Source organism: Strigops habroptila, chromosome 12 (genome assembly GCF_004027225.2).
Source record: "Strigops habroptila isolate Jane chromosome 12, bStrHab1.2.pri, whole genome shotgun sequence".
Taxonomy (NCBI): Eukaryota; Metazoa; Chordata; class Aves; order Psittaciformes; family Psittacidae; genus Strigops; species Strigops habroptila.
In genome coordinates this window covers 18,188,037-18,246,634 of record NC_044288.2, presented here as the reverse complement: position 1 = coordinate 18,246,634, position 58,598 = coordinate 18,188,037, and the positions used below count along the sequence as shown (strand labels likewise).

At 49.7% G+C, this 58,598-nt stretch overlaps 1 protein-coding gene across 1 annotated transcript; it reads right to left on the bottom strand.

Annotated features, from left to right (window-relative positions):
• Positions 1–14,979: 14,979 nt before the first annotated feature.
• ADRB2 (adrenoceptor beta 2) lies at positions 14,980–48,271 on the bottom strand. Its single transcript, XM_030504822.2, has 2 exons — positions 46,832–48,271; positions 14,980–18,269 (listed from the first exon to the last, which is right to left on the bottom strand). The coding sequence occupies exons 1-2, from the start codon at positions 48,003–48,005 to the stop codon at positions 18,235–18,237; spliced, it is 1,209 nt and encodes a 402-aa protein (XP_030360682.1). The 5' UTR covers positions 48,006–48,271; the 3' UTR covers positions 14,980–18,234.
• Positions 48,272–58,598: the final 10,327 nt, after the last annotated feature.

Sequence of the window (58,598 nt, the reverse complement as noted above, 5' to 3'; positions counted from 1 at the left end):
GGAGAACGCAATTGCCCAAGCTGCACCGTGTTAATGATGTCGAGTAAGATTTGTTTATTTATTTTATTCTTTTCATCAGGCAACATGTTTTTTGGCTTGTTTTGGTTTTTCCCCTCAAGTCTGAAGTGCTGAGGGGAAGGAGCTGTGCAGAGAAAAGGGAATAAAAACATCACAGAAGTTGGGAGAGAAACGGTTGGCGCCGGTCCCTGTGTACTGCGAGGCAGCAGGGTAATGCTGTAGCCATGGACCGTGTTAGAGAGAAGGGATCTGGCGGTTGTGGTGGAAAACTTTTGGAAGGCATCAGCAGCTCTGAGCTGCTCACATCAGAACACTGTGCCTGGCACAGCCGAGGCTGCTGCTGCTACCCGCACCAGTGGGTGCAGACGGAGCGCTGCCAGTTGGGCAGAGAACAGCCTCCTACATATTTTCAGTGCATTTTATCTCTCCTTTGGGTTTCTCCTAGATGAACCTTCCCCACCAGTGCAACCACCTCTCCACGGATGGCAGCGATACCTGCTGTGGTGTGCCAGGGGGGCCATGGTTTAGGTGATGGCTGCTACCAGAGAGGGCTGAGCCGTGCTGTCCTTCCAGCAGCACCAAGGTGAGCTCTGGATCTTGAGGTCATCCACATCTGCCCTCTGCTGAAGCATCTCTTTTCTTATATGTATTTCCAAAAAACACTCACAAAAGCTGCCTGTGGGAAGCAGGAGCTGGAATGCCACGGCATGGCAGTAATGACAGTCATTCCCCTGCAAAGCCTGAGTGGAAATTGGAGGGCTCTTCTGCTCCCCCCGTTAACACCCTTTGAGTTAGATGCTGTAGCCATAAGGCATGGTGAAGCTGAAGACAAGCTGAACAGAGGAGGAAGCTGAAGTGGCTGCTTTAACAAAATGGCTCATTTTTCTTTGAAATTAATTGGCTGAATCCTGACAAAACCTGTTATTAAAAGAGCACCCTTACCTTTTTTTAATCATCTGAGTTGTTTGTAAAGCTCTCCCAGAAACTGGAAATCATACCCTTTCCTCCAGCTCTTCTGTTCATTTCCATCTGGAGGAAATTCGTGAGAATTCATTAAAAATTATTGGCACCCCAGAGCCAAAGGCAACAGGGCTCTCAAAATGTCCAAATAAAAACTGTTCTAATGAATAGCCACTGTCAAATGGACAGGCAAAAAGGAAAAACAAAACTAAACAAAATCTTAAGCACTGCCTGTTCAGCGGGGGCTGCAATTACGAGTTGTGTGATTCACACACCAACACCCACCCACCACTGCTCTCTACCAAATGATTCACAGCAGATAACATCACTCTAATGCCCTGGGACTTCCCTTGTGTCAGTGAGAAGCTAGGGCTGAAGGCAGCCAGGATGCTCTAAACCTACAAATGCAGCTTAAATTGTGAGAGTACACTTGTCATCTTGCTCACTGCACAGTCCCACCAGGACAAGTCAGCAAGTCAAAGGCTGGCTTGAGTTATCTCCTTGCCACCATGGGGTGGGCAGCAGGTCCAGATGAGGTAACTGCCTGATCTTGGGAGCTGAGCCTGCAGAGGGATAGAGAGAACATCACTTAGTCCTGGGCGGTGGTGTGAATGTGATCTGTTAACAGCTAGAGTAGCAGCACAGAGAGGAATGTACAACAACTGTGTGCTGGGGTCTCCTGCACAACAGCACAGCCTGGGTCTGCACTTGGCAGAGAACAGCTCCCTACATATTTTCAGTGCACTTCTCCCTGCATTCAGCTGTGGGGACCCTTCCCCAATGGCCCATGTCCTCTGTCACCATCCCATGTACAAGCTTTGCAGCATTCAGGCTGCCCTTGCAATGGCTGCATCAGTATTCATCTCTTTGTAAACATAAACTGCCCCTGCTGCTCGGAGTCACTTCACATTATTCATATCGATTCAGCACTGTTAATGATTAAATACAATGTTCTTCAAAGCCTGCGTTTAACAGGAAAGCTTGATTGGATTTACTGTTTTGAGGTTGGGTGGGCTGTTTTCAGTTACGTTGCTGGTCTTTTCTCTTTTTTTCTTTTTCTTTTTGCCTTGTGGAACATTGTGTCATTTTGCAAATGAAGAATTACCCTTTTGCCTTTTAATAAAAGCTTCTATTTCTGAAGCATTCACATCCTCCTGCTTAATCAGACAACTGATGTATTGCGTGCCCCACCATCATCTCTGCAGCCCTCTCCCCCACAGCCATCATAAGTAGAGCAGCTCCTGCAGGTCCAGCCCACTGAGCTGACCATGCCCAGAACCCTCAGGCTGGAGGACAGGGGGCAGAACACGCCCCAACGAAGGCAGACAATTGCAAAGTACCTATCTGCGGATGGCATCCCTAGGGCTTCCTTGGATAGGGAGAATAACAATCACAAAACCTGGTGCTTGTCCTAGAGAGAACTTCATGCCTTTAAGAGGAAGTCAAAGACAAAATGCAGAACTGAGGTGATTTGGTTGATATTCCAAATATCCTCTTGGCTGTGCTGGGAAGAAATCCCCCAAACCCCAGTGCAATGCACTGTGCAGTTTTGCCTTCCAATAGTTCATTAAAGAGTCCATCCATCCGTCACAGATTCCCAGCCTCTGTAGGAAACATCCAGACATAAATCTGAAGGAGGAACATGTTTGCACATAGGACCAGCAGGATACAGTCAGTGCACATATTCTGAGGCAACAGCTATAGGTGAATTGGGGCATTAGCTATAGGTGAACTGGGGCATTTCTTTCTTGCCTTATCTTTAAGACAGCACATGAGGTCTTGACCACACAAGTTAGGAAAGAAAAACAAGGGGAGAACTTGCTGAAATTGCCGAGTTGCTACTAGTTAGTGACAGTTTAAAAAGAAGATGTGAAATCAGAGATTCAGGAAGAAAAGCCCTGCCCTGAAAAAGCACAGAAACCCTGTGAGCAGCAGCAGAGAGAAGGCAGATTGCAACTCAGTGAGACTGGTCCATTGCAGGCAGCAGCAGAGCCCTGCATTTCCCAGGGCTGGCTGATCAGGAGGGGCTGGCGCCATGCCTGTGCTGGGATGGGAACACATGCACGCTTGCCCCAGCCCAAAGCTACGTGCATTAGCAGCGAGATGTTTGCCATGTACACGTGTCATGGGCATGTTTTTGCTCTCAAGTCTCTGTGCTGATAGAAGATGGACAAATAAAAGTGACCCGGAGGTCCAGGGTTACATCTGGTTAGACTCAGTGAGATGAAATCCATTTTGGGATCTCTAATGGCCCTCGCTCGGTGGTGTCGCACTGGTGCCAGGATATTAAGGCACCTGTCAGGGATATTTTAGGATACAGAGGCCTCCTGCCTGGTGCCTCCCTCCCCACTGCATTGAGCTCATGTCATGTCAAATGAGGTCTGCTGGAGCAGAGCACACGGAAAGTTGTGGGTTCAGTGGAAAGCCTGGATGAGAAAGTGGCTTCCTGAGCCCCCCAGTCACACACAGCTCCAGCCTGGACATTGTAGATCTATTTTTGGCATCTTACATGGAACTTCCATATGCAGGTTTGGACCCAGCTGCACACCTCGAGCTTTGTCCATCCCCAGGGACAGGAAGAGGGTTAGGGCTTCTCCTGGAGAGCTGCCTTGCAAAGTCGAGCTGTTATCTTCTCCCACAGGGAGAGCCAGCCAGGGTGAGAAGGGAAATTAATTCAGTGACTACACATGGAGACTTCCCTTAATGCATGAAACAGCTTGTGTATTGGTCATATACAAATAGGCAAAGCAGCCTCGTTCTGACCTGCTAAACCACAGTGCTTTGAGTTTCACATGTGGGTCTGGATATCAAGCCCTCCAGGAGGCTGAAACCCCTAAACCTTCATACCATGGCAGAGGGTCTAGCCTGGCTCCAACCCCTTACACCAGGATAAAGCCATCAATGACTAGATTTACTATTCCACAAGATCTATTTCCAGAACTACCTCACTTTTTATCTCCTTAATTACTGCCATAGGCCACAATTCCTCAGTTTTGAGTGGCATGAGCTAAGCTGATCACAGGCATCTCTACACAGGCAGTCAGGCTCCAGCACAGCCTGCCCATCCAGAGCCAGCAGTGGTTGGGAGCACTGCAGATGTAGCATGCTTTGCTTGATCCAGGATAACACGAGGAAGAGAAAAAAACCGTAACAGATGGACAGAGTACGTTTTAAAACAGAGACCACAAGACAAACATGTTAAGTGCTCTGTATGCAAAAGTAGGAGGATTAGTGTGACCAGTAAGCTGAAGAAAGAGCCTGCTGTGATTTGCATGTGAAATGAACTCTCGGTGAAGGAAAACAGGTACACAGTTTCTCACCAAGTGGATCAGGTAGCTAAGAACACACTTTTCAAGATTATGTTGCAATTAATATGATTTAATGTTAGAGCCTGTTTTTTGTTCTAGTCCCATTATCTCCCCCAAGGCTTCATCAGACTCAAACTTTCTCTTTAGAAATCCTGCTTTCTGGCACAAGGGAAGTCAATACCCCACTTCCAGTTCCCCCAGCAACTCTCATCTGTTATGGAGGCAAAGGCTCCTCGGGGCCCTCATGACACCAGATGCATTTAACTTTTTAGCCTTAAAACCCAAAGGTGAGAAAGAAACAGGGGCAAAGTAAGAAATGGGCAAAGGAAGGAGTTAGTGCTTCTTTTCGAGATGCCTGGCCAGCTCAGTTAACACTGGGTGCTGTCACAGCCATGCTATGAGCTGAATTTGGATATATTATCCACCTTTTGCTTCCAGCCTTATCATTGTAGTTGCAAAATCAGGCTTTTTCTTCTTCTCTCAGACTAGATCGAGGGAAGATGCTCCAGGGAGCTTTACATGCCAAAGAGTGGGCTTTTTCAAAACCACTAGTGGTTTTGGATAGGGAGCTCAAGACCAAAGCCAGTCAAATGCTGATGATTCAGCAACAGAGCTACTCCCACAGATGGCTTGGTTGATGAGGACTCCAATAGAGTCATGTCTACCAGCAAGCACATCTTCGGCCTCCTAGCATGGTGTTGCTGGGTCTGGTTTTCAGTTCTTTAAAGGCATCTTGAGATGAGCAGGCAAGGAAAGCACCCTGAAACCACTTTTGGCACCTGACAAGAGGCCCCTTACTGCAAGGCTACAGCCCTTTGCCACACTGCTCACCACCACATTCCCAGGGGAAACAAAAATGAAAAACTCTTTTTTCTTCACCACTGCCAACACAAGAGTAGTTAGCTGCTTGGAATTCCTCCCAGGTTCTCCCACCCCACTTTCTTCTCTCCAAACTCACCTTCTCCAAAGGACTGAGAACTGCCAAAACAACCATCACAGCCAGCATGAGCTCCACAAGCACCAGGGGTGGGCACCTTCATATAACGTCCCTCCCTCCACACACACAAGAAGCAAAGACAACTCCTTCCTCCTCCCTATACCTGCAACATTTCCATCCCTTAAGCCTTTGCCTCTGCATTTAAAAGCTCCCCCGTTAGCGCATCTCTTTCACTCACCTGCAGAGCTACTTCAGAAGACAAAGCAGGAGCAACTATTTCCTCCACAGCACACCCACAAGAATCAGAGCTTTAGATTGTACCAGCTGTAGTACATTTACTCTCATCAGAGCAGGGACAGCTGCTAGCAGCAATGGAGGGAAGGCAGCACCAGCTATAAAGCCTTGGTTTGTTTCTAATACACCTTGGCTGGGGAGTTGCTGGGTGGCCTAAGCTGCAGGGTTATAGCTGAGGCTGTTGTTCTTTGCCTCTTTGCCAAAGCTCCTCATGTCTGTCTTTCTGCTAGGCACTCCTGATGACCTGCGCGTTCCTTCTGTGCTGCTGGTGACTCTGGGCTCCTGGGGAGCAGCTCCTCACCAGCCCTATTCTGCAAATGGCATTGCACTTTACATGCCAACCTAGTCTTTATTCCCCAATTTCCCAATCTTTGTGGCTCGTGTTGTTTTGGGAATGAGTGTGTCCTGAGATTTCTACTTGGAGATGTCTGTCCCCTTCACAGCTGCTGTGGAGGAGTCCTTGGGGAGCCCCTGTAATGGGGGGGGAATGACCACTTACATCGATTCAATTTAGTTTTGGGGAGGGTTGAAAGACCTGTGGTTCAGCTCTTAATATAGTAAATGATCCTTTTGCTTATAAATTCTGTTCCATCAGCAGAAGCATTTTATGTTGCTGAAGGCTGCACTAATCACTAGAAGACAGAAATATACCTTCCACTGAGATTTATCCCTGCACTTGAGCAGGGAGCACAGATACATCCCAAGCCCCTGCATTCAGGGTTAGAAGGAAATTTCCCACTCAGAATTCCTGTTGTATTTCCTTGCTTTCTGAAACCATTGAGGGTGGAAGGAAATGGTAGAAAATGGGGAGATCCATACGGGTGGAAGCTTGAGCTTTGTCCATCTGCTTCTGGCAGAAAGCAGCAGGGCTCTTTCCTGGGTCTCCCATCCCTTTGCATGCACCACCCAAGCTGTGGGTGAATGGAAGGACTGAGCACCTCTGCCCATGCTGCTGCCTTTCCCTCTGGGCTGTGCCCCCTCTACCTGCCCCTGGAGGGACCAGGCTGCAGCAGATAAAGGTTACGGGTAGGCGTGAAGGGCACTGCTGTCATCAGACAGATATCTGCCTGCAGCAGTCAGGGAGCCTCCTCCAGCAGGCGCTGCCCTGAAGAGATTAACCCCGAAAAGGGGATGGAAAAACAGCCCTGACATGAATCTGCATTCCCTGCTAGCAAGACATGAGGAAAATTCAGCCACGGGAGCAGGACCCAGTGAGTCAGGCTCCTTTTTCTCCCCTCTAATAATATCATCCCAAGAAGGGTCCCTTGGAGCTGGGGTTGGGTTATATGAGGTCATGAGGGACCAGGAACAGTGGAAGTGTCCCAAAAAAAGCAAAACTTGAATGATTCTGGAGGGCCTGGCTGTGCCTGAGCCCTGCAGGGGCTGGAGTGGGGTTGGATTTACACCTGCGTAAATGAGAGGTGAGATCCAGTTTGGATGTGGCTTATCAAGAAATACCACCCGAATAAACAGACACATACATACATATGGGTACAGCATCCCTGAAAGGGGCACCCTTCCAGCCCACAGAGCTCCTGCAGAAGTCCCCACATTAGAGTTTTTTCTGTTCCAGAAGAAGACAAACCAGGCAACAAGTACTGGGAAATGCCATGAAGGATAAATTGCTGCTGCAAAAAGAAATCCCTTCAGCCTGGCAGAAGCTCTGTTGATCTTGCAAAGACTTTAGCCTCAGTCTCTCCCAGGGGAGCATTAACGGAGCTTGTTAGGAGCTCTCATGACAAACAAACCTTTGTTACATGCCAAGAGGACATGTAAGTCTGCCAGCTCCCTGGTCCTCCCCTAGAGACATGAGGGGATGCTTCATGCGGTAAATACTGTGCCAGGGGACAATGAGACAGTGCCACTGAGAGACGTGTCTGTGTAGCGGCTGTACAGCAGAGCTGCTAGTGAGGATAAGAACCTTCTCCCTTGACGTGCCTTGGGCTTGCCACCCACCTCCCTGCCTGCAGAAGAGAGCTGGAGATGGCACCCATGCTCCAGGGGCTCCATCTGCGTGCTGCATCCACAGGAGGCTCCACGGGGGTGGGTGATGCTGGTGCCTTTGACTTCTCCTCACCTTGTTACTCACCTTGCTGCTATGGACAGACCCCAGCTTTGAGTTGAGCTCATCTCAACACCCACTTCATGGAGTCACCTTTGATGAAGACCTGGAACAACAGCTGCCACTTGTCCCATCAGGCCTGGTCCTGCTCCTTTGCCCATTGGCACTACTGTTCATAGGAGACCGTCTTGCTGTGATAGAGTCACGCTTTTGGCAGGTTAAGTTACTCAGCTATTGACTACACTCATTAGTCAGATATTGACACATCACGCTGAAGAAAATGAGGAGGACTGCTACAGTGACTGCTTTATTGCTCAGCCTGTTAAAAGAAAGCTGCTCCCTGTTTGCTTCTCCCCCCAAAAAGTTGAATATTCAAAAGGTCAGAAGGATGTCTCAGCATGAATCAGCCAGAAGACATATAACTAAGATCAAAGAGATTGTCAGTCCAATTAACAGCCTGGGTTCCTGCAGTGGCAGGCATTTTACATGTAAAATATACTCTATTTAGTGTTTCATCTCCAAGTCCAGGTCTCTCTGGAAGTCTCTCTTCTGAAGTCTTTTTTGCCATCTCCCCTCTGTCCCAGACACCTCTCAGCTGGTGGGAGCAGTTCTGTAACCAAGAGTATAAATTCTCTTTTCTCTCTTCTTCCCCAGAGATACAGCCTGACTCTTTTTTTTTGAGATTAATTAAAACTACCTCATTTTCACATTGCAGCTGCCTGCCTGGATCAGAGGGAGGAAGCTGACAGCATGCTGGGCTTTAGCAGACAGCCAGGCCCTGGATTTCAGACTATAAAAAGGACATGAGATGAGCAACCAGGGGATGAACCACCCTTCCTCTACCTGGGGATGGGGATCCACATTTTTGGCCATACCCAGCCCTGCTCTGCACCTGCCCGGGCAAGTGGGACAGCAGATCTTTGCCCTGCTGTACCATGTACCATAAAGGCACCATGGAGCAGATGGCGAAATGTTGTTGGATGTGTACAGGGGGCTGTACAGATCCTTTCTTTGGGGTACTCCGTCAGGACTGAGGAGTGCTGGCATAGAATCATAGGATGGTTTGGGTTGAAAGGGACCTTAAAGATCATCTAGTTCCAACCCCCTTGCCATGGGCATGCCCACAGTCCTGTCAGTGCCAGGCTCCCTGTGGGACTTCTCTGCCCCACTGCAGCCAGCCTCTGCCACCAGCAGAAAGAAACCACAGCCTGGAAGAAGAGCTGGCTCGGAGCAGGTTAAAGCCAAGGCACACCACATATAGCAACATCTCAGTGGAAATGAAGATGGGCTATTAGCACTCTGCATCAGTGCCAGTTCCTCAGGGACACCCAGGGCACCCACATGAATACCCTATCAGTGCATTAGGATTCATGTGAGCACAAGAAAGTCAGCACCAAAGGAATGAATAGTCATGAGGCCATTATTTTATCTGACTTTCTAAAAATGCTGGCATTCCCCATGCGGTACTAGCATAGCCAACAGCAGTGTTACAGGCAGGCAAGGAGGACTCAGTGGGCTGCTGGGACCTCTAAGCACCCAAACCTCTGTAGATACAGGCTCCTATACTCCGAATCCCTGCTCAAAGGGAGGTAGGAACCCAGTGCTGTGGTACTGCATGAAGGATCATCTCTGGACAAGGACAGCTTGTAGGAGAGGAAGGCTTGACACTACCTTTGCACTGAGGCCAATATCCTGTCCTTGATAGTGGCACCTGATGTCCCTGGGGAAGATGGGGAATACACAAAGCGAACAAGCCCTGGCCAAATGCACAAGGTTTTCCTGTTCCTCAGCCAAGTTAATAATAGCGCAGCGTTCAAACCCAGAGGGCCAGGCTGTATTTTGAGCTGATCCCAATTCATTCAGGGGAGTCTTTAGGCCGCACACACCAGGCTGGTTCTCCGGCCACGGGAAGGTGGGAACTGCAGAAAGGCTGTGCTGGTGGAGGGAAGCCCCCCTTGCATTGCTCTCTGATACCCTCGTCTGGCTGAATCTGGAAGCTCAACCTCCCAATGGACAGGACATCACTTCAAAAGGGTCCTCTTCAGCTTTTAGGATGCGTGTGGAGTTTAGGACCAGGAGTACCAAAGCTGTCATTGGATGGGCAGGAGGGGACATGAAATGTCCTGGAAGACATGCCAGGATAGACAGAGATTTTGTTTCTTCTTACCAGTCATGTAGAAGACTGCAGGGATCAGCACTGAGCTGGAAGGCTCCTTCTGTAGCCTGTGCCAAAGATATGAAGGTGTCGGTGGGCTTTGAGGAAATATATCTCCAACCAGAATGCGAAGAGCAAGAAGACACAACAGCCTTAGAAAGGGAGGTGGTGCTCAGAACTTGCTCCATCAGGCAGCTATAGAGTGCTGCGTTAAGGGGAATTCACAGCAAAGAATAATCCTGACTTTAAAATCATGTTTACTTCCTTCAAAGTTATCCAGGAAGTGGTTTCCTATTAAAGGTACCCTTGGAGATGCAGCTGCCAAGTTGACGCAGCATCGCCCCGGTCGGCTCCGCAGTTCCCAGCTGTGCCGTGGCGATGCTGCTCTGGTACATTCTGTAATTGTTAATCAGCGCTACAAGCGCACAACCACTACAGGAATCGATGCTTAAATAAGCACAGGGAAGTCTTAGCTAATGAAATGGTTGTTCATTTCTATTCTGGGGACAGGCTTGTGCTCCTGTTCCTGAGAAGTATCCTGGATTTCTCCATGTGCTGAAGCGTCACAGTTGCGACTCTCCAGCTCTGTCTCTGATGAAATCTTTCCCCTGACACATTTGCAGTGGCATCTTGCAGATAAACCTGGCTGCTTCTATCACCCCACCAGCCTTCGTCTGGCACCTCTCAGCCAACCCAGGATTGCTGCAAACTTGCCATTCTTCTCCCCCATGCTGTCAGTGGTGAGTTCTGAGCATCTTGCTCTGGACTGGCTCTCTCCATGCCCAAGGAGGTCCAGGGGAACCCTTCCTGCACCCAGACCTTGTTGCTGAGCAAATCTGAGCCCTCTCTGCTCATAACAAGCCCAGCTCTTCTGCATTTGGGGCATGCTAATCCTTCCTGCCCTCAAGCACGCTCCAGAAATAGCACCAACCTCAACAGCAACAGGTGCCATCCTGGAGCACCGTGGCTGACCGCACTGCTTGGTGCTGGGGAAGCAGCACAATTCCTTGTGCTGTTATTCCGTGGTTCACTGCCAGGTGCAGCTGGGGCTCATCAGGGGCTGGGATGCAGGGAGCAGCACAGGAGGACAAGCAATGGGTCCCCCTCTTCCACCTGTGCCTGACTTCCTGCGAGGTGTGGGATATCTGTGGCACAAGAGCTCAATTGCCAAGTGGGATTCTCTGGCTGTTTACCAAAACCGTCATGTACAAGGATCAGTGGGAAGCACTCAGCTCAGCTACAGATGGAGAGCTGCAAGTGCCATTTAGTTCTGGTTAGCCACAATTTGGGGATCAAAGAGGCAGATTCCATCAAAACCATCTTCTCAAAAAAACCCATCATTTCTGATTACACTTTCATAGGGGGATCTCTGAAACATGGTGAACTTCATTTTGCATTGATGCATTCATTTTGCTTTGGTTTTGATGATAAAAGAAAACTGAAAAAATTAATTTCCTCTTCGTTTGTTTTGTCCCCAAATGCCCTTATCTAGATGACACTGGGGGTGTTCTCAGTTTTCCCTTCCTCCTCCTTGGTTGCTTTAAAAAGAAAAAGCACAAAACTTCTCCAACTGAAGGAGTGTAGGAGAAAGTGCAACAGTCAGCAGGTCGGTGCACTCCACTTAGCATTAGAAAGGGGAAGAATGTGGCAATGGAGATGTGACTTCTTTGTTTTTTGAAAAGAAACATCTGAAATTATTTTAAATCGTTTAAATTACAAAAAAAACCCTCCACAACCTTCCCCAAAATCTGCCCTTGCAAGCTTGGTGCTCATGCAATTGCTTTCTGGTTCTGCAATTTCTGCACGTGTTTCTTGCAAGAAGCAGCAGCTGATGCTCCTGCCAGGCTTGCACAGCAGTCAGGCATCGGAAGGGATGCAAACAGGAATGTGCAGTTCCCAAAGCAGGGCACTGCTGTATTCCCTACCCTGGGAAGGCTGGCACCAGGGGCAAAATACACCCCTGTCACAGAGCCAGGTCCCCGTTCCCGTACCAGGGCCATTGGAAAGGCTGCGGAGAGCAGAGCGAGTGGTCAGGATCTGTCTGACTAAATGCAGATGTCTCCAGCTGAGCTACTCCAAAGTGCTTTTGTAATCTTGGTAGGAAAATAGCCTGTCTAAACGCAGTTTATCCTAGCATAGGAAGTTCGTAATTCTCTGGAATTTAGCTGACCTCTGCCTAATCAGGGTATACACTTAGATGCTGTTTGCTACCCCTGGGATGTCCCCTCTCCTGGGTTTTGATTCTCCTACTTATCCTTTCTTGCCTATTTAGAGCTTTGCAGGACCAGACCCTTTCCCACATGGCCTGTGTGATACCCAGAGCCATGGAACTCCCTGCTTCAGTTGCCTGGTTGCTATTTCAGGTGCAAACACAGTTCATAGTCATCTGCAGCCCTGGACGCCCGTACAGCCTTTCTATTGGCTTGGGTGGCCTTGAATGAGGACTAACTCTCAAAAACACGGTCTCTCCATGCAGGCTGCAGTCAAGACTAATGGCAAAATAGTTAATGGTTAACAACAGCATTAGATATTTTTCCACTCTTTCAGCTTCCAGCCACAACAGTCTTTAGAGAAGCAGCATTGATAAACCAGCCTGGTGTTTGTAATGCCAACATTTTGCTGTTATTTTTGTGTTTTAACTACCATAATTTCCATTTCTGTAACTCCTCTTCTTCCTGTTTTTTGTTTCCTGATGTCACATGACAGCCTGGTCTGTGCAGATTCTTGTTTTCATTAGGAATTTCACTGACAAAATAACCCAGCCCCCATCACTTCCCCAAATGATGGGGCAAAACCATTCCCCTCAGCATCAGGATTTTGCAATCAAAAGGTAAGCCCTTCTATCAATTTCCATGGAGACCAAAACAGAGCATCTGGGATTTAAATGTTCTCCCATAATAATCAAAATTATGGCAAATTACCAGCACAAAGTAATTTAATCTAACATTTACTGGGATTTGTGCCTATAGAATTGAAAGCAAATGCGTCTGGGAGACCCAGAAATCAGCTTCTGCCTTGGGAAGGCAGAATGGTACCAGCTGGGGCAGGTGGAGTATCAGAAAGGCTAAGGAATAATATCAGTGCTGTGGCAGCAGCACCCTTTGGGGTGGTGTCAGGCCAGGGAAGCACGTCCAGGGAAACGGACACATCCTCCAGAAGGCAAAAAAGGCAGGGAAAGAAAGTACCTGCTGCTTATGCCCAGTGTGTGATTTCTAGAGGGGTGCTAAGAGGTGGAGGACTGTCAAATGAGGAGATGCGGCTGCAGCTGTGAGGGACCATGGGTCTCAGGGAACTGAGCCAACCTTGAGGGCATGGTCCCCCAGTCCTCCTCCATCCTCCAGGATAATCCATGTCCAGAAGCAACCGGGTACTGCAGGGAGGCATCCAACAAGGATTTATGGGGACTGGGAGCTCTGCTTGCATAGCAACTAACAAGGCAACCCTAAAAGTTGCAGCTGGAGCAAGCTAACATTGATTTCCTCCTGTTTTGCTGCTGGCTGCATGTGAAAATACCCTGACTTCTCTGTAGCCTCTGCTATTTGCCAGGTAGCATGAAAGCCAGCCAGATGTGGAGCTTTTTGTTAACCTGTTTACATCTGCAAGTTATGAGGCATCTCATCTGCTGCAAGAGGTGACAGTGCCAGAGCCTTGGATGAACAACAGGTCAGAAAACAAAGAGCAAAGAGTGAACCTGCTGCTTGGTGTGGTCATTTGATCCCTGAAAGGATTAAACTGGCTCATAAAATTGCCTCATTCAGACAGCAGCATTTGCGAGCGCTGACATCTTAGCTTAACAAGGTCCTTTACCAGCCATTTGAGAAAGCGATTCTACACGCTGCTCTCAAGAGGTTTACGTTGCAGTAATTCATGTTCATACCTCTAACCATGAAAGGATGAAGAAAAGGTTTATTGCAGTTATGTGCTGCAATAATCTCCTCACAGCTCTTTTCTCTGGATTGCTTTAAAGCTTTAGGAACTTGAGAAAGCTATTTGGACACATCTCGGGATGTCTGGAGGCAGTGGGGTTTTGTGTGCTCTTGGTAACTAAGACTCAGGATTTATCCAGTCCCAAAACCCAAGGTTGACCTCAGAGCTCCATAAATCCAGACACCAAGTCTGGGAGATGGAGAAAATCCATCCTGTTAGCTTGCTGGAGGCCTGCAGAGGTTAGACAGCCCTCTTTAACGTGGATGGGCAAGTATTTGGGTCTGCACATGGCTAGGATGCGCCTGAGCCATAAGTGACTTTGGAAATGTCCTTAGAAAGCAGGGATGAGATGCTGAGGTTTTGTGGTCCACAGTCACACTAAAAACTGGAGGTATGGCACTGTGGAGACCTGCATACAGTCATGCAGCAGTTGAAGGCTGTCTCTGGTATAAGACATACCAGACTCCCCTGGCAGCTCTGCCTGCAGGTCCCACACAGTGGTCCTGCAGCGTGTGTGCTCCCCAAGGCCCCGTGCTCACAGAGAACAGGCTGCTGACAGACATACACAACCACTGCCTTGAATATCTTTATGCATTAGGGCATGCCAGGCCCTCCAATGTTTTAAATTGGGATGATTAATTGTCTAATCATGAATTCTGTTGGAAATGTGTCATTTTGATTCTTTCGCTGTTTGGGGACCAAATTCTTCCCCTGACAATTGCTTCTGAAAGCTGTGATGTTGTCACTGCCACTGTGCCCCACATCGCTGGGGAGAACAGAGAGAAGGAATTAAGGAACCTTCTGCTCCACCACTGATCTGAAGTTTGGGCAAAGAACCAGCCCTCAGGACACACTGCCATGTAGGAGAGTCCAGATTCCTCTGTTGTCATCCAGTGAAACCCTTAGGAGTCTCATCACTCTCATTCGTCTCTTTTTCTCCCCCCTGGTTTCTGTGATGTGTCCTCCTCCTGCTCTGCTCCACTCTACCTGCAGGTAGCTACACAGACTGCTTTGCTGTTGCTCAGCTCCCCTGCAGCCTTGTTGCTCAGCCCCATTCCCACAGTGCCTGAAGATATTGCAAACTGGTACCCATGAGCATCAGCAAGCTTTATGGAGAGGCCCTGCAACATGCTCTTCAGCACCTTGTGTTTTCACTTCCCTGGATATTCTGCCTGCATCCAGCCTCTGCCCCTGGTAGCCCCAGCATCCACCCCACAAGCTGCCCTGCCATCCGCAGCAGCACAGAGACATTCTGCTCCCACCATCCCGGTGCCATCCCTTCATCTGGTGCCGCATAGAATAGCATAAAAAAAGAAGAGAAGGACTTTTCATTCTTTATTTGTAGGAACGATTTGTTCGGTGAGAAGAACAGAGCTCTTACAATCACAATGGTGCTCCAGCCGAGCGCTGTACACAAAGACTCCCCAAGCATGCGCTGAGCCTGATGAGCCCCCGTGCTGCTCACAGGGCTCCCTCCGTGCAGAGCTGTGGTTCCAGCTCATGGATACCATATCCATGCAGGACAGACCACAGCTCCCTGCCACAGCACAGACGTCTGCCCCCGCCCATCCCTGGTACAGCCACACAGGCAATACTAGAGCATCACCCACCTCCGTTGCCCAGTTTGGGCTTTGCTGAGATGGGGACTTTGTTGTGTCCTGTCCCTGGCAGGTATTCACTCCCCGCAGGGTAGGAGTGCTCATTGCCAGTGCTTTCAGACACATCTCTGTGCCTGCCCCTTTCCTGCACCCCATGTGCAGTGAGGAAAGAGCAGCTCCACAGCCGCTGTGGAGACTGGGCATTGCCAGAGGTCCTGGCTGCTCCCTGGTTGGTCGAATCCCTGATAAAACTCTGCACGGCTGAATTATCAGGCTCATTCTGTGCCAAACTATGGGAAGGACCTGGAGCAGCAGCGATCAGGGATACAAAGAGTTTCTTGGAGGAGGAAAGAGGAGCGCAGGTCGAGTGGTGGAGCCTGGCTGGGACATAATGAGCAGCAGGTATTTGAAGAGCATCACTAGGAATAACGGAATGAAGTTTTCAAGAAGAAATGCAGGTGGAATACTAATAGCAGCTTCTGACTTGGACTACAGAGCAATCTCCCAAAGGACAGCACAATAACCCTCGTGTCAGGGTATTTAAAAATAGATCCAGCACACCACCAGTAAACGTAACACATGGAACAGGCCTGAAGGGTCATAGGCAGATGGATTTGTAATATGCCTCTTCTATCTCCAACTCTTACAACTCTGCAAGGAAGCAATCAGCAAAAAGCAGGTCACTGCTTTTGGGCTATGCTGGCAAATTATCAGATTAAGTGTATCCATTTCACTTACTGCAACCTGCTCTTGCACATGAGAGGATTTCTGAGAAAAAGAACTGCAACGATCCCACGCGTGTCTCTAACCTGAAAACGAATCCCAAGGGCAGTGTTTCCAGTTCATAATAAGTGACTAGAGCCAGCCAGGAATCTTCTGAGGAGCAGGTTTTGGTTGGGAAATATTTCCATTCAGCAGCCAGACAGGTTTGGACAAAGCCTTGGTGAGGCATCACAGAGGGAAGGGTATGGGAGAAGCCAGGCTCCCCTGGAGCAGCTGGGAGCCCTGCCAGGGATGTCCGGGCACCCTGGCTCCCTCCTAAGCATGGGAGCTGTGAGAGAGCAGCAGAGCACTGGAGAAACCCTTCTCCAGAGAAATGATTCCCTTCTGCACTGGGACACACAGGCTTTCCGTAAAATGGGATACCTGACCATACGTGGATGCTGCTGGTGTGCCTTTTAGCAAAATGGGTAGAACCAGCCATGGCTGAGCATGAACCATTACAGCACAGCTACAGCATTGTCTACGGAGGCTCCTGTCTCCTGGTCTCAAACTGGCTGTGTTAAACGGGTTTGTACACAGATATCTCTTTTGGACAGAGCAGAAAAGGCTGCCAGGTATTAAACCTCTGCAAGCATGCTGGCAGGAACCTCCCTGGCTGGGGATACAGCTCCCTGTGGGTGTCCAAAGCCAGGATGTCCACACAGTGGATATCCACATGCTTCACTACAGCTGGGAGCGCTGGGAGGACACGATCTAGCCAGGAAACATGAACAGAGACACATACCCTGCAGCATTTCTGGTTTAACTGCAGCTTTTTCCTCTTGCCTCGTGCACATCCCATGTGCCCACTCAGGGCATGTGCCTGCCGCTGCGCGCTCCCATCACACACACAGAGCACACACTCCCTCTCTCCATCCTCTCTCGGCTGCGGATGTCGGTGGGGAGGGTGCTCTGTTAGCAGCTTTGCATCAAACAGCAAGAAAATAAATAAATAAATAGGATTGCACGTGAGGGAAGGGGTGTGCAGCTGGAAGCCCGAGGGAGAACGTCTGAGATGGGGCTCCCAGCACAGTTCGGTACCAGCAAGTTCTGCCCAGGCCTCTGGGAGCAGCTCGGTGAACCTACAGCCACCCAGCTGGGCTTATAGCTGGGACACCACCTCTGTTAAGAGGTGCACATTTTCCTATGGTTTTGGATCAGTTTTTCCTATTTTCTGCCTGAGCCCACATCACTCTGTTTCTGTTTCTTTCTCTGCTGAAGGAGCTTTTTACAGCAGACGAATGTGCAGCCTGCTGGCACGCTCATGTCCACACCTATAGGAGAGGGACAGATGCTCTAGAAGGCTTTGGGGCTCGTGTGTTAAAACTTGACTCCCAAGCGTGGCTGGTCATGCTAACCTGTGACTGCTTGCAAGTAAAAAGATTGCCAGGTTCAAGCCTTTCTCCTGTCTGAAGTCCAGGCATTACAGTTGCAGATTTGTTGGCATAAGGAGCAAATGAAGACCACGTTACATCTACACTGTGCAAAGTCAGCCTACCTAGCAACAGCACTGCACTGGGCAGCACAGATTTGCGCTGTGCTAACACTTCTTGTTTGTGAGGGTCTGGGCCCCTCACGCAGTACACACAGGCCTAGAGAGAAAAAGAGGTAGACAGAGAAGACACCAGAAAGAAAAACAAGCACAGAATGCGTCAAAGCAATCTTCCACGCTCCTTCTCTCTCAGTCTTGGTCAGATTCCTGTTCCGGCTGGAGCCTCACCCAGCACATGTGAGCATGTCCTGCTGGTCTCCTGACCTTGCTGTGCCTCTTCCAAACCAGCCACTGGAGACAGCCATGTGGTCCTGACACCCCTTTCCCTTTTGAAAGTGCTTTCCAAGGATGCTGTGCCAGTGAATGCCCTCTGCACCTTTTGTGGTGATTTGGACATTCACCTCCATCAGTTCACAGGGCTCCTGGAACTTCTTTCCAGAGCTGGTTTCACATGCAGTGGTTCCTGCAAAGTGCCTCTCTCAGTGCCGGTCCCCCATCTGTGTCCTCTGAGGCTAGTAGAGCCTTTCCTGGTCCTCTGATTATCCTTCATTAGCTTCTCCTTCAGGTGATGCACGATGGGCTATGGGTTGGGATGAAGACATTTGCCAAGGCAATCACTTCCCACAGCATCCCCAGGCTCAGAGAAGCAAGGCCATGATCCCACTGAATCTCTTCAGAGCCCTCATGAGCTCAGGATGGTGAGGAAGAGAGGTCAGCCCATTCAGCTCTCAACCATGCCTGGACACCCAGGGATCTCTGTGGGACAGAGAAAGAAAAAAAGCATCAGTTTAGCATGGTAGAGGTTGGGTAGAGGAGGGATTCAGATGCTGAAGACAGCAGAGAGAAAACACTGGTCCTGCCTGGTGTACACCATGCCCACTGGCACTATCTTATCCATCAGGTCCCCTCCCCAGCTGCTGAACACCCCCCAGAACAGCCCCTGGACAGCTGAGTGCTTTAGTACCCGAGCAATGATCTTCCCATGGTAGCTACCAAAAAGCAAAGCTTCTTTGCATGAAGTAATTGGAATAAACAGATGCATCTTTACATATACACTCAGGACAGCTGCCCAGGAGATGAGAACACATTTCCTTCTAGTTTTAATAGCTGTGAATCTACAAAAGGGATGAAATGGGGCTTTTTCTTGATTGTGGAGATACCCAAATGACAGACATGTTAGATGGAAAAATGGGAAATTAATCATGAGGCAGAGAAAGGAACAAGTACTGGATATGCCTGTGCTTTTATTTACTTGAAAGTGGTATTTTAATAAGTACATGTGGAAGATTATGGTCTGTGTGTGGAGGAGGAGAAAGGCCCATTTAAAACCAGAATGCATCTGCAGAAAAGAAAAAAACAGCTGTTCTTCGAGAACACAATGCCTCCCTCAGAAGGATTCTGGGTATCCAAAATGAAGTTGCATTTCTTGTGCAAATCATTCCTTCCTTCCTTCTTTACTTCCTTCGTTCTTTACTTCCTTCCATTTCTGCTCTATCACTGCCCTCCTCAGCTGGGCAGGGGAGAGAAAATATAACTAAAAGCTCGTGGGTCATGGGCTGTTTCTCTCTCATATTCTCACTCCTCTCTCCTGCTGCAATCGCTCTTGTGCAGTAACTTTTTCCCCTTCATAAATACATTATCCCAGAGGCACTACCACTGTCACTGATGGGCTTGGCCTTGGCCAGTGATGGGTCCATCTTGGAACTGGCTGGCATTGGCTCCATTGGGCATGGGGGAAGCTTCTAGCTGCTTCTCACAGAAGCCACACCGCAGCCCCCCTGCTACCAAAACCTTGCCATGCAAACCCAATACAACGGGGCACTGTGGGCTATCTACAGGTGTCTCAACTGTAGCCCAGAAACCTTGCAGCTCAGGAGCTCTTTAGAAAATCCCTGAGATTGCACATGTGGAATAATAGCAGCTCCATGTCTCCAGGATTTTCCACAGGCAACAGCCCCACTGTCATGCAGCATGGGACCAGGGACTGACAGTTTAACCAGGGAGGAAAGCTATACCCAAATAGGAAGTAACAGCAATGAAATCAGTGACTTTCTGCAATGTGGAATGCTAAACTTGCCGGAGTTTTTCCAGAACAAAACTGGAATCTCTGAGTGAAGCTTGTCTTCCCTTTTTCATCAGCTTGAAGCCAAAGGGCTCTTCTTCGACTATCCTATAGATGGAGCTTGTAAGCTTATGAGGAAACTTGAACCATGCTGTAAACTCCCAGGGCAAAGCCAACTGTTGTAGAGAATTCAAATGGGAAGGAGGAAGAAATTCTCTAAACAAATTGCATGCCTGCATTCAGGAAAGGGAGCCATGAAGCAGAGCAACGTTATGTTCTGACTCTGCATCCCTCAGTCACTGTGATCTAACTGCCTCCTTTCCTAACTGGAAAGAGCTTTGGTCTTTGCAGTGGTGCTACTGACCACCCTCATCCTGCACAGGCCAGTCCCGAGGGTGCCGACTTGGTTCTTCCTAAGAACCCAAAAGAAGTCAATAGGTCCTGTCCTGCTCTGTGGCACCTCCAGGCTACCTGGTGGTTCACATGAACCCTGTTTTGACTTGCTGGCTTTAAAGCAATTACTTCACACATGGCTGCATTTCACTGTGTGCAAACAGGAGCCACTCAAAGCAAACATGTGCTATTGAAAGGAAAGTCACTCATGAACAATTAGGAGATTGGCCAGATGCCCACAGAAGAAGAGTGTAAATCAGCTTGTCTCCAACGACTTTAATGGAGCAAGGCTGATGGACTCTGGGTTCTCTAACTTCCCAAAGCACAGCCACTGGAAATCCAGGCCCTCCTTGCCAAAGTCTCTTTAAACAGCAAAGTTGTTTGGGAAGCCCTACAGATTCAAGAGGAAACATCCACTTCTCATCTCCTTCTGCTTAGACCCACAGTGTCCAGGCTGAAGCCACAGCAGAGCAGAGAGAGGGGCCAGCACCCCTTTCACAGCCAGGCTTTCACTTCTTGCCCTTTAGAGACAAAGTGGAAAAATGTAGAGAAACAAGTGAGTAAGGATTAACACTCTGAATGCTGCCAGCACAGAATGCCTAAATCACTGCTTGTGTCCTCTCGGAGCAAAAAAGTGCAGGCAGCATTTGCACCCCTCCATGTAGCTCTTAGCACCAGTTGCAAGGGCAGCTCCTCCACGTGCCCCTCTGTCTTCAGCTAGGACCACCAGTTCCTCCATGGACACCTGCCTGGTGTCCATCAAGATATGAGGGTACTGCTGCCTTGCTCTCCATCATCATCATCATCATCACATCACAAGCCAAATGGTCAGATTCATCCCTTTATGACTCTCCTGTAATAGTGGTAGGCAGTGGGACTAATCACTTTACACAGCAGCATTAGTTTATCCTTTCTTTTCATTAATGACCTACTACATGAAGCTCTTTTGAGACACAATCTGTGGTGAAGCTGCAACTCATTTCCCAACTTAATAGAAGCAAAATCCATGGAGTTTCTCTCCATCATCACCACTGTACCCCAGAGCAAACCCTGGCTCTCTGTTCAGTAACACAGTGCTAGGACATGCTGAGCCCAATGACTTTTGCTCTTGTTCTGGTCTAGATCAGCAGCGACATTCTGAAGTCAAGGGAGCCTAACTTTCCTCTGCACTGCCACTACAGCACTGACGTCAGCGGAGCTGTTTCAGATTTACACTAGTGTCATTGAGAAAGGAATTAGACCCAATTGATTTACACCACTGTAAAACTGATGTGCAAGTGGAACTGGATTTGCAGCACACAGCCCTGTCCAGGCACTGATGGAAAACAGGGCTAACTACCCAAATAACGGCATAATCTGAACAATCCTTATTTATGGTCTCCGAATGTGTGCACGCACGTAGGAAGGAGGTTTGGAAGATGGCAATTCAAATAAACAGCAGATCACTTATCCTAAACATCTGCCTCGTAAAAGCAGAAAATCAGATGTTGCCCTGGAACGCCTGCTATTTGCTGCTCCGAGTAACACAGAGGGAGCACAGCTCGCCTGACCTCTTCCAACATTTCCTCTGCCCTGAGATCTGAATTCCTCAGGGTTCACAAGCCAAAGCATGATATTCAAAACAGAAGTCATGTGAAGAAACTTTGCGGCCTCTGTTCTTCAGCAGTGCCTGTTCACCTGAGGGAAGCTTGGATTTGCTCATCAGACAAACACGGTAAGAGGGATGGACCACCCGCATCCCACAAAGCAAGGGATGTGTGGAGACAGGCCACATGCATTCATCTTGCTAACCACAAATCCAGCTGGATATAACTGATTTCATTCCTTTATTTTGTTTCAGTACAGCCCTCGAAGAGGTGGAAGACTAATGATGAAATCACTTTTGGTCATTAGTCATAATACATCCCAGGCTTAAGGGCAGCCATTCTGCAGGGTGAAGATCTGATGAGCAAGCAAAAAATGACCTTTTCAATCAATGGGAATCAACTATTCCCCACAAGGAAAGGATGAAGAAGGAAAATATTCCCTCCCTGGCCCTAGGCTGTAGATTGGCAGTAGATTGTCTTAGTGGTTTGCTGAATGGTTTTGCATATCTTAGATTTGCTTCACTAAGTTTGAGGCATGTACACTGTGGAAATCTCCATCTGAGCTAGTTGTCCAGAGAAACAGGCACCTTTAGGAGCCCAGTCCTCAGGCTAATGCAGCTATCTGCCAGGCAGGTGAGCAGCTCTTCCCCTGAGCCTCAGTGGGATTTGGGAATGAGTGAGGGCAGAGCAAAATGGGGTTTCACTCTAGAGCCTCCCTCCACTCCAGGCAAACGAGACAGTCTGTCAGCCTTGCATTGCACAGTCTCTGCATCCACATGGGGGTCTTCCAACCTAGTAAAGATTGGCACAGATTGTCTACAGAGTCTCCTTTCTTTCCTTTCCTGCTTCTTCAATCTCTCATTGGAAACTCTTACTATTTTATCATGTTTCAGCAACCTGTCATCTAGCATTTGCCAACAATTCTTCCTATACCCTTTAAATAGCATATGTTAAAGTACAGAGTGTAAAAAGAATCTTAGGGTACAACAACATGAAATGAACCATCAGTTGCTTTTTCACAGATTAAGGTAAAAGCAGAACCAGTTAATGTGTGATAAGAAGCTGAGGTATAACATAAGGGCACAAGGAACCCCAGAGAGTACCAATCCCAGATTTAAGCTGCTTTATGACAATACTTAAGAAAGGAAAAAGTTACATCTCAGCCCTTTTAGTTTATTGTAACCCAAATCTGTGCTTTAGGGCATCTCTGTACTTGGCTGTATGAGGTGATGTTCTGGGTGGCACATGATGATTCTACTTGTTTTGTTTCAGGGCTCTGACACAACATCTTTCCTCCACAGCGTTCAGCCATGCCTTCTCGGTACAACTCACAGCCTCGGGAATGCCTGGCAGTGGTTCTTAACACTTTATAATGCATCCATCAGCTCAGGGGTAGTATTTCTTCTTGGTCATTCTCCCCTGCACCAGTTTGTGCTTATCTTATACTCCCTCCCCATGAGCTTTCTTATGGGACAGGTATCCAGTAGCCAATGCAACAAAGCCAAACTTTGATACAACTTCCCAGTCACTGTCAGCTCTTAGCACGTGTCCAGCTTGCTCCCCACTAGCCAGGCACCACTTTAAGTTCAGATCTTCACTTGTTGGTTTGGGTAAACTCCTCTGAAGACCTAAGTCCCCTTTGTCCTGTATCACCAGCTGAAGAACACAGATCTCCCACCACTAGGATAACACTTCAACTTGCCAGGGTCTTGGTAATGATCACTGGCTCTTAAATTGATGCAGATTGCAGTCCCATCATTAAATCCCAAACCTGGATCTGCATTTGCTTTTCTGAGAAATAATGTCCTCATCAAATTCTAGGTTTGAAGGACTTCTTCTTTTCCTGGCAGAGGATCATCAAAGTAACTCTGGCAAGTAGCCAGAATGTGAACAGCTGCAAAGCAACAAGCTTTTAAAAGCTCTGTTATCTTATTTCTCTCTCATTTGCTTGCTCCAGCATTTCTGAGGGGGGTCATTTGTTTCTCTTTTTGAATTTTGGGGAAGTGAGAAGGACTTTATTGCTTTGCTTTTTTATAATCATTGAACAGATTGAAGGTGGTTCCCAACAGAGCAACAATTCTCTTTGAAACTATTAAATCAACCTGTAAAATCCCGCAATCTCCCCGCAGGAGCTCTTGGCGGAGAGTTAGGAGCCTTGTATAATGCATCTGGGGTTTTATGGGTTTTGGCAAATAATGATTTTCCTCCCTGTGTTTTTTTGACAACAACAGTGTAATGCGCCAGGGCATGTGCTGCTATTGTGCACTCAACTCTTTGCAGCTGATAGACTTCACTCAAATCTTGCCACTGTCACCAACTGTAAGGGCAAGTGGGAGGACTGTAGAAAGGGAAGATAGTTTCTGAAGCCCTTATGGAAGAGGTTTATTCTGAAACAGGAGCTGCTGCATGTACGCATGATGTAAATGTCAAATACCTGGTATGTGGGATCTCACTGTGCTCTCAAGGTACAGAAACATGACCACATGAAAAACCACATACTTTCAAGGCTCTGTAAATCTGAGGTGAGACAGAGGTAAGTGTGCTGTTATAACCAGAGCCCTGCATGCCAGGTAATCATAGAATCATAGAATAGTTAGGGTTGGAAAGGAACTTAAGATCATCTAGTTCCAACCCCCTGCCATGGACAGGCAATGCTTCTGTCTTGGTTTGTGGCACACTGTAATTTTCTTTTCCTGATGTGATGCCAACATTGTGTAGATTTGTCCTTAAGCTGGGCTTACACCCAGTTTCCTATGCAGTTGTTTCAGCTAATACAGGCTTAAAACCAAACCAAACAACTTAACAGTGAGCAGAACATCCTCCCTCTAGGAACAACAGAATACCAAAACAGCACCCTCATCCTCCATCTGATCTGTACTCCTCACCCTATCGAAGAATGAGTATGGGATTTCAGCTCCTCTCCTGTCACAAAGGGCACAGCTCTCAGCAACCTTCTCTCACCAACCCTGATTGGCACATCAGCAGGTTATTCAGCGCTTGCCTGGATCAGCTTCGCACTGAAAAAAAAAGTCTTATATTTTAAGAAAGAAACATTTGGAGACATTTGGCTTCAAGCAACGAAAATCCGTCTCCAGACTTAGCGTCATGGCTTGTGGAATTCAGGTCTGAAGTCTGATTTCCTCCAACTGCTTCAAATGCTCCGAGGATTTCTGGGAAACCTTGTAAATGGATTTTGGGTGGTCTGTTGAATTGTTTTATGCAAGACAACCTGGGGCCAGGGGGAAACGCAAAAGAACTTTTATTTTAGAAAGTCGCAGGGCAGCTCTCTGGTAACACACCGAGCATTCAGCCAGTGCTTTGTTTTGTACCACAAAAAGCAGAATATCCTCTCCATACTGCCTTGTGAAAGGGGGAGATGCTTACACAACTAGATTTTTCTTGGCTCTGTTGAGGGACTCCATGACATGGCAGCAGCCACCACGACCCTCCAGCGCTAAATGGTTCTTAAAGGTCTCATTTGAAAGAGCAAACCCAGGGAACTAGGAGTAAAACTGTCGAGGCCAGGTGGCTTAACAGAAGCCATTATGAAGCCATCACAAAGCCATCAAACATCCTGCATCCCTCAAAGATGCAGGAAGCCATCACAGGGTCCCTCCTCAAGGCTACCTCCACGCTCTATTGGTACAAGAGTCCAACAGGTAACAAGCAGAAGCAAATCTGCTCCTTTTCCCTGTAAAAGGCTTCCTTTTTACTGAATTAAGTGGAAAGAGTGAGCTTTTCCATGCCTAGCATATCATTGCCAGTAAAAAGGGACTGAGACAGATTCAGAGACCAGTGAGCTAGCTGCAGATAAGGGAATGGGGGAAAGGGTCCAGATCTCTGCTTCCGATTCACGGGCAAACACCCAAACCAGCTGTTCCTGTTCTCTGGTTCATCAGAGCACAGAATCTTTCTTTAGAAGAATCTGGTACATTTCCTACAGCCATAACTCACAGTCACACCTACCCACGTTGTTCTCACCTAAATTCAGCTTCCTTGAACCAAGCATTTCCAGGATGGCTGGCTGTCAGTCTTGAACAAGGGATGGGGACACAAGTGGGATTCAAGCCAGGTGAAATTGGGTATTAGCATCTCCCCCTGCAGAAATAGACTGAACATCCCTGTTGTTTGTGCTTTCCTGTGAGCTTTTGTGATGCTGCTGTGGTTCCCTTGAGATTCTTCCTGGAGGAAAGACGCAGCAACAGAGTGCGAGACACAGAGGACGTCCGCCCTCCATCTCCCACGTGCAGCTCTGTGGCTGCCTCTCTCGCAGGCACTGTTCCCATGCAAGGCTCCAGTGCGGATGATCTGTGATCCCAAGGGCATGAGTGGAACGGCCTCAGATGTGGGAAATGGTTTACAACCATGTCCCTTATCCTCAGGCAGCCTACAAACTCTACATTAGCCCCAGGGGCTAGGCAGAGTGCAGGGAGACACTGTCACCACACTTACTGATTGCTGTGCCTTGCTGAGCCACTGCAGCCTGCCCTGTACACCCGGAGCTGGCGGCGCTGGGGTTTCCTTTCCTGCCGGGAAGGAGCGGAGCCTCACAGGGGAAGGACACAGTGGTTTGTGTCCACCCACCTCCAATGCTCCTGCTGCCCAGCCCGCCTGTGTGCTGCTCTTCTCCTTCCTCAACTAAAGCCAGAGTGTGACGTGTGCCGAGCGCTGACCCATGTGAGGACAGAAAGGATCTGAAGTGAGGCCAGACAGAGGAAACGGCTCTCATGACCCTCCCTGAGAAGGAAAGGGGTGCTCCTGCCTGCAGCCCCTGGTGTATGGTGTGCGGCCAGCAGCTGATGTTGGAGCGTGGTCCCACTGGTGACAGCAGGAAGGAGGACAGGAAGGCATTTGCCTGTTTGCGTCAGCGCAGTATTTCCCTCATTTTCAAATCAGTGTGTTTCATCTGCTGATCTTGAAGCAGTTGGGAAAGAAGTGTTATCTCTCCCACTCAGCAGATAAGCAGCTAGGATCTGACCAAGGCTGCCTAGCAAGACAGAGCCACAAGTGACACAAGTCTGGTTTCCAAATCTCCCATCTTCAGTTAACTCTGCGCAGCTCTGACATCCCCTGATGAGTGTGTGAGCTAATACTAGTGCTAGTTTATGGCTAACATGACTAATGAGGTAATGTGGATACTAGTTTAAACTCAGAGACATAGTAGATGCCATTTCACCCACAAATATAAAATTCTTTATTCAAATAAAGCCCTTTTATTCCTTTAGAATAACTTATTCTCCAAAACTGTGTATTATCCACCTGCTTCACTTCTTGGGATTGGGATGTGGCAAAGAGGACGAGGGACATGGCAGCAGCTGAGAGGTGATTATGGGAGAAATTCAGTTCTTGCCATTTCAGATCACTCCATTGTGTTCCACAAACTTGTATTTGGCAAGAGGATGGAGGCCATGGGGCAGCTCAAAAGCAGCTGCTCCTAAACATGGCTTTGGTGATGTATTTTTAAGCATCACTGCTTGGGAAGGAAGGAGGAAGAAGTCACCTGTTTCTGTTCTGCTCCCATCCTGCTGGAACTGCACCCAGAGATACAGAAATATATCAGGGGCTGCCCAGGTCAGCTCAGGTTTGTTTTCAGCTCAGGCTGCCTTTTAGCCAGGCTCTGGTAGGTGCACAGGGAGAAAAGAAAGCTCCTCTGATGAATGGGAATCAAAGTAGAAAGAGAAACTGGTGAGATGTTAATGCTGCAGAGGTGCAGGAAGCGCTCTCTCTTCTCAGGGGTGGTTACAGGGCTCATAAAGGTCAGGGTTTCTTTCTTAGAGCCTTGAATTTTGACAACATTTCACCTGGCAAGGTATTGCTGCTGCCACTGGGAAGTAAGAGATATGTTGGTGCCCCTTGGGATAGCGTATGGCAGCTGGAAAACTTGACACTGTCATGCATGGTAATGGCTCAGAAGGGAGCAGGCAAAGAGAGCAGGGGAAAGCAAATGAAAGAGGAAGAAGGAAGAAAAGCCACAGGTTTTGGAAGTTTACTTGAGGCAGACTGGTTTGCTATCGCTAGGGAAAAGGCAGTTACGTAAATGTAAGTGATTCAGCACAAAGAAACCATCTGGAGACAGCGAGTCCTTCCCCTCCGGTGGCAGCGGTGACTCTGACTAACAGTATGTAAATAACATTAAAGGAGCATTAACAGCATGGCCATCCCTGTTCCAGCTTGCTCCATAGCCATGCTGCGCAGTGACTGTCCCACAGGACACATGCAGGACACACATGTCTCTGGGGAAGGTGTTTGGAAAACACTGCTCTTGAGAAGTCCCACAGCTCTATCATCCCATTAAATCAGCGACAACGCTATTAGAAATACATAACTCTGTGGGCAGGGAGAAGTGGAGCCTCAGCTATCCTTTATTTCTCTCTTGTGCAAAAAATCTCCAGTAACTTTTTCAAAAGCAGCTCTGGAGTTTAAGCGTCATTTTCAAGATTGCCTCAGATAATCATTCACTCAGGAGTAGATGTAACTTGATGAGAGTAAGTCCAATTTTTTTCCTTTATCCTGCTCATCCACATCAAACAGTGGAGCACAGAGGTTTGTGCCAGGGCTTATAAATATTCCCAGGGTTTATAGGGCTAAACCTGTGTGGAAAATGCCGAGTTCACACTACAGTTTGGTTTCCTTCATCAAAGCAAAGTGAGAGCTGCCAGAGAACACTGAGATGGGATCACAGGCAGACACAACACAGCCCTGCAGCGGGCATCACCCAGCTCTGCAGCACAAACAGCGTGAAGGCAGCGGCCAGGAATCCATGGGTGGAACAGGCATGGCACCTGGGTAAACACCCGCAGCAAGAAGCCCTGTTTTCCCAGAGCCCAGCTTGGAGCTGGTGATTGCACCACAGCAGCCCTCAGGGGCTTTTCTGCTTTTCTCTCTGGCAAGCACCTTCTCCAGTGAGTGAGCAAATGGTTGGCATGTGCCACTGAGATATAAAAAGACTTCCCTGCGAGGTGGAGCTTGGCTTGTTGATGATCTCATGGTTTCAGCCGTGGTAACCTGCTGCACTTGATGGATGATCCCCCTCCTCCAGTGCCCCTGCACTTGCCCTCCGTCAGCAGCAGCTACTTCTGTCTTCAGCTGAGTTTGCAGCCAGGCAGGCTGGGATTGCCTAACCCATCCTACCCAGTGCAAATCTCAGCCTCACAAAACACAAGAGCAAGACCTGCCCTCCTGGCCCCCAGAGAGGGGGCTGGAAGTGAGACAACCCTTGCAGAAGTTAAACAAAGGAGAGCCCAGCAAAACCTTTCCAGGAACATGCAGAAATGGCAAGGGCAGAATGTTAAAGGGACACCAGGTTCTCATTTCAGTGATTGATCTACTGCAGTTTTCCTGCTCTTTAGGAAGGGTCAGATCTTACCTCACAGCATCATGACCCTGCAGCAACCACAGGCTGTGCTGTGAAGCTGAAAACTGAAGCCCCATTTAAAAATGGATGGTCCTGAGGCTTCTGCAGGAATCGCATCCCTGGTATTTACAAAAAGCTCAAGCAGCTCATCTACAGCCCTCTGATGGTTTGATATGGAAGGGCTTTCAGGTTTATTGTATTTTAAACCAGTTGCATAGCAATGACAGTATTGAAATCTGAAGGTCTCCATCTTCTTATAGAGTGACCATCAGCTCTGTAACACTGTCTGATTCCTCCACACTGGACCTCAGGACACAAGGGCTCATTGCAACAGTGAATGGATAGAGCAGGGCTCAGGATCATAGGAGTTTCCAACTGCATGCTAAAATGACCAGTAAAGAACCCGTGATGTGCAATGAAAGAGTGGTTTCTGTGGCATGGAAATCCATCCGTGTGGAAATCATAACTGAGCTTTTCATAAATTACTGGAAGTCAAATGTTAACAACTTCCATGTAAGGAAGATAAAAAGGTGGAGCAGGGCTAGATGCATGCATATACTCAGCTCTATTATTCTGGCCTCAAAAACCAGTCCAGCCAGCCCTTTAATCACTCAGCCGCTTGACTCTAAATTGTCTCTATAATTAACAATAAAGTGCTTGCTATTTGCATCACTATCCTTTGTAGGGGCTGTGGATGGGGATGAGGATGGTGAGAAGCATGGCACAGGCATGGGATGAGCAGCAAGCCTCTGCTGTCCTCCTTGAACAGGGAGCTCAGGAAGAAGGATCAAAACAGAATAGCTGGGTGCAAAGGGGTAAAACAGAGGAGACACGGGCATAGGAAATGCTGCGCCTCTGGGGTGTCCCAGACTCTTCTGTCCAGGGAAAAGGCACTCCATTGTCCTGCACAGGGCAAACACAGCATGAAAAACGTTTTGAGTGACTTCTGAGCACAGTATACCCATCCTCGTGTTTATATTGCAGCAGAGGAATCCTTCAGAAATGCACAGGATGACCTAACAGGTCTAGTTTCTATTAGTCATTTACTTGTAACAAACAGTAATTGGAACTCGTAGCTAAAATCACAGGGGATTTCCTCAGGCAAAGCCATAGCTTGGACCTGGCTTTGCTGATGCTATAATTAGCATGTGTACAGAAAAGTATCCATTAGCATGGCAGACTTCTCTGGCCCAATTTGCATTGATGTTAGTGATGGAATTGCCTCCTTAGCCTGGCTTCTTGTATCCCCTGACACAGAAATGTGGTGTCTCTGGGTGAATCATGCAAGAAGAGAAAAGAAGAACGTTCTCTGCAAAAACAACCTTTTTTGTCATCAGCTGAAGGAAGGAAATTTAACTCATACTTAGGGTTAACGAGAATGGGAAATGTCCCATTAGCAGGGGAGGCAGTCACTTTCAGATTAGGCAGGATCACTCAAGACTAACTAATATAACACGGACTTGATGATCTTCAAGGCCTTTTCCAACCTAGTTGATTCTATGATTCTATGATTCTGTGATATAACACAGAATGGTTTTCTAATGCTACTAGCAAACGTTGCCCTCTTGGTGCAAAGGGTTGTCTCTTATCCTTCAATGATCTAGCCCCATTCTCACTCTCTCAGTGCTAAGGCTCAGTGGTTATCTTACAGACATCCTCACAGCACTCTAGGTAAACTCTGGCAAAGAAAGAAAAGGCTTTCATCATAAGTGAACCTGGGTCGGGCTGAGGTTCAGACTCCTGCTGTGGAAGCCAAGAAATGACAATATCTGGCAGATATGAAGCATATTCTCTCCAAACTCTTGGACACCACTTGCAGGCGCTGCCCTCCCAGGCACCATGTGCCTGGCAGACTACATTTACAGGCAAGCGCACCAAGGCACTGATGTGAGATGAGCCACTAAAGCAGAGCACAGACCTCAGCACTCTTGGTTTCTAATCTGGGTCCTGCATCATAGATGTTTGTCACTTCGGAACAGGGTGATATTTTCATGCCGTATTTCTTCCTGCAACCCAGCAAGCACCCCACATAAAAGCCTTTGTGCATCAGAGAGGATTGAGGTCTTGAGGAGTTACGTACAAAGCCTGAACAAACATTTTGGCACTACTGAGTCACATGTATTTCAGTAACAGCACAATCTCTACTCAGTGGCAATAGAATCCAGGCTGCTTTTCAGGGACAGCTATGGACAGTGGAGACTGGGGGCATCTCTGTGTTACTCCAAGGATGCCTTGCACAGCAGGACCACTCCAGATCTGGACCATGGATAGGTTTACACCCCTAATACAGTCAGGGTCCTGCCTGGTCCCATTCCTGCCAGGCTCCCACCTCCCTGCAAGGAGGTTGGACTTCCCTTGGGGAACAGCGCAGCTACAGGCCCCTCCACACGTCCTCTGGGGCTGCTCATGGCAAAATCATCTTAGCAAAGCAGCGTTGACACTAGCACATGGCACGCACTTGTGTTACCGCAGGCATTGCAAATAGCATGGCTGCAGCAGGGCAGCCCCTTCACTGCGCTGACAAGTGCTCACGATGGACATACCAGGAGAGGCGAGCTACTCTGACCTGTCCCTTCCAGACCACAGCTGCTGTGGAGATACCCCAAGACAGCCAAACAAAGAATAAAGCCGAACTAAGAGCAGCAAAACCTCTGGGAGTGATGCTGATGCCAAAGCCGAAGCAGCATCCCTGGTGGCACACAGGTACCCAACCCTTTCCCGTGGCTCTCCTCCGAGAAAACCCTGTCTCCCCACTCGCACCTTGCGGCTGCATCTCCCGCTTGTCACCGAGGCCATGGCTGCGCCGGGGCAGGCAGACGGCTGTCCTGGTTTGTCTCCGTACCTGTCAGCCACACTCACTGAAAAGGCACGCGTGCCTGCCGAATGACAGGAACGCCTGCTCCACACCCTCCCAATCCTGCCTTGGCACACTGCAGAGCAGCCTCCCAGAAGGAAGTGAGCTTGCTGTTCATTTTGAGGCAGTCATCACCCTACACAAAGCTTCAACCACTCGGGAAGGAACCAGGGGGCTGAGAGGAAATTGGGATTTACTGCGTTACCCAATCCTGTCCTGCGCCAAGGACTGGGGAGAGACTTTCCAAGTGCACGACCTTGTCTTTGCATCTTCTACAAGGAAGAGGAGGAAGAAGATACTTTAGGAAAGAACCAGGAAAGGGGAGGGATGGAAAATAAGGGAAATAGAGGGTATATTAAGGTAAATTCTATGTTTTTGGAAACGGATACCAGGCTTTCTTCGTCTCTTGTCCATCACTGGTTTTCTCTGTGTACCTCCATCTACAGGTGGAGGTCCCTAATAGAAAACACATTTTAAAATGCCTTTATTAAGACACTTCCTAATTCTTTCAGCACTCCTGCATATCAGAAGTTGAAAACCACAGCTAACGTCAGCTAAAGAACAAGCAGGCACTACCCAAGCATGTCTGCCCCGGTTTCCAAATCAAGATGCTGCTCACCCCAGCTGTCTTCTATTCAGAACGAAATGCTTTGGTAGGGACTCTATTTTTAGGCCATTTGATTTGTGGTGCTCTGGGGATGCTTACAAGCATTTCATCCCATCCATAGTAGCTCTTGGTTAGGTAACCTGAGGTCAGATGTAGGCCACCTCATGTCTATCAGTCACCACACTTGTACTGGCTGGAAGAGGAGACAGGAGAGAGAAATATTGGGATCAAGACTGTAATATGCAGCACAGAGAAGGGACACTTCCATCCAAAACCAGGGCACAGGACAGTCTAATCCTGCAGGCAATGATGGAATCAGGAGCACAACACCAGGGACATCCCTGCTCCTGCTCCCACTGTGCAGGGACACCACCATGGTGTGAGACTTCTCTGCAGTGCCCTGTCAGCCGAGAAGTGGCACTTTTCCTACGCTGAAGGAAAATAAACACTGAAGACAGAAACAATCCATCTGCTTATGGAGCATCTCAGGTTTGCAGTGAGAGTTTCCTCCCATGACAAAATCCCTGGCTTTTCTTCCCACTCCAGCAGTGAGAAGGAGCCATAAAGTTGCTGTAATGAGCCTGCTGAAAGTTTTGGCTGGCAGTGGAGAATACCTGAGCAGCACAGCATGGGTGTGACATGCTCTGTGCCTTCTCCAGTGTCAGGCTAGGATGGGACGTGACTGGAGACTGGATTCATACTGCTATCTTGTGACCCCTGGCCGTGAGACTGGCAGAGTGAGAAGGTGACACCCAGGTTGGATGCCCAGGTCCTGGATTTGTTGGATTTTTATTGGACAGGAAGCTCAGTTGTCACTTTTTCACTCACCTCTAGTGGAAATCATCTCCACATCCCTTCGTTAGGCCTGAATGCCCTGTTCAGATTTACTTGGTCATTGGCAGGGACAGGGCTCTGCTCACTGACAGAACACATAACTTGGGCCACTTAAATCCTTACTTGCAGCTTGCAGATGCAGAGAGCTTTTCCTTGCATACCAGTTGCTTGCAGTGAGCCAGCTCTTCCTCAGCATCTCCCATCCCCAGGAGAAACCAATCCCTTCACAAGGCATCGGGGACAAGGGAACGAGAGCCCGCCAAGCAGCCTGCTTTCCCTCTGAGTGCTCAAACAACACCTCCCTTTATCTTTCACTAACCCTCTCGGTGAATTGAGTGCTTGTTCTGCTTTGGGTGGAAATATTCCAGCTCCAGTTTGTCACCGGTTCCCTAGCACAGTCCCACTGCATGGCTCAGCCCGGTGAGGTCTGAAGCTACCTGGCACGATGTGCTCTCACTGTGCTCACCCCTCGGGTCATTCATGTTTAAACATCATCCCACTGCCCTGTGCCAGGACCTGCCCCACCGCCTGCCTGTTCCCTGCCCCAGTCTTCCTCACGAGGTGCCAGCTTGCAAGGCCAGGGCTCCCAGCACCGGCTCTGTCAGGCAGGAGGGAAGAGTAATGATTTGAGACAAAAAGATTTGATGCCGTTTACTGGTAAAAGCAGAATGTTTAATTTGGTTGGAGTTGTTTGTCCCCTGTTCTTCCTGAAACTGGAAACCCAGTGCAGGAGGTAATGGCATAAGGCAGAAGAGGCTGTCTTTAAAAATAACACAACACTCACCTTCCTGGCCCTACGAGCATAAATTAGGCTGGCCACTTGCCTCGGACAACTCCCCTGGTGCTGGGAACACACTGTGCATGCATTGCCTCACTAATGATCATCCTTGCTCTCTGGCAAGTCTGTATCACTGAGAAACTGTCCGCTCTCCCTTCATCCTGCTGCTTCAATCTACTAAATCAAGCTCATACTGGCTGAAAACAGACAAGGAAACTACTAATATAGGAGGGAAGAGGCACCAGTCAGCTGCCTACACTGAAGTGCAAATCCTGCTGTCATGGCATTCTCCAGCCCTGTTTCTTCTCCTTCTGCAGTCGCTTTCTACCTTCTCCTTCCTTTCCCATGGGATCCAGCCTCTTGCTTTCCAACTTGAGTTTCCTGCTGGTACTTGAGTCATTGTCACTCTTACGACTGATTTCTCATCTCATTTGTTTCTTTGCCATTTTTCACACTCTTCTTGGGGTGTATTTCATTTTGCCTCTGTTCTTTAGTTGCCTCCATCTGTCCTTTCAACCATTCTCCTTAAAGTCCTCCTCTTTTCATCACCAGTCTGTACTGTATTTATGACTGCAATGGCAGGGTTAATGAAAGCCTCCTTACAGACACAGGCCCTCAGCAAGCTGCAGTTATCCAAACCTGTGCTTTAAGAGTCGGACCTGTCTGGTTTAGCACTATCTTTCCCCTCCTGAGTTTTGCGTGTTAAAGAGAATTCTTAAGCAGAGAAAGAAAACACCCCTGAAATCACTCTGACCTTCTTAAAACCCTTTAGCTTGTCAAATTATATCAGAAAGTAAAATCCCCAAAGCTCTGCCATCTCACTGGAACAAACTGAAATCCTACCCTGCAGCCAAACAGGTAAGTCCAAGTGGCTTGTCCTCAGCAAGAAGGGTTGGAATGAGCCCATCTGAGACCAAACTCGAGCCGATGCAATGCCAGCACCCTCTCTTAGGATCCCTTTAAGATCCACGGGGGCCTTGCACACTGGTAGGGAGAGCCCATCGTGCCCCTAGCGAGCACTTGGGCAGAGCCCCATGCTTCACTTCAGCAATCCTTTCCCCCCTTTCTGTCTCTCCTGGCCGCCATCAACAAGTCATGCCTAGAAACCACAGCCCCCCGGCCCCATTCCTGCTGCCACAGCGCTGTGCCCTGACCTTTCCTTTCTGGGAATAGCACGCACCCCTCTCTTCACACCACTTGACTGTCCCGCAGTGCCAATGGAGGGGCAGCCTGGCCAGAGCAGCCCGGAACCCTGCCCCTCTCCCTGCCTCCTCCTGCCGCCGCCAGCCCAGCGTGGTGGCAGCCGGGGTGTCATCACCTCCCGCGCCAGGGAGAGGTGTCCACAACTGTCCCATACAGTCTGCTAGCAAATGTCAGCTGTGCCCCTGCGAAGGAGGGGCTGGGGCCGCAGGAGGAACAGCCTGTACATCACTCTGCGGCTAGGGAAGGGGAGATGTTCATTCAAGGCTGGGTGACTCTCCTGGAGCAGTTTCCACGCTATAAATAGGTACCCTGAGGATCCCCTTTTAAGAAGGGTCTTTTTGTCTGCAGCAGGGAGCCCCAGAGGGATGGGGAAACACACAGCCAGCTTTTAAATAAGATGAACAAACTGTGCTATGCAGTTGGTGAGGAATGGCCTTCTTGTTCTGAGTCACAAATGTCTTTCCACGGTTCTGCTCGCCCTTTTCCTCCCATGGGGATCCTCCCGTACAGCTCCCCTTTGCCTCAGCTGCTGTGCTGGAGTGGTACAAATCAACTCCAATAGCTATGGATTGTACCTCCAGATTAGTGCCTTCCTCACTACCATAATTCTATATACTTGTACTCTCTATCTCTACATTTGTATCTCAGCTGGAGACAGCAGGACCTCCAGGTTTGGGTAGGACTTGCCTTCATTTCCTCTCCATGGCCACCGCCACCACCATTGACGTTGCTCAGGGCTCCATCTCCTATGGCAGGGACCATGGTAACAAACATCTCCATTGTGCAAAACCCTGGCAAGTTCACAAATGACTCCGCTTTCATGAGGCTGAAAAGAAGAGGACAACCTGTGCTTGCCAGGAGAAGGCACAGGAGGGGTGTCTCTGAGCCACAGCACTTCAAAGGGCTGATCCTGCTGAAAGGCTGAGCAACTCCTACCCCTCAAGCCCAACCATGGAAGCATCTCTCTTCCCTTCCCACCTTCCACACCAAAGATCTCTGTGATAGCTACAAGCAGGCTTTCAAGATCATGCAGACTGTTGACTGGCTCCCCATCACAACCAATTTCACAAGTTACCTTCCAGTTTACACCACTGTCCCTGGCACTGCAGTTCAGCTCAGTAAAAGCACAGGAATGGAGAGACACACATCCCAATGGAAAATCTGTGACCGATGGTTTAATCACAGGCATCTTTCACATACAGCACACTGAGTGGAAAGAGGTCCTGCTTGAACCAGGCTAACTTGAACAGAGCCTAGCAAGGCACCTAGGAGGGTGCAGGGGCAGGAAAGGCACTGCAGGGCCCAGCAAATCCCCCTGGCAGACCATCCTAAAACCCAGCCTAGAAAGTCAACATCTCTCCATATCAAATTGCTGGGCTGCTACAAGGGTGTTTCTCATCCGAGCATGAGAGAACCGTTTTCTTTCCTCTTCTTTAGCTACAAAGCCATTTGTACATCCCTTCCCACTCAGCACCTCTGCACTCCAGTGTTTGACCTTAACTTGTCTCTATAAAGAAGGTCCCATGCTCAGCCAGGCTCACGTCAAGGCAGAGTATCACAGTATTATCTAGGTTACAGTGAGGTATCACTAAAGACCTACAGTCAAGGCCGATACAGATTTATCTCAGCATCATTCTCTTGTGTGGGGCTGGCCACCATGCTGACACACTTCCTTTCTGAAACCAACAGCAACATCTTATTTCCATGAGACACAGACCTTAGCTGGAAGAGAGGGGTAGCAGCCTACACCTGATCCAACCAATTCCCAAGCAGGACATGCCAGGTGAGGTGAATGGACAGTGATAAAACGTCTGAATATGAGAACAGATTCCCCAGTGAACAGGTACCCATGCAGCTCCTCTACCCTGCTCCCCTGCATGTACGTGCATATATTGGGGTTTCCACTGCCTCTGCTACATGCAGACACTTCCTTTCTCTATCAGCCTATCTCCCACTGAGCCCTTTGCTCCCAAGGACAGGCGTCAAAGGCTTCTTCTCCAGTTTTTGTCAGAAAAAACTGCCCCACATTTCCAGACCCAAGCCCAATACAACAGGATGGGACTTTTCGGCTTTGGAGCAGGGACCCTGCAACCCTATCAATATTTTACACTGTTTTTGAAGGCTTCTTCAACGCTGCTTAACCAATTTGCTGTCCACAAACTGCAGCCCACAGGACCTCCATCCAACAGCCACTAAGGAGTGTAATGTCCTGACAGGCACCCGTTGCACCATTTGACCTGATGCCAGTGAACTTGGGAGGCAGGAAGAGCAGCATGGCTTTGGGGGTGATAAGAAATGCTTTCGGCAGTGTGGTTCTTGCTTGGGCTGGTGGCTGAAGAATCAAGATGAGGGCAGTCCCCACCCAGGGATGAACAAGCATTTCCTTAAGCCAGGGAGAAAAAAAAGATTAAAGAACCATTTTTCACACTCGCATACACTTAAGAGGAAAAAATATCTACATGAGGGAGCAAGGGCTTGGCAGGGGCTCCCCAGAGGCCATTTGACTGTTTATGCCTTTCTCAGGAATGGGCTGAGGCTGTGGAGCTCAGCGGTGGAGCCTGAACCTGCCCCGAGCTGCCGAGGAGGTGGTGAGAGCATGGAGCTGCATTCAGACCGTCTTTAGAGATGGTGAAAGATCTTCTTGCCACTGCTTCTGTGCCTACGCCTGCAGGGAAGTCATGTCTGGGAGACTGCAGGTAGCTCTAGCAGCGGCCACTGTGGTTTCCTAATGCCTTTCCTTTGGCATGGCTGGAGGACCAGTGCCAGGAGAGGCTGCTGGGAGCCTCAGGGCAACCACCACAAATGTGCTGGGAAGCAGGGTCTGGGCTCTAAGCATCTCTTAGGACCAAGCACCTTTCCAAGATGGGATGTGAAACGTTCTCCAGTCCTATTTTAACAGGGGTGGGGGAGCTGGATGGCAGCTGAGGCTCCCTGCAGAGATGCTGAATGTCTGACCGGTTCTGTTGTCAGAACTCTGCAGTCACAAATGGCTTGTGTTTCTAGCTGGGGCTCTCTATCCCTGGAAAGCACAAAGTTATCAACCCATAAATTGCTATAATTTGGGCATCTGCTGTGTTTTGGAAGTGCCTGGTGTAATCCCTCCCTGTCCAATGACTCCCTGCTGCTGCTTCTGGAAAGGAGAAGCCTCAAAACATGCAGGGCACATGCTGGCCTCTGCTGCCAAGACTTTCATCATGGTCTTAAGCGGCATAAAGAATGCAAAATACTTGTCATTGCAACATGCTGGGCTGGGATCCTGCTTTACATTAATCATGCTCTTTCTTCACCCGCACCTGAAGCAGCAAGAGGTGCACCAGGACAACTGGGCTGGGCAACAGGTAACAGAGAATAGGTGAGGAGGCTAGGATACTTTTCCAAAGACACCCCCCAGAAGCTTTTCTAATCCTAATCAGGCGATAAAGCAATCTGGGACAGACAGTAGTGACCTACCACACTGTGCTCCTGTCACCCCTGTTCCTGCAGGGCAATTCACCCCATTACTCCTGCTTCCAGCTGGCACAGCTGGAGAAGCTACTGCACAGGATGCAGGAGCCCTGCAGATATGTGTAGGGTTCATCCTGGGCAAGGTTAAGACCTTGCTTAGAAAGACGAGAGGGAGCAGAGTCATCATTCACTCCTGCTGCAATGCCAGTGCTGTGGCTTGCTTCTGGGCCAGAACAAGAGCACAGACAGCATCGGGCTTTGCAGACAAGCCCTGCATCCATTGTGCAGTGTTTCATGTTTCCCATGCCAACAGTCTCCGCACTGGACATCTGTGTTTCCTCCCAGTCCCAGGGAATGCTGGCACTGGAGACCAGCAACAGAGGATTAAAGCCCACAGCTATACTGGCCCGTGCTTCCGCAGCAGCCCTGCTCTGCCACTGGAGCACAGGAACCACCCAACCACTGTTTGAAGTCCAAACAAGCAGAAAAGCACGTGGATTTTTGTCAAACCACTTCGTCTGCAAACCCTGGCATAATAGGTGAAAACCAGGGAAGCCTTTTTACAGTGAGGTGCTGAGCATCCACATCCTCCTCACCTTTTCCAGGGCTCAAACCACTGGATAAATGAATGGAATCCTCATCCACTTGAGGAGGCTGTGTGTGCCTCCCCACCAGCACCGTTCAGATGTTGGGTTTTTTAATGAGCCCTGAAGGATTCACTGGAAGAATCTTTGAGAGTATGGGGGAAATAAGCCAGCAAAACAGCTTTCAGCAAGGACACTTGACTACAAGCATATCATAAATACTCTTTATTTAACCACAGTGTCAGTCAATAGGACCTGCAATAAACACTCAAACTTTTGAACATAGAGATCTTCATCTATGCATCTATCTATCTAGCACGACAAAACATCTTCCAATTTCCCTGTTCATACACAGATCTGTGTGTTGCTGTGTACAGATAATGGAGATATATATACATACAATACCTAAATTTATGTGCACTTGTGCAAAAATGACCTTACCAAGGACAGTAAACTAGTAAATATTTCCCAATCCACTCTCACTGGAACTGGCAATATTGCACGGAAATTCAGTTGTACGCTCCTGCCATTGGGAAGGTGAGAAAACAGAAGAAAAACTGAAATTGAACGGATGGAAAAGCAGCAAATCCACATTTCTCACGACCAAGTTTGTAAAGGCTCAATACTCCCTGAAATACTCCGTTTGATTCAGCACCCTTACACACAGCAATTCCAGCAGATACCCACTGCCAAATCCAGGGGAATCAGCGTTGTGTCCTGCTCTTACAACACTTATCAGGAGAGATAACCTCCTTCCAAGATCTGTGTGAACTCCCGTTTGCAGCGTGCGCTGCTCTGTCTGGACCCAGGCTGTGTCACTAAAACCCTGGGGAAGTGTCTGTGCTCCCGGCCAAGCTGGATGTACTTTGTTCTGCGTCAGGCAAAGATGAGCCTCAGTCCTTTGGTGCAAGATGGAGCAGTTGTTCCATGGGGTCTGCCCATGCCACCATCTGCAGCTTGAGGAACAGCCATAGTGCATCTCCCAGCAGGCAGTGGTGGGCAAAATACTGCTGCTCTACTCTGCAGTGTGACAAAAAGCACCTACAGGTTCCCATGGGTGCCCCGTGCAGCTGATCGCTCCACAGGAATGTGTCTGATATGAGGGTGTAGCTACCCCAGCTGCCAAATGACGGTGTCCTCACAGCCTGGGATGTCTCTTCGTTGCAAAATGTTCTCTGTGCCACTGGGTAGAAAGGTTAGGGCTAATGCTTGCTTTCAAAACAGCTCCAATAAAAGAATAACAAGGGGAAGAAGTGCTCGGGTTGCTGGGTTCAAGTCTCAGAAAGAGACAAGCTTTCACATCAAGAGACTTGGTGGCACACGGAGGAGATGTGAAAGAGTGGCTGCAGTTCTACTTGTGGACCTAAGAAACCAAGCACAAGTGTAAAAACAGCAATGAAAGGAACCTTAATACTTGCAAAACACTCATCTCAGGGAGCCTGGGGTCACAGCACCTCTCTGCTGAGAACAACATCCAAGGCCACACTGGCTTTTCAAACAGCCCTTGCTCATCTGAACCTCCAGAACCACCTTGGGTACCACGCACATTGCAAACCCCAAATGCAGGTGCCGATGCTGCTTTTAAAAGCTAGCAAAAGCTGTGGGTCAGCCAAGGTATGAGGTGCTTCACCAAGGCTAGATGCTTTCAGAGAGGCAGCTGGGGAGAGGGAAGACTAGGGTGATGCTGGTGAGCAGAGCAGCAGGCACCTTCCCTGCTCCCCCTTCCATCCCAGAGGCACAGCCAGGCACCGCCATGGTCAGCCAGGAAACCTTTGCTTCCTTGCTGCTTTTGGAAGGGTGGCACTTGCTATCTGCTGAACAGAGAGCAGAGCAGGGAACGTGCGAGACCGGCCATCCTCCTCCCTCCTGCCAGAGGAATGAACGTGCTCATAAACCCATCTCCTTGGGAAACGGATTCATCATACCAGTGAAAACAAAACCTCAGAGGCAGAGGACAGGCAAAGGGAGGGGACAAAAGCCTTTCCCTTGGCCAGTGCTGGTGTTTGAGACTCCTAGCAGCAGGAGCACTGTAATTAAAGGCACAGTAGCAGCCATCCCCATATGCCAAAAGACAAGCAGCAGGGAAGAAGCCTGGATGAACAGAGTGATTGGCTGGAACTCAGGGGAAAAAGGAGAGTGTATGATCTTTGGAAGAAGAGGCAGGCAACTCAGGAGGACTGCAAAGATGTAATGAAGTTATGAAGGGAGAAAATCAGAGGGGCCAAAGCCCAGCTAGAACTTAATCTGGCTGAGATGCTTAATGCCTTCTTTGCCTCAGTCTTTAATAACAAGACCAGTTGTTCTTGGGGTACCCAGCCCCCTGAGCTGTAAGATGGAGACAGGGAGCAGAATGAAGCCCCCATAACCCAAGGGGAAATAGTCAGTGACCTGCTGTTACATCAGACACACACACATCTCTGGGGCTGGATGGGATCCACCCAAGGGGGCTGAGGGAGCTGGCAGGAGTGCTCATTGAGCCACTTTTCACCATTGATCAGCAGTCCTGGCTAACTGGGGAGGTCCCAGCTGACTGGAAGTTAACACATGTGGTGCCCATCTACAAGAATGGCTGGAAGGAGGATCTGGGGAACTGCAGGCCTGTCAGTCTCAGAGGGCCAAGGCCATTAGTGTGAGGTTCAACAAGGCTCAGTGCCAGGTCCTGCTCTTGGGCCACAACAACCCCATGCAATGCTACAGGCTTGGGGCAGAGTGGCTGGAAAGCTGCCTGTCAGAAAAGGACCTGAGGATGCTGGTTGACAGCTGGGTGAATGAGCAGCTTGTGCCCAGGTGGCTAAGAAGGCCAACAGCATCCTGGCCTGTATCACAGTGTGGCCAGCAGGACTAAGGAACTGGTTGTCCCCCTGTGCTTGGCACTGGTGAGGCTGCACCTTGAATTCTGTGTTCAGTTTTGGGCCCCTGACTACAGGAAAGACATTGAGGTGCTGGAGTAGGTCCAGAGAAGGGCAATGAAGCTGGTGAAGGGTCTGGAGTACAAGTCTGATGAAGAACAGTTGACGGAACTGGGAACACAGCTAGCCTTGGAGAAAAGGAGGCTCAGGAGAGACCTCATCACTCTCTACAACTACCTGAAAGATAGCAAGGTGGGAGTCCGTCTCTTGTCCCAAGTAACAAGCAACAGAAAAAGAGGAAACGGCCTCAAGTTGCACCAGAGAAGGTTTAGGTTGGATATTAGGAAAAATTTCTTCACTAAAAGAGTTATCAAGCATTGGAACAGGCTGCCCAGGGAAGTGGTGCAGTCACCAACTCTGGAGGTATTTAAAAGATGTGCAGGTGTGGCACTTGGGCACATGATTTAGTAATGGACTTGGCAGTGCTGGATTAATGGTTGGACTTTATGATCTTGAAGGCCTCTTGCAACCTAAATGATTCTATGATTCTACTCCAAAAGGGTAAGAGATGCTGGGAGACAGATTGCAGCCTGATGTTTACTCCTGGACAGCCCTGTCAATACCCTCCCCTCTATGGCAAAAACATGTCCCTTATAGTAAATAAATACATAAATAAGCCCTTTGAAAAGCCCAGTGGCTGTAACGTGGGAGAGCTGAAGAGCACGTTGTGTGCCTGCTCACACACCTGCTCCCTTTCCAGAGAAGCCAAGCTCTTTTCCTACCCTACTAAACCCTGGCCTATTTTCAAACGTTTGGGTACATTTGGTAACTTAAGTCTCTTCCGTCCCTCTCTGCTGTACCCACCGTACCCACTGCCTCAGCAGTGTCCTTTGGCAGGGTTCTCCCCTTCACCTGAACCACAGGGGAGGACTTGGCTTCACCAGTGAGGCTGGGGCAGGCACACCCTGACACCCCCTGGCAGTGGGATATGCAGTGATGTGCAATGCTGCACATGATGCATTGCTGAACAATTCGGGATATGAGGCACTTTGGGAATGGCCAGTCCTGATGACATGCTGAAGCCGTGCTCCCAGGTGGGGATCTGCATCCAGACCCCGCTCCCTCTGCCAGCTGCCCTTGCGCTTCCACACCTCCCCAGTGCCGGAGCAAGCAGCAGGTTATATTTCAAGGCCTGGCTTCCCAGAAAGCAAAAGCTCTCCAGGAATGCTCCCAAGAAGCAAAGGACCAACATAACTCTGCAGCTCTCGATACTCTAGCTGTTTTGGAGGACAAAGCAAAGACAGCCCCTGATGTGGAAACTACAGCTGCCTGAATCACAAGCAGGACTTAACGGTGAGGTCAGTATTTTGTAACAACAAAAATGCTGCATTTGTGACGCTCCTCTTGCCTTTAAAAACAATAACAATCTGTTTGGCCAAAGTGGCTAAAAGCAGGGAACGTACCGCAGAGCTCCAGCTAGCTGTACACACCAACACCCATGCTCCATCCACCTTTGTGGCAGTGGTGTAAGGTACAAAGCAGCAGCACAGAAGGTAGCCTGCTCTGTTTGCTGTAAGAATTCGGTATTTTGTCACAGTGGTTCTCCTCAAATTAAGTCACCGCTGTGTGTTTTACCAGATGTATTTGGCCTGAGCCACCTATCTACTCAGGTAAAATCCTAAGTACTCTAAAATCAATTTAAGCAGCTATTGTCCCGACTTCAATGCTCCATTTTTTAATGCCTAGCATGTATCTATAAAACTATCTTTTTATTATCAAATGTTTAAACAGGCCAAAGGATTCCTTACACAGCTTTTCTTTTTCAACCATGGAACAGGAAAGGTTTGTCAAGTTCAGCTTTTTTCCTCAATATTTCTCCCTTTCCATTCCTGCTGCCCTCAGAACTGCGCAGCTCGTGTTTCATCAGTTTTACTAATACTGCCTTGAAAAGAAATCAGTTCTTCAACACTCAGAATTCATTGCAAGCATGAGGTTTCCTGACAATGTAGCTGAGCATTGCAGTACCAAGGTGAACTGCACAGTGTAAACAGCCCAATGTCCCCTGTCCCTTCCATACCCATGCACTCTGGATGCTGCAGTGGTTCTGCAATTAGACACTTGCTCATCTCTCAGCTTTGGCTACATACAGCCGCAACATCTGAAGCATGAACACAGCCAGCCAAACAAATGGAGCAATTATTTGGACAACAAATCCTGGTCCACAACATATGCTGCTGAAATGCAAATAATTAGTAACAGTAAAAATACAGACAGCAGCGTGAAATGTGGACACTGGATTTCTTTGTGCCCCAAAGCTGGGGGGAGAATTTGGCTGCTGAACCTGCTGGAGGCTGGTGTGACCCCCAGTCATGAGCTGTCACTGTGGGACACCTTCCCGCTGTGCCCTTGCTACCTGCTAACCTATACTGCCTCTGGGCACTGCAAAACACAGCAAGTGACTGGCAAGATTAAAAACGTAAGAGATATTGATCACTACGATCACGAGGTTAATTTTCACTTCCCCCTGAAGGCTACATAATAATCATGGTGTGTTCTAAGCTGAAGTGCATCTCTGGGTACCTCCACCACAGCACACCAGCCTCTCACAATTCCAGTCCTTCTGCAGTATGAAGCAAACAGCACTTGACTGCAGGTCTGGTCCCACGCCGGGTCTCCCCTGCTCCTACAGCCTGTTAATGTTTATCTGAGGAGCACATGTTTGTGCTGACCTGGGGCCTCGCACACCACACCATGCCATCACACCCTCCTCTGCCCCCATGGCTCACACTCAGAGGGATTCGGGCACTGCCAACAACCCCACCAAGGCAGGAGGTGAGGGCGTGGGCAGGAGCGGGCATCAAAGGAGGCAGCAAGAGGCAGGAGGAAAGGGCTCTGGGGCACATTCCTTGCTGTAGTGCTGAGCTGGAAAGGCAAGCAGAGCTGAGCCAGCACTGCCACAGGGCTAGAGGAGGAGAGGGCTCTTACAGCTGTTCCTCCTTCCCAGCACCCTTTCTAGGCAGGATCAGGACCTCTTTGGGAAATAAAGAGGGGAGCACAAGGAGTCTCCAGAGCCCAGCCCTACAAAAGCCGGGTGGGCTTTTACCATGAGCGGTGTGAGAGCTCAAGGAGTTTGTCACTGCCCTGCACCTTGCAGCAGCCGCAGCAGAGACCAGCAGCAACACCCCTCACACTGCCGTTCTGGAGGGGGGGGTTCCCCTCCAGTCCTCCCTGGAGCTGCCCCTGTCAGTATCACCACTTGGGGCAAGCCCTTCTCAGAGAGCCAAGAGAGCCAGGGCCACTCGGGGAATGCAAAGAGGTGTCGGCAGACAGAATCCCTTCTCCATCCTCCCCTCTCAGCCTCTGATCTCCCCAGGATGGTGCATGCTGCTTCCTTGCAGCGCTGTCCCAAAGCCCGTCTGCCGCCTGCAGCGGAGGGTACCAGCCCTGGGGACTCGGCTCACCCCACCGCATTTACAAAGCCAGTTCGGCCCCGGGGACCCAGCGACCATCAGACACCGCACACCGACCACAGCACGGTCCCAGAAGCAGCACAAGAAAACCCCCAAACCCCCCATACTGCGGGGCAAGTGCATGGAAATGCGGTGGGAGAAAGATGCTCACGCACGCGGTGCCTGAGCATCCATCCTCCCGCGGGACACCGTGGCTCTACGGAGCGCCCATGTGTCCCATGAGCACCGTTTCCCCCCACCTCTCCCGGGTGTTTCTGAGAAGACCCCGCACTTGCACATCCTCCCGGCCCTCGGGTCCAGCCTTTCACATAGCAGTTTTGGGTGCAGGGAAGGGGGAGGCTGCATTCCTCCCACCCTGCCACCTGGCTGCTTCCCTCCAGCCAGGGACTTCGAGAGATCAACCCCTCGGCAGCAGTGCCACTGCCGCTCAGGGGCACCGTCCCCGTCCTCTCCGGTGCCGTCCGGCACCTGCCCGCCCGTGTCTCCCCGCTGACAGCCCTGCGCGCCCGTCGCCAGCCCGGGAACAAATGGCAAAGCCTGCGCAGGGGAAACCCTCCGCAAACCGCCCGACCCACACCCAGCCGTCCCGCGGCCGGAGCTCCTCCGAACACAAACCCTCCTCCCGTCCCACCTCCTCCCTTCCCACCTCCTCGGGCTCGCTGTCACTGGAGACTTGTGCTTTAAACAAACCGGGCAGTTCAAAAGCTTTGGTTGGAGCCTCGACGAAAGAATGGTTTGTAGCAGCATTTCACCCGACCTCCCTCCCAGTATCACATTCCTGAGTCCCACAGTCACGCTATCACATTCTGGGCAAACAGTCCATTTATTTCTATTGTTATTATTTCAGCAGAATGTCCTATAGCACTTGGCAAGGAAAACATTCCTTGTTTCTGGGCGTTGTTTAAACTGTCCCACCGACGGCAACTGCCGCGGATCCGACACAGCCCTACCGAGCTGCGCTCAGCCCCGCTCCTAGCATCCCTTCCCGGGGGGTGGATGTCGCCGGGTGCCACCTCCGCGCTGTCCCCTGGGCTGGACAACACCGGCACCGCCGCCCGGGGAGGGGTCCCACGGCCACCGGCTCGGTTATGGCAAGGAACCGGGAAGGTTCCAGGGGGGAACGCGGCTCCGCTGCCACCGGGCGGGGGGTGCAGCCGGGCCGAGCTCCCGCCACCGGCCCCTTCTGTAAGGTCAAGTTCAACACCGGCCACGGCCAGGAAGTTCCTCTGGGGAGGAGCTCTCTGCACAGCCCCCAAATACCACCAGCACCCCCCCCGCCGCCACCCACTCCGCACGGTACCTTTGCAGTGCAAAAACTCCTCGGGGTGCGGGAAGGAGCCCTCCTCGCACAGCAGCTCGCAGGTTTTATCCGATGTCAAGGGGTAGCCGTTGTCCTCCTCGTTGTAGTCGCTCTTGCCGTTGCTGTTTGAGTAGCCGTTGGCATACATCTTCAGGGCGGACCTGCGAAGGCACAGGAGCTCCTGGAAGGCATACCTGAAGTCCGGGCTCCGGCAGTAGATCAGAGGGTTGAAGGCAGAGTTGACATAGCCCAGCCAGTTCAAGAGGATGTACACGTACTTGGGTATGATGTCGTCCTGGATTACGTGCACGATGTTGACGATGAAGAAGGGCAGCCAACACAGAGTGAAGGTGCCCATGATGATGCCCAGGGTCTTGAGGGCCTTGTGCTCCTTCAAGAAGAACTTGGAGGAACGGCGGTGCCCAGCTCCCCCTTTCTGCTCCTGCTCCTTGTTCTGGGTGTGAAACCTTCCCTCGCTCCTGTCTATCTTCTGCAACTGCTTCTTGGCCACCTGGAAGACCCTGGCGTACACGAATACCATGACCACGAGTGGTAGGTAGAAGGAGATGATGGAGGAGGCAATGGCATAGGCTTGGTTGGTGAAGAAGTCACAACACGTATCCTTCTCGTAGCACAGGATGGCCTCGTCACGGTCTGCCCGGTACCAGTGCATTTGGATGGGCAAGAAGGAGGTGAGGGCAGAGACCACCCACACCACAAGGATGACCACACGTGCCTTGCTCTTGGTCAGCAGGCTCTGGTACTTGAAAGGGGAGGTGATGGCAAAGTACCGGTCCACGGCAATGACACAAAGAGTCTCAATGCTGGCTGTGACACAGAGCACGTCCAAGGAGGTCCAGAACTCACACCAGAAGTTCCCAAACTTCCACATCTCCATGATGATGTGACAAGCGCCGAAGGGCACCACGGCCAGCCCCATCACCAGGTCAGCGCAGGCCAGCGAGGTGATGAAATAGTTGGTGACAGTCTGAAGACGCTGGAACCGGGCGATGGCGGTGATCACCAGCACGTTCCCGAAGACGATGGCCAGCACGATCACCGACATGAGGATCCCCATGCCCACCGTCCACACGTCCCGCGACAGCGTGGGGTCGGCGGCGCTCTGGTTGGCACTCACGTTGCCGCTGGGCAGCTCGGTGCCTGCCACCCCCATGGCCCCGCAGCAAACCCCTCGGGCAGGCGGCGGGGGCTCGCCTTTGCCTAGGGCTGCTCCGCGGCAGCGCCGCGCTGGGCGCCGCGCATACGGGACGGCAGGTGCGGAGCGGGCTGGGCGCGGGGGTGCTGCCGCCGAGCGTGCCTGGGACCGCAACGCTCCACTCCGCACCGTTCGGTCGCGTCGCGTCGCGTCGCGTCGCGTCGTGTCGTGTCGTGTCGTGCCGTGTCCCGTCCCGTCCCGTCCCAGCGCGGCGGCAGCGCGCCCGCCCGACTCCCCCAGCCCGTTAGGCGCCGCGGAGTTTATAGCGACACCCGCCGTGACATCACCGCCACACAGCCAATGGCAGCCTGCGCCGCGCCCCGCGCGCACCTCGCACCCCCCTCTCGCACCCCCCTGCACCCCTAAGCCCTGCACCCCTGCACCCTCGGGTGTCCCCATGCCTCCCACCCCTGCCCCCCGTGTGCTCCCTGCCCCGCGGTGCCTCCAGCACACATGGCACTAAGGAAATCCTCGGGATGCAGGTGCTGGGCACTGGGGTCTGGCTTTCCCAAGAGCCCCCGTCCTCACAGGTGATGCTTTGATGTCGGAGAGGGACTCTTCATCAGGGGCTGTAGTGATAGGACAAGGGGTGATGGGTTCGAACTCAAACAGGGGAGGTTGAGGTTAGATATAAGGAAGAAATTCTTCCCTGTGAGGGTGCTGAGGCACTGGCACAGGTTGCCCAGAGAAGCTGTGGCTGCCCCATCTCTGGCAGTGTTCAAGGCCAGCCTGGACGGGGCTTGGAGCAACCTGGTCTAGTGGAAAATGTCCCTACCTGTGGCAAGGGGTTGGAACTAGGTGATCTTAAGGTTCTTTCCGACCCAAACCATTCTATGATTCTATGGCACCCAGGTCTCTGGCCTTGCCAGTGTCAGAACTATTGCAGTGGTTCACCCCCAGTCCAGCCCATTGGCACACAGGCACCCAGGGTGGTGGGGTGCATCCAAGTGCTGGAGCCGCAGTCCAGCCCCAGAATCTGGAGCTGCCCAATGGCACAGACACCCTCGACTGCCCCAGCAGGCAGAGAGGGAGGCTGTGCCACTGCCACGCACTGTGATCACCCATGCTGCAGCCAGGCATGTGGCTAGCCCTGCACACTATCACAAGTATTTCCCTCCAAAGCAAACAAATTTGCTAAATAAGGACTAAGGAATCCTGGAAACTTCCTTTTAGCCTAACGGGAGATAATGCCCCTGCTGGAGTTTCAGTTCTGCCTATTGCTCTGTACTGGCACTGCCCAGCCTAGTGCTGCTCTCCTGCAGAGATTTATCATGCTGCCTGCAGGCCCCAGGGGCTTGTGGAGGTGACAGCAAAGCCTGAAGGCTGTGGTTCTAAAATTGCCCCGTGTCAGAAAGGGAGAATAGAAAGAGCTGCTTTTGCCTGGATTTACCCCCACACCTCCAGCAGCACCAGGAGTGTCTTGTTGAGTGCTGCACTGTGGCCCTTCCATGGCAGAGGCAGTGGAGCACTCCTGCCTTCATAGCAATTAAACACTTGCTAATGTTAAATCTCACTTGGAACACATCGGCTGCTGGAGGCTGGTGGGGTTCATGACTCTGCCTCATTTCTCACAGACAGCAAAGCCACAGCCTTCACCCCGCCAGCCCCATGCCACAGCCCACTGGGTGTCCGTGTCGCACCCGCCTTTGCCTGGCTATTTATAGAGGAGCTGGGTGTATGGGGAGGAAGCTTTGTGGTTTAAACAGAGGGGCAAATGAGGTGCTGGAATCAGGAAATGAGATGAAAGGCAGTTTGGTGGTACGAGGTTTCTGTCTAGGCAGGGATCTTCCTTAACTGGTGGCTTCCCCATGCTGTTTCCACACTCTGCACACTTCAGAGGTTTTAAAAATGAAGAGACGTGAACAGAAGAGCCATGGGTCAGGAAAAGAGTAAGATGTGGGCATTACATGTTGTCCTCAGCTCCCTGTTCCCCTTCTTTTTTCAAGAGATGATCAGGAGGCTCCAGAAAGTGTTCAGGGTAAGTTTCTGGTAATAACCTGGCGAATTTGCTGTGAAGTTTCCCGTGGGTTAGGCAAACATGTGGGAATACTCCAACACCAAATCAAAGAGTTCAAAAAGCATTAGGTCCCCTACCCTAACAGACGTACAAATGTTCATCCTTGCATGAACCACTGAGCCTTGAAAGGAGGAGTGGCAGGACTGGGGACTTGGTAGGAAACGCCAGCTCTGAGAGAGTCAAAGCTAAGGTCTCTGCTTCGTAGCAAGCGCATTATCAAAGGCACCTGTATGTCCTGCACATCCCTGGTAACAATCCTCCATCCCTCTCCAGAGCCTGCTTCAGACCTTCAGAACCTGTGGCCCAGGGTGCAGAAATCAGCCAGCCCAGCTTACATCTGAGTATTTTGTCTTTGTTGTACTATATATAAAGAAGCCTGAACCTCAGCTTTGGTTAATAGGGTGTGGTGAAGGAAGCAGAGAAAGGCTGATTTTTCTTCCTTGATTCTGCAGCTCTTGCTTGTATTGGCAATCTTTGTCCACCTCTATGAGGTGTGTCAGGGTGGGCCCATGGCTTGAGCTGATTTCTGCCCTTGGCTATGCAGCCGTGACCCACACCACGTGGGACTAGTGACCACAGGTCAATTTTGAGTAGTTATTGGCTTTCCAACATGTTCAAGACTTCCCATTTAAACAAATATAATACCAAACCTTAGAGGAAAGGTTAGGAAGACAGTTAAGTTTGCACTTTTTACACTGCCTAAAGCGCTGGGGAGAGCTCTAGCCCACTCCAAAATGCCTCCTTCTGGGTTCTTTGGGCTTGGAAGGTGTCAAAACCAGGCATGTCTTATTTGTTTCGTGCTGCACCACTGACCCTGTTGCTTTGTCATCACACTAATCTTTTCTCCTTTTATAATTGGATGTGTGCTCCCTCCTTGCTGGGTGACATTTGAAGAACGGCCTGTGGGATCAATGAGAGAGGCAGGGTTGGTAGCAAGAGGTAATCACTTTTATTAGCCCAACTGACATAATTGGAAAAAACAGCCAAGCTTTCGGGCACGCAAGACCTTCCTGAGAACTGTGACTAACAGGGATGCCGGCCGTAACCCCGCCTGCCCAGATGCTCACCACAAACTGGAAAGCACAAGCACTCTGATGTTAAGCAGCTGGCCAGATCAGGCCCTTGGCAAGCGCTGGGAAGTGACAGTCTTCAACACAGTGTTTGGCAGGAGAGGAATTTGTAAAATCCTCTTCTTGCAGAGAACTGATAAGTAACGATATTTGGTATGTCACTGCGGGGAGGGCTGCAGAGCAGCAGGAGCAGCCTGCACGCAACGTGGGAGCATCCCTCTTCTGTGGTTGCTTTGCAGGGGTCAGGGAGCTTTCGGCAGGTTAGCTGTGGCAGCAGCACTGCTGCGTCCTGACTCCTGATTTCTCTTCCTCTCTTGCTTTACAAGCCATGAGGGGGAGCCATCCGTGACTCCTAGCTCTCCGTTAATCTCTCGCTTATGCTTGTTGGGAATAACACTGCAGCTAGAAATAAAGGTTTGAGTGATAAAATGGGGTTTTCTTTCTTTGTTTGCTTGTTTCTCTCTTGGAGCTCCTTGTATGGTCTGGTGGGAGCCCTTGGGCATCTCCTTGCTTCAGGAGCCTGCAGCAGGAGAAGCCCAGGTCTTCCTCTGGCCCCCACCTGCAGCAGGGAGGACAGAAGAAGGGACAGAAACACTCCTTCGATGGGGGCAATGCTGCCACCTCCACCCTCAGGCAGCCATCCCCAGCCCCAGTGCCCCCAGGAACCATCCCCACGCTGTGCTCTGCAGGGATATGGGCTGTGGAGGGGCTCTCCTCCACTCTTGGGGGCTGCAGGATGGTGTGAGGTGCCTGAGACTGCAACCGTCTGACACGGGAGCATCCCTATTGCTTCCAAATGTGCCACTGCTGCTAAAGAGTGCCTGTCTACACATCCTCCCTTGTGAGGGTGCTGTGGAGGTGTGAAGGGAAACTGAAGGGGGAGAATCATTTCACCATTGGAATCTTTGCTCCAAGGTGGGCAGGACCCTCTGGTTCTCTCTGTGCATCTTCCAGGGCATCTGCTGAGTATGGGAGATCACAGCTGTTAACCTCTGGAGCACTGACATTTGGAGGGAGACAGTTACTGTTTATTGTTTTTAACTAGGCCAAGGAAAAAGGAAACTGCTGAATATGAGCAATGACTCCAGTGAAAACTGAAGCGCTTTATATGGAACATGACACTGGCTGGGGCAGCTGAACACCAGAGATTCATTGTCTCTGGGCCAAATTCTGAACTGCTCGCGTGTAAATCAATACTGATGTTGAATACAGGTTACAAAATGACACAACATGAGGACGGCAGAGGAAACAGAAGAGAGCATCAGAATAACAAAGATAAAAGATTGTTATGGAGACTTTTTTTCCTTCTCATTACTGTTTTTCCCATAATTGAACATCATTTCATAAGCAGAGCAGATCACTGTCACTAACCCGCACCTCCTTCTTGACTTGTCCCTCGCAATGATCTCCGAGCCCACGCCACCAGCAGTCTTTTCTTGTCTACTGCCCAGTACCTTGTTTCCCCGCATGGTGCAAAGCTGTGGTGGGAGGCTGCAGCAGGGGAGTTTGCCACACAGGGGAGGTTTTTGGTGATGCAATCCTCCAGGCATCATCAGCACAAAGGTGACTTCTGCTCTGTTGCCTCCAACCAGCAGCTCAGAGGAGACACCACTCAGGTACAATGGGCACCCAGGGCCACAGAGCAGATGAGGCTACATAAATGTAGCCATAATTTCACAGGACCCGGAGCTGGAGCCACACTGAGTTGCAGACTCATAGTGTGAGGCAAACAAGCCTGATCCAAACACAAACGCACTGAGTTGTGGCTGTACTGAGGTGCCTTGCTTCTCACTTCCAGCCCTTGTTCTGTCAAAGTGGTCTGAGCTCCTCAGACAATGTTCAGCATCATTAGGCAGGAGGCACCTACACTGACCCAATGGAAACCTTTGTTTCAGGTAAATAACAAGCATGTATATAGGAGGCACACCAGGGAAGCAACACAGAAAGCACAGGGCGCTCTGTCCTCCTCACTTCTCCACCATCAGTGAGGGTCTACTGTGCCCCTAAAGTGAATCCTGGTCCTGGAGATAGAAGTCCCTGCTTGAAATGGGGCCAGAACTTCACCTCTCATTCCTAATTTTAGAAGGCTACTTCATGAGCTTATAGGAAAGGGAACTGTGTGTGCCGGAATATGTGCCCAGTTCTACTGAGTCCAAGAGGAAATTTGTTTTTTCCTGAGAGCTTTCTTATCAAATCTGCTGCATATCAAACCCAAAATAGCTTGTGTGGCTGCTGGTCAGACCAAGCTTTCCCTCGGCTCTAAGGGATGCTTCAGGAGCTAGAGTGTGATTTGCTAACGTGCTGCTGTAGGGTGGCATGGACATGGTGGGTGCTGTGTGTATAATCTTCATCTGGTGCAAACCCAAGGGACATTAATTTAGCTTAATCACCTTTTCCACTGTGGGCAAGGCCCTTGGCATGGTCTGAAAGGGGATATACCAACATGTGCTGGGCCAAGCCAATAGCTGGTGCCTGGCTGCCCCACAGATGCCTGGCCATCCTGTGGGCATCATTCGAAAGCTATGCAATCCCTGCAGAGCCACAATGTCTTCTGAGCCCTTAGGCAAGTGCTTAGCATTTGTATAGGTGGCTCCAGACCTGGAGTGTCAATACACACACAGATTAAAAACTATAGTCTTTAGCATTTGGTTCCTAGATCACACAGCCCTTTTCAGTCATTGTGCCCTTAATTTTCTGTTTTCCTTTAGTGAGGCAGAATTATTTAATCATTTTTCCTTCAGGCATCTGAAGAAGACATCCACTAATGTCTGCCAGGTCTTCTGGAGCAGACTGCACAAGGTAATGCTAAAAAGGTTGTTTTTCTCTGTGGTTACAACATATATGGTCCCATCCTTTCCCTAAATACCTTGCTAGAAAAAGGAAATCACAATGCAGAAGCGGTTTAGGGTAAGCCCAGGCTTGTATCGTTTCTTTGTGATGCCTCAGTATGACTGTAGCCACCGGTCTTCCTGTTTTACACAGAGTTTGGACATTTGCAGTGGGAATTGTTATGGAGATTTTGCTCTTTTCATGGAAGCAAACTGATGCCCTAATAGAAAGGCAGTGGATTTGGGGGACAGAAGGGTCCTTCAGAAGTGCATGTGTTAGAGGAAAATTATCACACTGAGAGTTCTGAACACAAACATCTCCAGAACATGCAAAGATACTTATTTTGCCGGTTACCATCAACAAACTTGCCTTGTTTGTTGGCAAGTTTTGAGGACCATGTCTGGTAGCAAGGAGGATGTAAACATTAAGATGCCAAGGTGATGTATACAACAGAGTTAGTCAGAATTCAGTCTCCATAGCTCACACATCGCTTGCCCCCTCTCAGCCTGGACATGACATCTGATGTAAACTCTGTTTAACTTATTCCTTAGCCCTGGGAGATGTTTGCAGCACATTTCCAGCTCGTATCCCACGTGCTGTACATCAGCCAGTCCTCCCTTTCTCTACTCATTAATGAACTCAGGCTAAATTCTGAGCAGCACACGAAGTGAAAGGCATCGTGTCTCCTGACCACCCAGACTCTTTGCCCACCCCAGCCCACTCTGGAATGTCCGAACAAACACCGTGTGTAACTCCTTAAACAATGTAAGTAATCGCTTTTAGATGGGCTATTGTGTGTGGCATTCATCTAGGAGATGGTATCTGGGAATGGTGTTTTGTGTGCTAGTACATTTTAATAGCACGTGAGATTACATCTCTGGCTAGTGTTTTTATTTGCTATAGTATGGTAATTGGGCGATTTTAATCTGTGGTTGATTTTATTTTTTCGTTAATGTAGCTAGCCCTGGGGGAAATGGTGTAAGGCTGTCTCTTGCTAAAATTAGCCCTGGCAAACTCTAATTCACCCCTTCTGCCAGCTCACGGCAGAGCACTTGGGATAAAATATGGTTGCAAGTCCAACTAGCTAAATAGATGGAGAACCTGCAAGCCTGGGCTTTCTCTCCTGCTCAGACTATTGACCTCTTCGATGGAGGCACAAACTCAATGCTTTGAGAACTCTGTATCCTCCAAAATTCCTCCCCATTCCCCATAGAACAGGCATGCTCTCCCTCACTTCACCAGGAAAGAATCAACGGCTTTTTTTGGATGCTTTTTGCATCCTTGTGCATGATGCCTAAGGACTTTTTTGATTGCATCCCTGGAGATGCTGCTGCAGCAATGGTCCAGCTCTGGCAGTTGGCACAGAAAGCTCTTCAGGAACCCAACCTCTGTGCCTGCACTCCTATCACCTGTGTCCATGGGCACCTTCATGCCACTAGACACCCCAGAGGAGTTTTCTGCACTTACGTTTCCAGTTCTAGAAACATTTTGCCCCCAAAATGTCTCTGGTTTCTGCACTGCAGCCAGACTGTGCTGTGCTGGGCACAGCAGAAGGCCAGGGCAGGTAAACCAAGACTCATAATGAAGATCTTAATGTATGAATGAAGCGTAACTCATGCTGGCTCCTTGCCATCTCCCCAGAATGAAAGAAATTAATACGATGTTCCTGAGGTGCCTGGAAATATTTTTGCAGTGAATTGAGCCCTGCCCAGCGATTGATTTCTCACTTCAAAGGTCAAAGCCATTTGTTTTCATAACCACTTGTGTAACCCTCTGATGGAAGTGGAAACCAGAGACCTGCTGGCGCAATGAGGGAGATCCTGTGTTTCCAAAATGCGGAGCTAGATGTAAACATAGATCCAGGTTGAGGGCAAGGAAGAGGAGAAGGCAGAAATGCCATTGCCCTCTCATGGGGCAGAAGTCCTCCCTCCAAGCCGTCATGGTTTCATCCAAGGGGTTTCTAGCAGCCCACTTGGCTCCTCTGATGAGATGCTCATTACCCTGAAAGTCATGCTGAGCTCTTCTCCCCACTGCTGCCAGGTCCCTCTGAGTCAGGGTTTGAAAGCTCTTGCCAAAAGGTCATGCCTGTGCCTGGCAGCTCTGCTGTGCAGCCAAACAGGAGCACCACACATGGAAGTCGTGGTGTATGTGCTATAAATGCAGATGCAGGCAAATGAATTGACTTCATCCTTAAAATGAAACAGTCTTGGGGATCCAGCAGCTAGAAGGGCCTGTGTGCTTTCCTGCAGCGTACCCTAACACCAGCAGAGAGCTAATGTGCTGTGTTGTCCTTGTCCCACCTCCTTTGCACAGGAGGAGCCCATGTGTTTCTCAACAGGAGCACAAGGGGCTTTTGTTCCAGTTTTTAACCTCTCTGCGAGTCACCACAGCTCCCCACTCTCCCTGTTGTCCCTGTCATCGATGAATCCAACAGTCACCGCTGTTTTCATGTGTAATGTAACCACAGGCAACCAGCTGGATGCATGTGCACTGTGGGTAAAACACTCACAGGGGGAGACCTGTGCGCATCCCTGCCACTGCCAGCAGTTCCCTCTGCACAGGATTAGGCAGGTAGTCCACTTCCCAGAGCTGACAAGACAGGGCTGTGCACATCAGGGTGGAGGTGTGTTGATCCAGAAACAGGAAATTTTGCCTGTCACCTCTTTACAAAACCCTTGTTTCTCACCAGGTATTTGCAACAGATCCTTAGTTTCATCTCCTGAACTACTCTTGCGCAGCTGAAAGAAACTGACAAAGCTGACCACAGCATCTCAAGTACAATGTCCCCATTCAGACTGGGCACAGGTCTTGTGGGTGGCTTTGACACTCAGCTGCAGACTAAGGTGGGTCAGGAGCTGTCAATGCAGCACAGGGCTTTGTCCCATAAAAACAATAGATGGTTGAGGTGAAGGCTTCCTTTAGAGTAACTCGCTCCTTTAAACAGTTTCCATAACAACTTAAATAGCTTCCAAAGAGACTGGCTAGAGTTAAGACCATAGGTGATTTTACAGGCAAAGCAGAGGTGTGGAGGAGACATGGTGGTTCACTGTGTCTGATGTCCGCTGCACCAGCTATAGTTGTCCTGTGCAGCATATCACAGACTTTTCATCCGGAAGAAAGCCTTGTCCCTTTCCAGATTTAGAGTTTTAGGGTGACGGTGGTTGATAGACCCTGATAAGACAGAAACATTTTCTAAGAAGGTATGTATTCCCTTTCCTTGTAAATCTCAGTTCATTCCTACTGCATGAGTTAAGGCAGCTGCCGAGTCCAAGTGGGTGCAATTTTAAAAGGGAAAATCCTGCTGTAAGTCCAAAATAAATAATAACAAATATAGCCATGTGAAAAGGAATTATAAGGCTTTAAATAAATGAAAATTAAATATACAGCACCCCTATCCTTCACCTGCAAGTAACTTGACTTCAGCAGTTGTATTTCCCAGCCCCCAGGGTGGACATGGATGGTTTATTGAAGCAGGTAAAGCAGTGCAGAGCATACAGAGCAGCTGCTTTTCACTGGGCTCTGGTGCCAAGAGTAACAACCTTCTCCTTCAGAGCGACTGTGGGACCAGGAGGTCGTGGGTCCTGGCTCCATCACTCACTTCGCCAGCCAAGTCACTGAACCTTTCTTTTCCCCCAAGAATTTGAAGCTCATTAATTAAACAACCCTCACAGTCTGTGTTATTATTATCACTATAAGTGAAGTTAGCAGATTTTGTGGGAAATGTGGGAGACCCCAGCTCACAGGAGCTTCGCTGTGGGGGCAGGAACAAAGGCGTCTGGATCAGCCCTGTGAGACCCAGCTCTTGGCTCTTTCATGCCTGGTCACTTCTTCTCTGAAGCTAAAGTCTTTCAAAGGGGAGCCTGTGTCAGGAAGCAGCTGCCTCATATTGAACCCCAAAAAGGCAAAACAGAAGACAACATTGTGGCTGAGCACAGAGTCTGAAACCCCTTTGCTGTGTCCTTTACATGCTGCAACACCTCATTCATAGCCGCTTCAGAGGCCCCTCTCCTGCACATTCAAGTCCATCATCAGGACTACAGCAGAGTCCTACTGAGGTTTAGGTTTCTTCATATGCAGATCTTTTCCCGGCGTATTGTTTCAGATCACAATTTCCATTGATGCCTTCAGATTAGACCCAAGAATACAATGCTGCTATGTGACACCCAAACCACCTTCAAACAATTCCACTCCATGCACAGTGTCTCCTGTATGCCATAAAGACAAAAGCTTCATTTTACTCACCTACTTTCCACTGACACATTTACTTGGCAAAATGAAACGTACATGATAGCTGTTTAGCACTGCCTTGATGAAAAACAAGCTTGTTGCTTAGCTATTCATTATGTAGATACTAATTGCAACTAAATAGTCCAACCCTTTAAGAAAGGAAGGTAGCTGAGTGGTGGGGGTGGCCATTCAGGGTGAGCTCTGGCCTGGGGAAGCAGGATGGTTGGGATGGGTCCACATGGATGTGCTGGGACCCAGCGCTGGAGTGGGATCAGGAGAGGCTGTGCTACAGAGCAGATCCCACATGCTGAGCCCCAAAACCATGCAGGGCTCGGAGATGGGGGACCCAACATGCCATCTGTGCCCAGGATCAAGAAGGGCAGCCACAGGAGAGGGCAAGAAGTTAAA

Excerpts from the sequence above, each read along its gene's own strand:
- ADRB2 (XM_030504822.2), bottom strand. The coding sequence starts at position 48,005 with ATGGGGGTGGCAGGCACCGAGCTGCCCAGCGGCAACGTGAGTGCCAAC. Across the intron at positions 18,270-46,831 it reads GGAGTTTTTGCACTGCAAAG|AGATCCCTGGGTGTCCAGGC; the intron begins GTACCGTGCGGA and ends TCTGTCCCACAG.